Source organism: Cyprinus carpio, chromosome B25, assembly GCF_018340385.1.
Source record: "Cyprinus carpio isolate SPL01 chromosome B25, ASM1834038v1, whole genome shotgun sequence".
Classification (NCBI taxonomy): Eukaryota; Metazoa; Chordata; class Actinopteri; order Cypriniformes; family Cyprinidae; genus Cyprinus; species Cyprinus carpio.
Genome location: NC_056621.1, coordinates 178349 through 238427, shown reverse-complemented (window position 1 = coordinate 238427; position 60079 = coordinate 178349). Strand labels below are relative to the sequence as shown.

Sequence of the window (60079 nt, the reverse complement as noted above, 5' to 3'; positions counted from 1 at the left end):
CCCCCCCTCTCTCCCCAGGCTTTCCTCCCCATGCTTTCCTCCCGCCCCTCCGCACCAATCCACCCCCGCGCTCTCCCGTCCCCCCCCACACGCAGGCCGCCCAGTGTGCATGCCCTCTTCAGTGCGCTCCTTCCCCAACACTGAGAGACCTAACACTAGTTTCCTCGCAAAAAGCCCTTGCTCGCTCCATGAATCAAGTCTTCTCCAAACCGGTATGTCCCCAAACACATCACACACACCACACACGACCACACACACACACACAAGTTCCAAATTAAAAAAACATTCAAATGATCACAAACGTCCCAGCAAACAATTCTGTTGAATAATGTCTAGGCTAATGTTCCCAATTTACTTCATTCAGGGTGCAGACATTATAGGTGGCTGTTTAATTCAACTAGACTTCATCCTTGAAATTTTAGTCCTAGCCTTCCAAAGACCATCCTAAAATCAAGCCATAGACAAACACAGCGGAGAGCTGTTCCTGAAAACTATTAGCTTCCTAGCTGTTTAAACATTAGGATGGCAACTCGTTATGCCAGCCATTTAGTTTCCACAGTTAAAGCAAATCGTTTTATAACTAATCGTTTGTTCAACCTTGGCCTGAGCCGCTCCAAACGGCTTAATTTATGCATGTGCATGTAAGGTGGGGGCACATTTGTTTTCATATATGTGCAAAATTGCAAGCTATTTGGGGATGCAAATAGGACACATTTTAGTGTCCCATGACACATTCTTCAAATGTGTTTGTGATGGAATAATATCCTATGAACACAATGATTGCTTTTACCCGCAGCAATCTTCTATCAGATATTACTGTGTTTATTCCAGAACATTTATTAAGGAAATGTTGCACTCCAGTGTTGGCAAATGTGTTTTCTGTCCCCAAAACTCAGGATTAACTACATTACTTTGAAACACTATATTTGAAGGGAATTATTTATCCTGATTCTTGTTGTTTTATTTTTTATTTGTATATTATTCATAATACCTAATTGAAATGATGTAACAAACCAATCACTTTCTATACAGCATTAATATTTTTTGGTCCAGGGTGTTTGCTGTTCTCTGGAGATATAGAGGGTTACCTTGTGTAATACATTTGAAATAGCACCCAAAATACTGCCATGTCATGCTGCATCCCACAGAGAATTCTGGGTAGTTTGTTGTGAATCCTGTTGTTTTTTTTTTAGTTGATCTATCTCTACGATTCAAGGTGCACATCTGGCCCCACTGACACTTTACCTGCTTGTTATAGATGGTATTACCATGGACAGAAAGATTTCATGATGGATGGGAGGATTAAAATGTGGTGGTCTTGGTAAAGCGATAAGCGTCATGCTTTGAGGGGGCGCATGTCGATGACACGAGTTAATTAACGGAATTCCTCTTTTTATCTCCTCAGATCTGCTCTCTCTGTGCCGGCAGTAAGATTATTTTCATAAGATATCGAGATGTCTCAGGCATCCGACTAATGTTTGTTTGGTAGATTTTTTGACTGCGTGTTTTTTTTTTTTGTTGCCCAAAACTCTCCTGCTATGCCCTCTGCTGCTGCGTAGTTTTCGTTAATTTACACCGTTTGTGATTTTTTTTGAATTTTTTTTAAGTAACCCCAGGGATCTTTTCGTCAACCGTTTGCATCTTAGATTGGGGAAGTCTTGGCCTAATGGTTAGCGAGTCCAAACGCGCCATCGAAGGGGTTGTTAGTTCGGTCGTTTTTTCTTTTTGGATATTTTCCAAAGTGTCATGTAGGGGATTGCATGGTACAGTTTCTCGCTCCACCTTAAATACCATGACTTTAGGTGCCCTTGAGCAAGGCATGAACACCCAACTGCTCCCCGGCGCCGCCGGCTAAAGTTGGCTGTTGAATATGGCTTCCGGGTTGTACAAGACAGGTGTGTGTGTGTTTCACTGCTCTGTTTGTGGCAACTTCGGATGGGTTAAAATGCAGAGCACGAATCCTGAGGTTTGGGGTTAACATACTGGCAAAATGCAAATAATTTAGGAACAAGAGAATTATATGTTTCAAGTGGGGTTCTATTCTCCTTGGATGGGACCTAAACCCATGGGTTGTTCTCAAAATATACATGCTAGATCCATTCTCTTCTTATTAACCGATGTATAACACACTAAATCACCTTGTCCACTTGCTCTAGAAAATCTGATTTTCCACCCCCATTATTTTTTTATTTTTATTTTTTTTTTTTTTTTTATTAAATGCTCAAAGTATACGTCCTTTATTTATTAAAAAAAAAGCTTAAAAAATTTTATAAAATTAATAATAATATAAAAAATATATTAGCTATATAGAATAAAAACTAAAATAGACTAAAACAATCTAAATATTTATACTACAAAACAAAAAACAAAAATTTAACAGCATTTTTGCAGTGTTTATAGTTCCCTCCTTGTATTCTATTCAAGCCTTTTGCCAGTGGGGATAAGTGGATACACTTTAACACTTTGCATGATGGTCATAGATGCTAAGGGTGTGAGGGTTAAATCTGTTTTTTCTTGAATATTAGCTTTATTGAAATGCCATTCTGATAATATGTGCGGTTTTTGAACAAACGGTCATTATGCAGGGCTTTATATTTGCATGTCTTATTGATTGTGTTCAATACATCTTGTAATTAGAACTGAATGTTTTTCCAAAGCTTCAGTAGGTATTTACCAAGTGTTTTTTTGGTCTTCCATTTTTAAAGACATTTAAGATATCCTTTTTAAATTTACATTCACAATTTTTCCCCATGAAGCCGTCTTTTTCGAGGGAAATGAACCCTTATAAAAAAGATGCAAGGTTTAGAACCAAAGGGTTTGTCGAATGGGGGCGTCCCCTGTAGGGGTTTGGCTCAGGGGGGGTTTTGGTTTAGGTTGAAGTGTTTTTTTTCCACACATTTAAACCTAGGGGAAAAGTTGAAAAAGAAAATAAATCTGCTTATTTTAATTTTACCCCTTTAAAAAAAAAATTGGGGAAACTCATTTTTTTCCACGATTTTAAAAAACCCCAACCGGCCCCAAACCCTGTTTTTTCCCCAAACAACATGTATCAGTCATTTTTTTTCCCGCCATTAAGCATAAAATTTTTCAAGACCCGAGGAAAGATTTAAGTGTTCATTCAGCCAACCAAAAAAAACAATTCTTTTTCCCCCCGAAAGGCTTTTGGGAGTGCATTAGGATAAAGGGTTTTAACCCGGGGAGAATTTGTAGTAAATTGGGAGCCTCTAATACATGATGCCGTTGAACTTGATCTACGTTGAAAAAACCCTTTCTACCAATTTCTAAATCCAATTTAAGTGAGAAAAAGTTGGGGGGTGGGTCATTTTAAAACGGGAGATAGTGGGGGAAAAAGGGGTACAGTAAAGACGAGTTAAAAAGTATTAAAATCCCGTTTTTAAATCAGAAAAAAATGGATCCGGGTGTTTTATTTTTAAAAAAAAAAAAATAAAATAAAAACATCTTCATTGGGGGAAATTTGAAACCTTTAAACCCAAATATTTGTTTTGCCTGTTGGCAATTATTTTTTTGTCCCTTAAAATTGTAATTTTTTTAAAATTTTTGTTTTTTTAAATTTTTGTCTTTACTTTTTTTTTTCATTATTGGGTTAGATATTTTTATTTTTTAAATTTTTATGACTTTTTTACTTTTATAAATTAGTTCAGTTTTTAAAAAAATCAAAAGCATTTTGCAAAGGGTTTTGTTTAGGGATTTTAAATTTTTTATTAAATTTTTGCAAAATTTTAAAATCAATAGTATTTTGCACTATTGATGTCCATGGGTTTTTTTTAATTTTTAGCTTTTTGGAAATTTTTTATTTAAACACGTTTTTTAAAAATTTTTAAAAACTGAATTTTAATTTTGGGTGCTTTTTTTAAGCTAAAAAAAAAACTGTTTTTAAAATTTCTAATTATTTCTTTTTTTTAATTTTTTTTATTGGCATTTAATGGCTGTTTTTTTAGTCTGAAATAATATAAACCCACATTTTCTGGTTTGATAATATTGTTATTAGGGGTTTTTATGTATGCCTTTAAAAAATTTGGTTTGATGTAAAGAAGGTTATTGTGCTTGTCACAGCTGACTTTGTTTTAATGACTCACATGTTAAAGAAACTTCAGGAGGTTTTTCATGCAAATATTCAAATTTTTTTATTTAAAAAACAAAAAAGTAAAAATTTTTAAAGTTATTTTGGGAATTTCAAAGAGCTTTGCTCAATCTTTTGGCTCTGTTCGAGGGGTTTTTTTTTTTTACAGGGGCCCTAATTGCAGCCTAGTTGCCTCTGAAAATAGTTTTAGGGCCTGACAAAAACCCAAAAACTTTAATTTTCAGCTCGTTTTAAATTTTATTTGCTGAGTCACTGGCAGAAAAATCTCGCAGGGGTTGAGGCAGTTTGGTCCTCATTGTGTGTGCTGGGGTCCTCCCCCCCTCCTCCCCTCCTTTCCTTTTCTCTGTCATTCCTTTGTTCCCCCCCCAACCCGCAGTGTTTATTTCCCTCCCAATCCCCCCAAACCCTTTGGGTTTCCCCCCGGGGCCCACACCATCCCTCCCCCCGCCCTGGACATTTTTTGGGTTAAACCCCATCCCTCCCTCCTGTCCTCCTACTCTCTCTCCTCTCCCTCCCGTTACACAGTATTTTTTCCCCTGTTACTCATGGATTTGAATGATTCTGCTATGAATCTGACTCAATAATTAACTGTGTAATTTAACAAAACAAACAATAGATTTATTAATTGAAACATTTTCATTCATAAAATTATCAAATGTAGAAAATGGTACTTTAAAAGAATCACAATCTTCTATTCTCCATCTTCCCAAAATTCCCTGTTTATTAAATGGTAGTAATATTAATAAATAATATAATGTGACCCTGAGAACCACAAACCAGTCTTAAGTTTAAATTTTTCTATTTTTAGAGTTGTAGACATCATCATTTGAATAAATAAGCTTTCCATTGGTGTATGGTTTGTTAGGATCGGACTCATCATTTCTGAGATACAATTTTGAAAATCTGGAATCTGAGGGTGCAATAAATCGAAATATTGAGAAAATCGCCCCCTTTGAAAAAATAACATTCCAACGTGAGTTCTTTAGCAATGCATAATTACTATTCACAACAGTAAGTTTTGTATAATTTTACGGTAGAAATTTACAAAATATCTTCATTGAACATATCTTTACTTAATATCCTATTGATTTTTGGCATAAAGAAAAACTGATTTAAAAATTTTGACCTACCATGGTTTTTTTTTGGCTATTGCTAAAAATATACCCCAGCGACTTAAGACTGGTTTTGTGGTCCAGGGTCACATATGTACTTATTACAGATGAATTTGTAATACTTTTTAAGGTTAACGCTACTCTTTACCTTCTTCTCCTCTGCTTTCCCAGAATTCCTGTGCCTGGACTTTTTATAAAAAATTACTATTTAAAAAAACTTTACGCATTAACTTTCTTTCTTTCTTTCTTTCTAATGAAGATGATAATCTTCACTTCTCAAATCACTGCTATTCTCCTATTTCCTTTCCATCTTTTCCTCTGTCTGCCCAGAATTGCTGTGCCTGGACTTTTGTTATCCCTCTCTGTTGCTAGCCTTCACCTCTTGCATCCATCATTCTCTCTCTCTTCTGTAGCGCTCTTTACATGCGGCATCAGGTGGTAAAGGCCTGGTTAGCTGGGCTACCACCTACCTGCTCCTACCACCTCCGCCTGCTCCATGCTGGCCAGAAACCCCAGGAATGCCTCTCTGGTTCTTGTCACTTCTCAGTCCTTCCGCCTGCTTCTGTCTTGTTCCAAAAAAAAACCGATGCAAAGGGTTTTGTGGTGGAATATTTTGGCATTACAGCTTTAATTTGGCCGGAAAAAAAAGTGTTTAGGAGTTTATCTGGGCTTTCTGCTCTTTTATATCTGACTTCCTTTGCTTGCTCACTCAGTGGCCTTTCTTCTGCTATTATAAAACATCTCATAACCCTCTGATTACTCCTTTCTTACCGCATGCCTGTCCAATGGCTTGGTGAATTGAAGATCCTTGCTTATGTTGACGTCTACATAGAGTAGTATATGCGTCATTGCAGCTTTTTAAGTATACATATGACGAAATGTTACCATTTTCGCAAAAACAGAAAAATGCTCCATAAGAGGCGCTGTAGTTACATTTAGTTATCCACCATATGAGTGTTCTCAGCTTTGTGGCCCTACTACCCTCTTAAACCCTGGTACAATCATGTAAAACAAGCCCGGCTGCAACTTGATTTCGTAGAGTTAAATGAATTACTCCTCCAACTGTATATTGTTAGTGCTCTTTTTGAAACCCAAAAATGATTTTGTTCATAACTCAGGACTGATCTCGGTTCAGGAAAAAAATCAACTCATTCAACTGAATGACCTGCTTTGCAAAAAGTTCCCTGGTTACCTCAAGGTCACATTGTGTCTCAATCTGATTACTAACTGTTTTAAAAGGAAGATAAGAATCCATAGTTCCCGACGCTTAGCTTTTTTTATGTAGATAAAGAAAGCTGGAAGTTTCCTTTTTTTTTTTAACAATATGCAAATCTTTTATATCTTATAAAGTCTTGAATTAAACTGCTTCTGATTAACTGTTCTTTTTGTCATTATTATTAGTAAACTGGGAGAGCGTGCCACTTACAATTTACCACATATTTTCTACTCTATCATCATCTAGTTCCATTACCGCTAACCTCAACACATTATGCAAGCAGAGAAGTAATTAAATAACATTTCAATATACTGGGGGTCATTAAAGTGCATTTCTCTCCAGCATAGAGCACTTGTTCTTTTTTAAATGACAGTTTCTCTAATCTTTTTATGTGGTTCGGTTAAACATAGTAAAGCTTCTAATTGGTTTATTAGTCTTCAGCAATCCTCCTATATTTTCTTTGCGTTAAACGATGATAATGCCTTGCAAACGGACTCAAACACTTTGTTATGACCAAAGTTTCTAGATATTTTTCATTTTCAGCAAATATTTGTAAAGATGTGTCAACAAGCCAACATGGAACATTGGCGCTGCTACAGTTCCATCTTTGAGATTTTCTGGAACAATTAAGCGAAATGGTGTTTGTTTGGCAATACAGCTGCTTCTAATGAGTCACACAGAGGTTGGCTTCGCATACTCCAATATATGAAGCTCCAAAGTGTGTTTCATGGGATATCTGTAATGATGGCTGCCACTGAAAGAGTTTGTGTTGTTTTTGGGACCATAATGTTGGTGCAGGGTTTGAGAGTTGCTCCTTGGTGCCGCTCCATCTATCCACTGGAAGACAACTGCCAACTCGCTGTCGCCTCAAGCAGGTGGATTGAGTTCCTCACCACGTTGTGTAAAACGGGAGTGGACACAATTCAGAGGCTCAAATGTAAGTGAAGAATACGTTGACATTCATTGGTACACTTGATTATCATGAAAAATGTTTTACCATGAGTATTTTACACTGCAACTGACACCAACGAACACCAATGTATAGCTTACACCCACCTATTACATTTAAAATAGGCCTTAGTGTTTAGGTTCTTTATTGACATCAACGGTTTCCATGAAGAACCTTTAACCAATCCATAGAACCTTTCCATTCCAGAAAAGGTTTTTTATAGTGGACAAAGAAGGTTCTGTAGATTTTTTCAAAGATGTTCTTGACACTTAAATAATGGTTTTAAACCAAAAGATTGTTTGGGGGAACAACCAAACCTGGTTCTTCTGTGGCATCGCTGTGAAAACGCCCTTTGGAAACCTTAATTTTTAGGAGTTATATTCTTTTCTTTTCTCTTTAGCCTTTCTGCCATGTTTGAGTCCACACTCCAGCCATCCTCATGTGATAATCAGGAGACACCAATATCAACCCCAGTCCGGAACCAATCGCTTCACAGTTCCCTGGTGTGAGTATCCATATAGACACCCCCTTTATTAGCTACACTTGCTTGGACCTTCTTTTGCCTTCAGAACTGCCGTAATTCTCCATGACATAGATTTAACAAGTTGCTAAAACATTCCAGAGAGATTTTTGTCCATAATGACATGATAGCATCATGCATTTGCTCCAGATTTGTTATTTATCATTTGATTTACTAAGTTAAACCCTAGAGATGGTTGTTTGTGTGTGAAAATCCCAATAGATCAGCAGTTTGTGAAAACTCAGAGCAGCCTGTCTGGGTCCACGAACAACCCCATGCCATGCTCAAAGTTACTCAAATCACCTTTCTTCCCCATTCTGATGCTCTGTTTAAACTTCAGCAGATCATCTTGATCATGTCTGCATGCCTAAATGCATTGAGTTGCTGCCATGAGATTGGCTGATTACATATTTGTATTAAGGAGCAGTTGATCAGGTGTTCCTAGAAAAGTGTTTGGCAAATGTTTGACATGGTATTGTCATCTTATAACTGTCATAGTACCTTTTTCATTAGGATAAGGAACTTTTTGAGGGGACACTTTAAGAAGGTCAGTCTTACTGGACGAGACATGAAACCTGCTTATTTGGTGCAAAATTTAGTTGTCAGGTTTATTTTAGTTTTAAGCTCTGCCATTTAGATGATTACTGTTGGCTTTTAATGCCGCAGTTTCCCCTGAGAGTGTGTTCAGTCTGTGGCTTTAGGGGCAGCTTTCAGTAAAAATCTAGGTTGCGTTAGTCACTGTGTTGTCTGCCTCTTTGTAAGCCATTTTACTATAATATCATTGTTTTGTAAAAGGGCGGGCCAGGTACATGCTGGAAGACAAAGTATCTTTCAGATTAATAATGTAATTGTTCTGTTTTTGGTTATGTAACATTAGGTCCATGAGGCTCTTTATGTATGACAATACAGCAGGATATCGGTTATATAAATGTGGTCATGTGAAAAGATGATTTATGAAAAATACTAAGAATCTGCCAACAGGTTCTAGTTTGGTTGACTTTATATTGTTTTTTTTAAATTAATTTTGAGTGCTGTGATTGATTACCGTGAGGACAAGCGGTACCACCTTGGAATTGCTATTGGTTATTCAGATACTGGCAAGGCCCACCCCAAAATCACACCATTGGTTGAGCTTCAGAGTTGTTTTGTTAGGTACAGGATGATTACTGTGTAAATTAATATATAAAAACGTTTCAAAATGTTTTTTTTTTTTTTTTTTTTTTATTTTTTTAGCTTGGATTTGTTAAATTGTTAATGTGTGGATTTTATAATGTTTTTTTAATGTTTTTTTATGTTTTTTTGAACTTTCTATTTGCATCAAAAAAAAGGAAAGAAATATAAATGAACAATTCTTCACCCCCACAAAAATATTAAATCTTACACCCCCAAATGTTTTCAAGATTGATACTAATAAGAACTGTTTCTTTAGCACAAAAATGAGAATATTGGAATATTTCTGGAAGGATCATGTGACTCTGAAAACTGAAGTGCTGATGCTGAACATTCAGATTTTACATCGAATTTTTTTTTTGTTATTTTTTTTTGAAAATATATGAAAATAGAATAATTATAATAATTAAAATTAATTTTTTTTTGAAAATTACTCGTATTTTTGACCAAATAAATGCAGAAAATAAGAGACATCTTCTCAAACATATTGGACACTGTTCCCTTTTTTTTACTTTTTTTTTGAAATATTTATTTTTTTTTTGGTTAGAATTTTTTGGAATTTAGTTTATAGTTGTTTTGTTTTTATTTATGATTTTTATATTTTTTAATTTAAAGTATTTTTTTGTCAAAACAAAAAACTAAAATTAAAAATTAAAAATCCTGAAAGACAAGGACCTTTTAGCCCTGTGTGTGTGTGTGTGTGTGTGTGTGTGTGTGTGTGTGTGTGTGTGTGTGTGTGTGTGTGTGTGTGTGTGTGTGTGTGTGTGTGTGTGTGTTTGTGTGTGCAGATGTCAGCAGCCCTCCCAGTACCGTATCCAGTGCCGGGCCCTCGTCTCCATCTGTACCAGAGCCCTCATCCAACTTCAGATTCAACAGCGAGTAGAACATCTTTTACTCTTAGATCAGTTTCACGGTGTCTATTTTAAAGGATTGAGGTTAAGATTGATACGGTCCTAGTTATCTGCTTGAAAGCTGCTAATATTGTACTATCTGCACTTCTGCCTGAACAATACAGAGCCTCTTTGTCTGAGATTCAGCTGATGGTTTGATTCTGTCGCAAATGCAGCTCTGAAACCAGTAATTCAGCTCTTCCGCTGATACTTCTGAGCTCCCACGGTGGAGTTGGATTAGTAATTATTATTCCCAGCATTCAGGCATAGAGACAGAGACATCCACAGCAATGATAATTGTCTGTGCATCTTTTTACAGCATAATGCACCAATAAATACCCAAAGAAGTATACAAGGCCACCAAAAATAGATTTAATCATTTAGATCCAAATCGCGTAATTTTAATTGTACCACTTTTTCCAGTTTGTGTATATTTTTATATTGTATGATTTTTTTTTATGTGTTGATTTATTTTTTTGATCTGTGATTTGTTTTTAGATCTACATAAAAGTTGCTGTATGTTTACATGTGTATGAAATGCAAAAGGTATTGTTTGAGAATGATTCACGGGACTAGTTCACTGTCCCAAAAATGTATATTCTGTCATCATTTACTCACCGCGGCATTCAGAAACTGTATGAATTTATTTTCTGTCTTTTGCTATAACAGAAGACTTCGATTTGAATACCAGCGCGAACACAAAAATATAGAACTGGCACTCCATTGCCTTTCATAGTATTTTTGTTGCCAAACCATTGAGTGGAATGGCTACCGTCAAATGTTAACTACCCCCATTCTTCAAAATATCTTCTTTTGTGCTCAACAGAGCAAACTCCAACAGGTTGGGAGCAATTTGAAGATGAGTAAATAACAGAATTTTTATTTTTGAGCGAGACCCACCCCCTAAAATGAGCTCAATAGACTTTTTCAAGAGTGTTCAGCTGTTTGCCATCTGCTGTTGTGTTTACTCTGTAAAGTTGAGTATATTATTTTTAGAGACGTGTATTCTTAATAAAATAGCTTTAACTTGTCTTTGTGAATTTATATTGTTTTTTTTACGGATAAAGGCCTCCACTGAATCACTGTGATTTACCTGCCGTGACTTTGTTGTTCTCTCCGACTAGATTGAGGTTTTTGAAATTCAGATCTGTGGTGCCAGAGTCCTCAAGAGTGTGATGCAAAACATAATGATGAACTCAGTAAGAGCTTTGCCCTCACAGGTGCTGCTGTGTTTGCTATAGTGACGGATTCCTGCCATCGGCAGTTGTTGACTTCAGCTGAATGAGTGCCTGACTTGTGTGTGTTTGTGTGTTGTGTGTGTGTGGTGTGTGTGTTGTGTGTGTGTGTGTGTGTGTGTGTGTACTGGTACTATATGTTTTTGAGAACAAATTGTATAATGACATTGGTACACATCACGTAAACATGGTTTATGATGACACTTCCTTTGTCCCTGTAAAACAAAAGGCTTAAAAAATATACCAAACGCTGTTGATGAAATTCAACAATGGCAGTATTTTCTGTACAAAAAAGGGTAAGTTAGGTGTAGGGCGATAGAAAGTAGTTTGTAACAGTAAAAACCATTTACGGCCTATGAAAATCCCCATAAACCACAATGCAAGTGTGTGTGTGTGTGTGTGAAGACAGCGAGTCGTACTGTCATACTGTGCTCTGTTAGTCCGTCATTTTCATTCACATTGGGGAACAAATATATAATACTTCCCAAGCGGATATTTTCCCCCGGAATGGTGGAATAGTGTAAATATAATACAGGAATCCGGTCCTTTTGAAGTGAATGATTATTGTGCATCTTTCGTTATCCTAGTTTGAATTGCCTAGTACTGCATAATTCTTTGCAATTTATGCGCGATATAAATTCTGCGGTTACCGAGACCATTATCAAATTGAAAGGAAAATCATAATTGCCCCACCTCCTGCCCTCAACTATCACCTGCTTGTTCATAAAAGAATCGTCATAGCAACGAGAAGGCCAGTGCTTCCGCGACTGTGAGCTGGCGAATTAAGAAGTGTGTGTCCATCGGCCGGTGCTCGGAGACTAGTAGGATAGGCTCCCACTTCAGCTCCTGCCAGAAGACTTTTGGAATAGGTGTGGTTGCTGTGGACGCTCAGTTATTGAGAGGTAATGGTTCCATTGAGAGGAGGAGAAACCGGTTTCAAAACGACTGTTCTTGGTCCAAACCTCTATCCGACACTTACACGCCATAGAGTTTTTCCTCAGAACAAACCCGGAAGATTCGGACCTCAGATGGTTAAGAAATGAAATATTTATATGAACTTTCGTATTGTTTAAAACTTTACAAGCGTTTAAGCTTACGTTACTGATATAGGTCGTGTTTTGTATTAACAGTTATCCTAAAGCTGCGCTAACAAAATAGTACAAAACATGAGTCTAGTAAACCAGACGAACACTAATGTTACATTACACTGATTTAATACGGATTCCTCTCATTAATAATCAGTCTGCTTAAGTAATTTTTCCATATAATACTCATAAACTGAGACTAAGAACAAGGATTAAAATGGACTATGCCAAGGACACTAAAGTAGCGCCGGAGTTTACTTTAATGAGCATTCATTTTTCAAACATAAGTATAACCTATAAACACAGACCCGTTGTGTGCTTTCCATGTTGTTGTTAATCATTTATATGCTTTCATTGCAGCCATCCTGTTTGCATTATTTCAATTATATATTCCAAGGTAACGGACGGAATTCATAATGAAAACTTTTTATGAACAATCCCTATGAACAAAAAATACTATGGACCAACAGTGCTTGAACACAGTTCCACAAGGTTAAGTGGAAAATACATAAAGAAAATACATAACGAGATTCACACTGAAGAGTTGTTCCCAAATGTTGATGTTTTTCTTTATTGATGATGCCCAGGAGGGGTTATCCTTTACCGTCAATTAGCAGCAAAACTCTAACTTTTGCAGCTTAGCTTTTAAAGACAGAATGTTGACTTTGACACTAAAGAATAGAAACTAGAGTCATACAGCGGCCAAAGACGACGAAATATCACAGCATCCTTCTTGACAACCTCTTAAGGGCAGAACAGAAGGCCACGCCCAATATATCTGCATTTTCAAGTACCATAAAGACGTTAGCTTCAATATATCTTCTAAAAAGTTTTTAATTCTGATTATTAAAAACGGTTACATTCAGGAGTTAACTAATAAGGTCACATGTCAAAGATGGTGACGTAACATTACATATGGCCAAATGAATCATCACATGATGATACATTTGATGTAGAATGAAACTGAACTAATAGAGATTCGTAGAGGTAACTTTAAGCAGTTTTTTTTTTTCTTTAAGGAATCATAATTACATGACCATAGAACTTTCCTAAAAAGAAAGGTTTCACATAAATGACCAACTCCTATTTTGATTTATATACAGGTTTAGCCAGTTTGTTTTTTTGATGTTATTTTGGCTTTTTTACAGTGTAAAGAAGGAAACCTCCCATCGGTAGTGTATTTCCATTTTCATATGGTGGTTGTGAAACAGCCCTCCTGCAAACCACAAGTATTTTGAATCTTATTTTCAAGAGAGTTATGTAATCTGTACGAAATCAGCAACAGCTGAACATGTAATCTTTTGTCATGATTCCTCTAACCAGTTCTTTCTGTGACCCATTTTCTGAGGTGCACATGTTCCGTGTTGCATATTTGCTAGTTCTTTGTTTCAAGCACATCCAGCAAGCACCTTTTACATTCAAACTATTATTTCAAGTTAGTGATTCATCGTTAACACAAAACTAAATTTTGTGTAAAGAAATCACAGCTAATCACAAGACCATATGTACTTGTTACTACAGCCAGGTATTTGAAATACATACGAAAATATATATCCACACCATACGACGTACAGTCAGATTCACCATTTTAACATCCTCTATGAAAAACAAAATAAAGAATTTGGGTCTCAGTGTGGGTTTCGTACAACAAACCGTTGGAACTGGGGTTGGATTTTGCAGCCAAATAATTCGGTATCTAACCATAAACTAGTGTAATTCTTCCAGGCTTTTTGAGCCCCTATACAGCTGAGTTCTTAGGCTTTGACCACCATTGCTAACCTGTTGGCGTTCTCAGCATGTAAAAGTACACAAAGACCCTGTCACTTTTTGACCATCTCAAAGACAAATTCTCAAGAACTTCAGCTAGATTAAAAATACACAAAATTAAGTCCTACTGCAATGCTTATATGACTTTTACATGTCAAAAAAAGAAAAAAAGAAAAATCGACAGACTAACAACTATCCACTCCTGTGAATATACTGATTAGTGTTAGGGTGCGTGGAGCTTGTTTCTAACAGGATGGATGATTGTCACGGCTGCCTTTGAAAGCAATGTTTCTTTCGAGGACAAAACAATTGTGCATTAACCAATCGAGGCCTTGATGTTTAGCGATTGACATACTGTTCACAATGAAACTGAAAATGTAGAGCCACTGTCAAATCAAGCAAAATGACAGTATTTCTAATTTGTTCTTGCCTTCAATGCAACAGTAAACACAATTTGTGAGCTTGTTTGTAAATGAATATACACTTCAGTTAGGTTGAATTCTATTTTTACTACTTGTACGATATAAGCAATAAAAATGCCAATTAATGTATTAATACTAGCAACAAAAGTCAAAATTGCACCTTTAACTTCGTGTCTGTTCTAAGTACTTTAAGAGTAGTAAGTTCTCATAACAGACATCTACAATTTAATTTAGATAATAACTAGCTAAATTATGTCTTGTCCACATCGCCGACCAAAAACAATGCTGATCAGAATCCATTTTAATTGAATTTTTATATTTGTGTCATTTCAAATAAATTAAATGTTACTTAATTATTACATGGTGATGCCTAGCTACCAACTGACTTCATTTTCGGAAAGTGTCAATCGTAACTCGGTAGCAACAAATGAATTATTATAAATGCCTGCTGTTTATCATAAACAGTTTTTAATAAACGCCTGTAATACAATTCTCATTCAGTTTAAACTTCAATAGCGTAACCCTAAAAAAATAAGGCTATAAGAATTTCAATTTCCAGTTAATCCAAAATAAATGTGTGTGTATGTATAAGTATGTGATAACTAGGCATTTTCTTTGTTAACAACACACAAAGGCACGAGGGTAACCCTACGGGTCTGCTCTCACAGCAACCATGAAACAAATTTTTTCAGTTCTGTGGATTAGTCCTCTCTATAACAAATCTCCTCTACTGCTACATTTTGACACATAGTGTAATTTCCCACCAGTTCCTTTCAAACAAGTTAACTAAGTGGTGTGAGCCAAGAATCTCATCCTGGGAAGAAAAAAATCAGGTCAAAGTGTAGCACAACCACAAACAAACAATTCAGCATTCTGAATCCTCTACACCAAAATATAACAGAGATTATTTTGAAGCGTTCTTATTGGTGTTGGTCTTAAAGTGGCCACATTTAAATTTCTGTCATATTTTCCTCACTCAGCACAGAACGTTGTGTAATTGGTAACTCGTAATTGTGGTCGACTCAATAATGGGCAGATGGGTATTCCAGCTGCTCGTTTATTCGTTTGCTTTGAAGAGATCTGGACCCCAACAGATCCCCAAAAACAGCCACTAGATATATTCTAACAAAGTTTAGTCCCCCGCTAGAGAGCAGCATGCTTGTACAGTACTGCAATAGTGAAAAACACAAAACTCTTATTCCTTTGCTAGAAAGAACCTTTGGCCTTCTATATCCTGAGCCACATGTCATATTAGAGCCTATCACCCCAAATCGGTCAGCAGTGAGTTAGTAGTTTGTGAAGATGCGCTCTACTTTGGCTTTACTCTTAAAAACTGTACAGTCTTCACTACGATCAGATTATTGAGATAAAACTGCTGACCTGCTTAGATGTTTGAATAGAGAATGATCCATCTTTGTCACCTAAGGGACACATATCTTGGATTATGTTTGTATTGTAATCGTCATTTTGAACGATTGATATTTGGCACAAATCCTCTTTGATTAGCAATTTAGAGTTATAGAGTTATTTCTTCTTCACTCATCGCTGGTCTGTGGATCTCATGGGAGACTGTCTAGCCTCATTTAACCGTAGCTCACAAGACAGCTACTACTCTGACTTTTTGAGTCTTTCTCATAGGTTGTTTCTCTAAGGCCTATGTGCCATTAATGTGTAAAAGTATGTTTTTTGTCTCCCCAGGCAAGCTGTGGTCTCATATGGGTAATGTCTCTAAATTGATGAAAAGGATGTGAAACATTATCCGATGATGTTTAACCACATTCACAGAGGGCAGTTTTTGTGCTTCGAATGCAAATTACAGGCAGGATAAAATCGTGGTCTCTAAGTTCTGGTAAAGAATATGAGAAAACTTCCATTTGCAATTTGCAGCTTTAGACTACTTGGAACATTATATTATTATTTCATACATGCTAGCTGTGAACATTCAGTTTTCTTCCAAGTCCTGTATATGCATCAAAAACGGGGGTTTGGTGTAGGGCGATAGAAAGTAGTTTGTAACAGTAAAAACCATTTACGGCCTATGAAAATCCCCATAAACCACAATGCAAGTGTGTGTGTGTGTGTGTGAAGACAGGCGAGTCGTACTGTCATACTTTGTGCTCTGTTAGTCCGTCATTTTCATTCACATTGGGGAACAAATATATAATACTTCCCAAGCGGATATTTTCCCCCGGAATGGTGGAATAGTGTAAATATAATACAGGAATCCGGTCCTTTTGAAGTGAATGATTATTGTGCATCTTTCGTTATCCTAGTTTGAATTGCCTAGTACTGCATAATTCTTTCGCAATTTATGCGCGCTATAAATTCTGGACAGGTTACCGAGACCAGTACTCAAATTGAAAAAGGAAATATCATAAATTGCTCCCACCTCTCTGCCCTCAACTATCACCTGCTGGTTCATAAAAGACATCGTCTTAGCAACGAGAAGGCCAGTGCTTCCGCAGACTGTGAGCTGGCGAAAATTAAGAAGTGTGTGTCCATCGGCCGGTGCTCGGATGACTAGTAGGATAGGCTAACCACGTTAGCGTTCCCCTGCCAGAAGAATTTTGGAAGAGGTGTGGGTTGCTGTGGACGCTCAGTTAGTGAGAGGTAATGTCATTGAGAGGAGGAGACAACCGGTTTCAAAACGGCTGACGTATTGGTCCAAACCGCTAGCCGCACACTTACACCGCCATAGAGTTTTTCCTCAGAACAAACACCGGAAGATTCGGACCTCAGGGGGGTTAAAGAAATGAAATATTTATATGAACTTTCGTATTGTTTAAAACTTTACAAGCGTTTAAAGCTTCCGGTTACTGAATATAGGTCGTGGTTTGTATTAACAGTTATCCTAAAGCTGCGGCGAACAAAAAATAGTACAAAACAATGAGGTCTAGTAAACCAGACGAACAATAATGTTACCTTACCCTGATATTAATACGGATTACTTCTCATTAATAATCAGTCTGCCTAAGTAATTTTTCCATCTAATACTCAATAAACTGAGACCCTAAGAAACAAGGATTAAAATGGCACTATGCCAAAGGACACTAAAGTAGCGCCGGTAGTTTCACTTTAATTGAGCAGTCATTTTTCAAACAATAAGTTATAAACCTATAAACACAGACCCGTTGTTTGTGCTTTCCATTGTGTGGTTAATCAAGGTATATGCTTTCATTGCAGCCATCCTGTTTGCATTATTTCCAATATATATATTCCACGGTAACGGACGGACTTCATAATGAAAACTTTTTATGAACAATCCCTATGAACAAAAAATATACTTATGGAACCAACAGTGCTTGAACACAGTTCCACAAGGTTAAGTGGGAAAATACACTCAAAAGAAAATACATAAAAAAAAAGAGATTCACACTGAAAGAGTTGTTCCCAAATGTTGATGTTTTTCTTTATTGATGATTGACCAGGGAGGGGTTATCCTTTACCGTCAATTAGCAGCAAAACTCTAACTTTTGCAGCTTAGCTTTTAAAAGCCAGAATGTTGACTATTGACACTAAAGAATAAGAGAACTAAGAGTCATTACAGCGGCCAAAGAACGACGCACTATCACAGCATCCTTCTTTGACAAATTCTTAAGGGCAGAACAGACAGGCCACGCCCATAATATATCTGCATATTCAAGTACCATAAGGACAGTTAGCTTCAAATATATCTTCTTAAAATAGTTTTTAATTCTGATACTTAAAAACGGTTACATTCAGGAGTATAAACTTACTAAGGTCACATGTCAAAGATGATGACGTATACATTACATATGGCAAAAATGAATCATCACATGATGATACATTTGATGTAGAATGAAACTGACAAACTAATAGGAGATTCGTAAGAGGTAACTTTAAGCAGGTTTTTTTTTTCTTTAAGGAAATCATAATTACAATGACCATAGAACTTTCCTAAAAGGAAAGGATTTCACAATAAATGACCAACGGTCAGTATTTTGATTTATATACAGTTTATAGCCAGTTTGTGGTTTTTGATGTCCTATTTTGGCTTTTTTACAGTGTAAAGAAGGGAAAGAAACCTGCCATCGGTAGTGGATTTCCATTTTCAGTATGGTGGTTGTGAATACAGCCCTCCTGCAAACCACAAGTATTTTGAATCTTATTTTCAAGAGAGTTAGGTAATCTGTACGAAATCAGCAACAGTCTGCAACATGTAATTATTTTGTCATGAGTCACTCTAACCAGTTCTTTCTGTGACCCATTTTCTGAGGTGCACATGTTCCGTGTTGCATATTTTGCTAGTTCTTTGTTTCAAGCAGAATCCAGCAAAGCAAACTTTTACATGTCAAACTATTATTTCAAGTTAGGGAATTCATCGTTAACACAAAAACTAAATTTTGTGTAAAGATAATCACAGCTAATCAACAAGACCATATAGTACTTGTTACTACAGGCCAGGTATTTGAAATACAATACGAAAATATATATCCACAACCATACGACGTACAGTACCCGATTCAGCCATTTTAACAATCCCTCTATGACAAACAAAATAAAGAATTTGCGTCTCAGTGTGGGTTGCGTACAACAAACCATTGGAACTGGGGTTGGATTTTGCAGCCAAATAATTCGGTACTCTAACCCATAAACTAGTGTAATTCTTCAAGGCTTTTTGAGCCCCTATACAGCTGAGTTCTTAGGGCTTTGAACACCATTGCTAACCTGTTGGCGTTCTCAGCATGTAAAAGTACACAAAGACCCTGTCACGTTTTGACCATCTCAAAGACCACTTTCTTAAAGAACTTCAATAGATTAAAATAAACACAAAATTAAGTCTACTGCAATGCTTAATACTGACTTTTACATTCAAAAGAAAGAAAAAGAAAGTAAAATCAAGCCAGACCAAAACTATCCACTCATGTGAATAATTGGATTAGGGTTAGGGGTGCAGTGGAGGATTGTTTTCTAACAGGATGGATGATGGCACTGCTGCCTTTTGAAAGCACATGTTTCGTTCGGAGGACAAAACAATTGTGCATTTACCCAATGAGGCCTTGATGTTTAGCTATTGACAGATAACGTTCAAATGAAACTTGAAATGTAGAGCCACTGTCAAATCAAGCAAATGACCAAGAATTTTCTAATTTGTTTTCTTGCCTTCAGTGTAAAAAAAAAAGAAAAAAAAAAAAAAAAAAAAAAAAAAAAAAAAAAACAAAACAGAATCACTAATTGTTAGACTGTTTTGTAAATGATATAACTTCAGGTTTCATATTTTCATATTTTTACTACTTTTAAAGACATAAGCAATAAAAATGCCAATTAATGTATTAATACTAGCAACAAAAGTCAAAATTGCACCTTTAAACTGTTCCTGTTCTAGTACTTTAAGAGTAATAAGTTCTCAATAACAGACCAATCATACCAATTTTCATTTAGATAATAACTAGCTAAAGTAGTTCCTTGTCCACATCGCCAGAACCCAAAAAAACAAAATGCTGATCAGGTCCATTTTATGGATGAAATTTATTACTATTTTGTGTCCATTTGCAAATAAATAAAATGTTAACTAATAATTATTTACATTGGGGGGGGGGTGGATGCCTAGAGCTACCAAACTGACTTCATTGGTAGAAAAAGTGGCAATCGTACTTGGTGTGGCAACATAATGTAATTATTATAGACGCCTGCTGTTTATAATAACAGTTTATAATAAACGCCTGTAAATTACACTTCCAGTCAGTTTAAACTTCAATAATAGCGTAACCCTAAAAAAAATAAGGCTAGAAAGATTTCTAATGTTAGTTAAATCCAAAATAAATGTGTGTGTATGTATAAGTATGTGAATAAACTAAGCATTTTTCTTTGTTAAACAACCACACAAAAAGGCACGAGGGTAAACCTCAACTGTCTGCTCTCACAGCAACCATGAAACAAATATTCAGTTCTGTGGATTAGTCCTCTCTATAAACAATGTCCCTCTACTGCTACATTTTGACACATAGTGTAATTTTCCACCAGTTTCCCTTCTCAAACAAGTTAAAACCTAAAGTGCTTGTGAGCCCAGAGAATCTCATCCTGGGTAAGAAAAAAAAATCAGGTCAAGTGTATCAACAAACACCACAAACAAAACATTCAGCATTCTGAATTCCTCTACACCAAAATATAACAGAGATTATTTTTTTTTTGGGAAGCGTTAGTTTTGGTGTTGGTCTTAAAGTGGCCACATTTAAATTTCTGTCATATTTTCCACTCAAGCAACAGAACGTTGTGTAATTGGTAACGGGGGGGGGGGGGGGGGGGGGGCCATCTAATGGTGGTCGACTCAAATTAATGGGCAGATGGTATTCAAGCTCTGCTCGTTATTAGTTTGCTTTTGAAGAGATCCTGGACGCCCAACAGATCCCCAAAACAGCTCACTAATTTTAATATTCTAACAAAGTTTAGTCCAAGCGAGGAGAGCAGCATGGCCTTTCGTTACAGTACCTTGCAATAAGTGGAAAAAACACAAAAACTCTTATCTTTGCTATAACCTTTTTGCCTTTCTCTATCCTGAGCCACATGTTTCATATTAGAGCCTAGTTCACCCAAAATCGGTCCATATCAGTGAGTTAGTAGTTTGTGAAGATGCCTCTACTTTGCTTTACTCTTTAAAAACATGTACAGTCTTCACTACTATCAGATTATTGAGATAAAACTGCTGGACTGCTTAGATGTTTTGAACAGAGAATGATCCATCGTTGTCACCTAAGGGGACACATATCTTGGATTATGTTTGATATTGTAAATCGTCATTTGAAGAAATTGAGATTTGGCACAAATCCTCTTTGGATTAGCAATTTAGAGTATAGAGTTATTCTTTCTTCACTTCATCTGCTGGTATGTGTCGTCATGGGGAGACTTGTCTAGCCTCATTTGTAAACCGTAGCTCACAAGACAGCTACTCTGAACTTTTTTTGAGTCTGTTCTTCAGAGGTTGTTTGCTCTAAGGCCTTGTGACCTTATGTTTAAAGTATGTTTTCTACCCAAGGCAACTGTGTGTCATATGTTGGTAGTCTGCTAAAATTGATGATAAAGGATGTGAAACATTAATCAGATGATGTATTAACCAATTCACAGAGGGCATTTTTTGTGCTTCGAATTCAAATTACAGGCAGGATAAAATCTTGGTCTCTAAGTTATGGTAAAGAATATGAGAAAACTCCATTTGCAATGCAGCTTTAGCCTACTTGAACATTATATTATTATTTCATAGCAGCTAGCTAGTGAACATTCAGTTTTCTGCCAAAGCCTTGTAGATGCAATCAAAAATGTACAATAGATTCAGGACCGAAGCTTATAATAAAGTCCTTTGACAGCACTAGGATTTTGTTGAATTTTTAAGGATTAGAATACAAACTATAAATGGCAGCGGATGGAAGGCTGTGGGTGGAGTATCTCATCTAAACCTAAAAGATTAGAAAGAATGTTTGGGTTTAAGGAATGAATGGAAAGCTCTCAAATAGAAAACCAATTCAAAATTCTATTTTTGCAGGGCTGGGAAAAGATTCATCCTGCATGAGACCACTGTGCTGCTGCTGGCCAAGGACCATTATATTCAAGGTCCTGCTGTTTCTCATGGGTCTGCTGCTACCAATCCCGAGTTACCTCTGTGTCATGTGTAGGGATTAAAGTGACCTAGATGAGAAGAAGATGGTCAGATTAACTATAAATTGCAGTTTTTGCTTTAAATGTTGTAGACCTTAGGACAGGGGTTTTCAATCATAACATTAAACAACATGTCTAATTAATATCCTGAGAGTGCACATTAACTTTAAAAAAAAAATTGTTAAATTGTTTTTTTTTTTTTTTTTGTCCCTAGAAAAAGCATCAGTTTGAAAAGCCTCTGTTTTAGGGGTTTTTTACTTCAACAAACATACAAATTCATATATTTCATTTTAGTGTAAAGGCAAATCATACCTGTAGATTAGTGCCCCATTGCGCTTTCCCTTCTAGAAGTGCATCTAGTACTGCACGGCTTGGGTTCACCACTGGCCTGGGTCATTCCACTGACGACATAGTATGCTGGCTCGCACTCCGCTTGAAGAATTCTTGATCACATTTTTAGCACTTCAGTGGTTTGGAATGTAAGCTAGATCGACATAGATGGGTGGTATCCAGGTGGAGTCCCCAGCGCTGGGATTTCAGTTGGAGCCTAAAAGAATATACCATTGGTCTATTTGCATGTGTGATTTAATGAAGAACCATTGCTGTACAGTTGAGATATTTGTCTGGCTTTTACTGATATTTCTTCCATGTTATGGTTGATTGCCAATAAAGGGACAAACATTAAAATTCTGTATTAGTTAGTCTAAATTAATTAAAAAAACACTACTTAAAAAGCACTAAAAACAAAAAATAAGTTATTTTAAATGCGACAAGTGAATTAAGGTATTACAACATGTATAATGTACGCAGTATGAAAAATGGATGTTAATTTTTAGCAAAGATTAGCTTTTTTAAAGCATTAAAATAGTAATCAAAAATATACAAATAGATTCAGGATCGAGCTTATAATAAAGTCCTTTGACAAGCACTAGGATTTTGTTGAATTTTTTAAGGATGAGAATACAAACTATAAATGCCGCGGATGGAAGGCTGTGGGTGGAGTATCTCATCTAAACCCAAAGATTAGAAATGAATTAGGAAGTTATGTTATGGTTGACTGCCATTGAATGGACAACATTAAAATTCTGTACTAGTTTGTCTAAATTAGAATTAAAAACACATTAATAAAAAAGCACTAAAAACATTTATTTTAAATGCTACAAGTGAATTAAGGTATCACAACATTATAATGTACAGTATGAAAAATGGATGTTAATTTTTTAGCAATGATTACTTTTAAAAGCATTAAATAGTAATCAAAAAATGATTCAAAAATGACAATAGAGAGTCAGGACCCGAAGCTTATAAAACTTTTGAAAAGTTTAATTTAGTGGAGTATTACATGACAGTGGAGATAAACTAAATGTAAATATCCACCTTTTTCTTCAACGTGGAAGTAAGCCTATAGGCAAGACTTTTTTGTGGTTCATTAGCCGCTATAAGGAAAATAACGAGAAGAATAACAACATGCAGTACAAACCAGTTTGTTCATAATTGAGATACTACAATTAAAATAATAGGGTAAGACCACACCAATTTTCAATATCAAGACGAGAGGCAAAATTAACTGTTTTGTAGAGTTAAAAATAGCTGGACACGGATGAAACCGGAAGCCAGACCCAAAAAAATTACAAATGACCACGCCCAATTTTTACGAGAGGAAAAAGGTGGATAGGTAAATTAACGTTTTTTTTTTTTTTTTTTTTTTTTTTTTTAATTTTTTTTTTTGTTTTTTTTTTTATGTTTTTATCTTTTTTTTTTGTTTTTCTGATTTTTTTTTTTAATATCTTTGCATATTATTTTTCTGTTTTTTTTTTTTTTTTTTTTTTGACTGATAAATTAAAATTCAAATCTAAACATTAATCGATAACTGATATGGTACTAATGTGTCATGCATGTTTGTACCTGCATTACTCTTAACGCCATTGACTAGTCCTCTTCCTGGGTTGTAGAGTCTCCCCTGGATCCCTGTGTCTCAGACATTTTGGACAAACGACAAAAGTCTTGTCCGAATCTTTTCTTTTAAGATCATGAGGTGAGGAGTCTTTGGATGTCTTCTTCACAGGGGTAGTAGATCTCCTGCTTTTTGTATCTCCTTTACGGTGCCGGCGATGCAGACTTTCCTAGGGTCTTCCTCAAACCTCTATTTGTTTTTAGGTCTTTCTTTACTGGCCGTTCAGTGTGGGTCCCTGACCAGTTAAGAAGGGCCTCTGGGTCCACCATGCACACATCAGGGTGTGGAAGGGTGAGGAAGAGGGTCTTTCTCTGGAATGGGCGGGGGATCGTGGACTTCTCGGGGAGGAGGAATGATGACCTCCTCCGCTACCACCAGCTGCAGACATTTTGTCCACAGTGTAGATGTTCTGCATCTTCATCAGAATCAAGGTTCCCTTCTGCTGTAATTGAAGGACATTCCTCAGTCCCTGGAGGAACATCTGAGTCAGACTGAGATGGTAGTGAATCACTCAGAGATGTAGGAGGAGTTCCTCCTCCCCTGCTAGCATAATGCCATGCCCAGTTGACGTACCACTCAGTATGCTGTGCGATCCCTCCTTACCATCTTCATGGTGACTGTGGGGATGACGATGCTGCCTGCTTGTGAGATCTCCTTTTGACAGAATGCTGCTCACGCTCATCACCATCATCATCCCTTGAATGATCGCTTTTAGCATCTTCCTCTCCGTCCTCACTCCATAGTTCCTGAGGGCTTGGATTAATGAAGGATGGAGAGATATCTCCTTTGCGGTGTTTGAAGAGAGAAGGTGAATGTGAGGACATGTCCTCCATACCAAGATCAGAGGGTCGAGTGAATTCCCTCATCTGACTTCTCGGAGGACCTCAGGATAACAAGCCTGTGCTCCTGATAGTGGAGTTGTTGTACGTTCTTTTGAATATATTTCCTTCCTCCTCTTCATCCCCCTTTTTCCTCCTTTATACCCTCATAAACATCTTCTCCATAGCCAGGTGGAGCCTTTAGACATACAACATTTTCATGCTGCATTGTGGACGCAAAGGCACTATGCTGGCTGGACTCAACTGTATCTGTTTTTTTTTTGCTTGTCTTCTCGCTGGCTGGACTCATCTGTTTGCTCTTTCTTCTCTACCATTTTTTCTTTAGATTCCTTTTCTACAATTGTTTCAATTTGTTCCACATCTTTCTTTACTTTTAACTGCTCCGTTTTCCCTTCACAATCGCTCTGCTGCTCTGACTTTTTGCCATCATCTAGGCTCTCTCCTATCTTTCTGACTTCACTTCGATCATCTTTTCAGATTGTATCTGTTCTTCCCCATTGCTTTATGTTTTACTCTTCTTTCTCATCTGCCTCCCACGTCCTCTTCTAATTCTATTTTGCTCACTTTTGCTTCTTTCAATTTCAACCCCCTCCTGTACTTTTTCAGGCATAGTCTTTAATTGCCTCAGACTTCTCTGCCCCTTCTTGCGTCATACTTTGTTCACTTTGTGTAATGGTACTGAGAGGCCCAACATGTTTGTAACTGGCACCTTCTGGAGAACTTTTCATTTTCTGTTGTTCCATCTGTGGTTTGCAGATCAAATGAAGGTAATATTGTGGTTGAGGGTTTTACATCAGCATTCCATCTGCTGGTAAAGATGCTGTGCTTAATTTTCAGAGTAGCTGAAGATCTTCACATTCAATTCTACATGGCAAGGTTCCTTCCTCAAAAAAACTGCTTTTGTTATCCTCAGGCTCATCATCAGAGGATTTTTCCTGTACCTGGTTTGTCTGTAGAGTCAGCCTTCTCCACACGGTGCAATGTCAAACTTAAGAGATGTCGCAGATACCACCTCCGTTGGGTGAGTTGCATGCTCAGAAGTTGCTGATTTCTGGTGATTTTTGAGGAATGTGGATCTGCTACATGTTTAGGAAGAGAGACATGATCCGTGTCAGATTAATGCTTGACCAGATCCTCCCTCGGACTTTTCCTCTGCTGATGATGTTTGATCCTTGAAGAAACGATTTGGCTTCCTACAAGGGACTGAGAGGAGAAAACCTGGCAAGACTAGAGATATTGATTCAGCTGTAGTTGTAGCAGGTGTCATTCGGTCTGTGAACTTCCATCGTATTCATCTTTTTTAAACATGGTAAATCCATAATGGGCGACTCTTCCTCTTTTAGCGATGAGTACTCATATGATATACTGTCTCATCTGATCGTAGTTGGACACATAGGAACATTTTTAATCAACGTTTCTAGGCCTTCTCCAAGGTGTGTTGACCAGTTGAATATGAGGGCAGATGTTTGAGGAAGAGTAACTAAAGGATGATGAAGATGATGAGTAAGTTGCATCAGACATGGCTTGATTGAGAAAACAGCTTGGGGATTCAGTCCATTCCTGCTTTTTATCAGACGTTTTATATGGTTCCTGTTTGTCATCGATGGGTTGGGTTATGTCATATTGGACTAAACAAAGTTACCTTTTTCTTGGACTGTTCATACATCACCTTGCTAATTACATGCCATGGCTCTGCCGGTGCTGATAAAGCTCTGGTAAGGACTTTCTCTTTGGCCGAATCACCAGATCTATCTGTCTGTAGATCTGCAGATGCTCCCAGGTGCGCACGGAACCAGTAGGATTCGTCTTGTTTGTGATCAAGTGGTTTAGATTATAGTCATGCGTATCAAATACTACTTTGGAACCTTTTCAAGACATCTCTTCTGGCCAACCTTTTCAATATTCCCCGTCACTTGCATCTTCCTCTTCTCCCCTCCTCATACTCATAGTCATCCTCTTCTTCTGCATAATATTTTTTGGGTTCTTGACCAAGCATTTCCTTGTCTCTGCACTCAAAATTAATGACTTGCTGGCAAAGAGACTCTGTTTTTCAAGTTGCACGCACGTGCAAGAACGTTGTCTTCAACTTTCAGGGGGGGGGGGGGACTGCCCTGAAGAACCAGGAGCGGTGGGGTTGGGATCTTCAGGTGATAACCTGGCAGGAAGCATGTCCTTTTCAGGTGGTGAGTATCGACCAGAAGAAAATGGGTCACTTTGGCATTTCAGCTGAATTCCAGTTTGTTTTTATCTTTTGTTAACTTCACTTGAGACGGGACTCTCTCCATTTTGTTGTCATCAGAAGCAGGGATGTCTGAAGAAGTTGTTAGACCTCTGAAGACTTTTATCTTGTGATGATGCAAGAAGACCTTTTTGGAGGGGAAGCTTCAGTCACATTGGGTTTTGGTCTTGTCCAGGTCCTCTGAATGAGGTGTTGCCAATGTTGCGTCTGTTTTATTGGTCTTTGCTCTTGTGTACCAGTTTTTTTTGAAAGGCTGGAAGCAGATGTACATGGCTCTTTATATGGCAATTTAATATCATCTTTTTCCTGAAGAGGAGAGTGTGTGTCCTCTTTCTCACTTCTCCTTCTCCTCTCGTCTCCAATTTCTCAGATTTGTCTTGCAAATCACTAGAGGCAAACAAGCTTGAAAACCTGCTGCGAAGTGGCTTTGCTGTCATATGTAGAACTAGTGTCAACAAAACAGATCTGGTCTCTCTTCTCTAACCAGATCTTCTTCTTGGTATCGCTCCTTATTGTCTTGCTCTGAGTAGGCACTGTGGCTGCTGTGAATACTTGGTGAGGCCTGGTAATCAACCTTGCGGAAAGACACTGGCTCTTCATCACTTTGTTTCTCTACTGACCAACAAGCAGCTCCAAGCAAAGTGGCCTGACTTGTTGTTTTTTTGTTGTCATCTAAATCTCTATCCCAGACTAGGGTCCTGGTACCTCTTCCTCTCACCCCCCCCCTTACTCTCCCAGTGGTCTTCCTTGAAACAGGCTTTTCATATGGCTCATATTTAGAGGCTTCATAGATTTCTTTTTTCCACTTCATAAGTCATCTTGGTCATCAGATTTAATTTTCTACACTATCAGACTTTCCAGCACATTTTCATCAGCACTGCCAGTCTTTTGAAAATCAGAAATGTGACTCTAACCCTGGAGAGGCAATCTCTCGTTCTCCTTCCCTTTCCCTCTCAGCCTCCTTCTCCGGTTGAACTGCTTCCTTTGAAAGAGAGCAATGTTCATGTTGGTCATCCTCAACACTTGCCTGACTGTCAGAGCTGGGCAGTGTGAAACTTGTTGGCTTGCTCTCAGTTAGAGTCTCGGAGACAGCTTTAGTACTTGTATCTGTAGTAGGTGGTGTAAGTGATGTGGTATCCACCTTACACTCCTTCTCTAGTTCAGGTGATGTTCCACTGGAATCTCTAGTCAACTCTAAATGGGCCACAATTTTCCTCTTTTTTCATACTTGTCTCAGAACTGCTTGCCTTTGGTTCTTCATACTTCCAAGGTTCCACTGATAATGGTCTTGAACCAGCCCCTCCCATACAAACAGCATCTCCTTCATCCTCCTCAGTACTTTTCATCTTCATCTGAAAATTTGGTTGGAAATGTAGTTTCAAAGGTTGACTTGGTGTCTTTTGTTTTTGTCCATAGTTGAGGAGGCTTCTTCAATGAATTTTTCTTTATAATCTAAATTTAATTTGAATCCAATGCCTGACGACTGGGAACGTATCTGTTTCGTGTAATGATGTGTCTTGTTTGATATCTCCTTAGGTTCATCTTTCAATTCCACTTTTTCTTTACAACTCAGATCTGAGGTCTCAAACATTTGTTCTGAAGATTCTACCAAAGATTTTGGTTTGGCTCCCAAGTCCATTTTGCTGTCTAATTCATCTGACACCAATTTTGATGCATCTTCTTTCATTAATTTCTCCTCTGGCTCTTTGGTTACTTTTGAATCAGTTGTTTTATCTTCTGCAATGGGAAGATCTGTTTTCTTTCAGTGTGTCTAAAGTATCGTGTTCTGATTTTGAATCCAGAGTTTTTTGATTCTGTTGGAATCTGTTCTGGCTTTTTCTTCCACAGATATTGCCTTATGTTCTTGTTTTTGTATCAGATGGCACATCTGTCGCCACGCTGGTTGAAGTTCTTCAGTTTCAATCTCTTCAGTGTGTTTTTTCTTCATACTGTTGGTCATTTTTTTAGCAGCGGCACTCTCGGATACTAATTGATCTGTAGATATATGAAGTTGAGTATCCTCCACACACTTATCTTTAGATTCATACGGTTTTGGGGAAATGTCTTCAAACTCGACTGGTTGTTCAGATTTGACAAATATGCCCTTTGCTTATTTCATCCTCTTTAGCTTCTTGCACATCTTCTTGTTCTGGTGTTATTGTCTGGGGTCCACTCTTAACTTCAGAATCAAAATCAGATTTAGAGATAGTATGCATATCTCTTTTTTCATAAGTCTGACATTCTGTAGACTCTTCATCTAGTTTGCTAGTTAGTTTCACAAACTCTTTGTTTTTCTGGTCCTGATCATCTTTAGAGGACAAATCTAATTTCTCAGATTCAGACAGCAAAACTTGACCTTGGCTCAATTCTGGTTGGTCGTCTTTCGGTTCTTGGTCTAATATTGGTAAGAAATCCATTTTGTCTGAAATTGAAATTTGTGTTATGGATTTAGTGTCCTCTACAGTTTTCATATCTTGACTAGTTTCATCTGTGTCCTGTGAAATGACGGAATGTGGGTTATTTTATGCTCTTCTTTGTATGATACATCTGCTTTTTCTAAATGTTGTGTGGTTTGAGTTTCTTCCAATAGCTTCTCCTTTAAGTCTTCATCTTGTTTACTAGTAATTTCAGTCTCACTTAGAGCTGCCTCTAATGTGTGAGGTTTCATCTCTTGTGCTGACATCCCTTTAGATTCTTGATCATCTTTAGCAGACATATCCTTCTCTATAATGGACCCTTCTACATGCATCTCTGTAGATGGAACATCTGGTTTTGAGAGGGAAATCTGCTCTGGCGTCACAGATTTTACTTTCTCTACATTTGTATCCCTAGAGTCTTCGTCTTCTTTGGCAGCTGAAATAATTTTCTCAGATGTCAGTCCAGTCTCTCACTTTTACTTCCTACCTTTTCTTCATCTTTCAGTGTAACATCTGTTTTTTCACTTAACTGTTGTATTTGAGATTTGAGTTCATTTGTGTCTTCCTTTAAATTGGGCTTATACAGGACCAGATGAATCAATTTCCTCCAAAGCCACCTGTTCAGGTGTAATATATCAGTTGATTCAGAGGTCTTTTCCGGTTTAGTTGTCACATCTGTCTCTACAGTGTCGAGTCTCTGTGTCTCCATATATGCTTTGGCTACTTCATGAGATGTTGATGTTTCTGCTTTTATATCTGGGCTTTCTATGGACTGACAAGATATATCAGTCAGATCTTTCTCTTTGGATTCCTTGTCCAATTTATAAGATATTTTGTCTTTCTCTGACTGAATTTCTTCTTTCTTCTTTCTCCTGTTTTTCTATCTCAGAACTTTCCAGAATTGCTGGAAAACTCTTTTCTTGAAACTCTTGTTCATTTGCATTTTTCTTATCAAAATCCTCTTTAGAGGGCAATGCTGCTTTTTCTGGTTCTGATATTACATCACCTTTATCTGTAACCTCTGCATACTTTAATAATTGGGTCTTCCTTCTTATGTTTCCCTTCAGTATCATCTCGTCCTCCCACCCTCCTTTAGTTCTGTCTGCTCCTCTCTTTTCCTCTTTTAAATCACGGGTTTCTTCAACGTCATGATCATCGGATTATTTGATATCTTTATCCTCTAGAATTAAAGCCTGCCTTGCTGGTCTCTTTTAAGTCCTCTTCAACTTTGCCCTTCTTTTCAACACTTGGATCAGGGCATTACCTTTGTATCACTAATTATTTCTTTTGATGGTAGAACTGGTAGACTTTCTTTTTTATCTGATAAGTCATCAACAAGTGGGGATGGTGCAGAGATTGCTTCCTGGGTTCTCTCCTTTTCTTCCTCCTTTGCTTGAGGCATTTCTTTCTCATCTAAAATACCAGGTTTTTGTTTTACACTCTCCTTTTCAGATTCAATTTCAGTGGGGCTAGGTGGCACTCCTGGTTCTTGATGAATCTCTTTAAGAAGAACTTTATCCTTCCCTTCCACAGGTGACATTCTGAGGGGAGAGTGAGATGCACTAGGTGGTCCAGAATGTGTAGGAGAAGCCATTTTTACAGTGCTGTCATCAGGGCTTATGCATCGGTCTTTGACCCACATCTGGAAAAAAACACTAGCTTCTGCAACAGGAAGCTTAGAAACACTGTGTGATGGGGAGGAGAGTATTGTCTGTACTTCAAAAGATGAGTCCTCCCTAGAAGGTGATACTGGTGCCTTCTCCATCTCAGGTGGTGAGGGTTTTTCATCTGATGAAGTATCAGGAACTAAAGGCACAGGACTTTTGGGTTTGTCCATTTCTTTCTCCTTGTGCTCAGGTTTATCAGGTGAGGCATATGCTTCTTGTAACTTTCCAAGTGAAATGTCAACATTTGGTGTTTGATCCTCATATTCATCTTCCTCTTCATCACCGTAATGGACAGCCATCTCAATTCCCTCAGTTTTGCCTTCTACGGGAAGTGGTGGAGATTCCTCAGAGGGAGATGATTTGAAACACTTGTCTTCCTCTAAAGGAGGATGTTGGTGAGATTGTTCCAGCTGAATGTAGGTAGTCTTTTCCTTGGGTGGCCTCAGTCTGGGTAACCGGTTGAATGGTATCCAAGACAAGGGAACTTTTTCCAGTGTCTTCAGTCTGAGGTGCTGTGACGGATGCCACTGAATGATCCTCTGCAACGGAAGTGGGTAAAGAAGACAGTTTGTCATACTCTGTTATAGACGTTGCTGAAGAAACATGTTCTTCTTCAGCTAGTGGGTGCTGCAAATATGGGCTGGTGTATGATGGAAATAGGTGGCTCCTGTGCACCAATCAATACTTTGCCTGTTCCATTGCCCATTGCAGCAGCTTGCATTTCTCTCATTCCATGCATTGCATCAAAGGAGCCTGGTTGGTCTGGGGACCGAGACATCATAGCTACCAACCTCATATTGAAGGTGTGGTATCCTGTCCTCGCTGCTTCTTCATGGATCTCTTCATCTGAGATGGTCTGTTCAGTCTCAGAGTAAACAGGAATAGTTTCATCCTGAATGTATGATAAGTTTTCTGCTTGCTGCAGCTCATTGGGCTGTAGAGGTAATGCCAAGCTGTAACACCTCCAACATTTGACAAGTATGCATCCTCTTCTTCCTTCATCCTTTCTCAGCAGAGAAATCCCTTTATTCTTCATCTGCAATGGCATCCAAATCCTCTGCCTCCTCTAGCTCAGCTTTTTCAATCACATCACTCTCTTCTTCAAACTGCTCCTCTTCAGCTTCAGCCTTTCTTTCCTCCACCTGTTTTTGCTTTTCCATTTCCTCAACTTCATGTTTTCTGTCCACGCCCTCTAAATCTTTGGTTTCCTTTGTTGCCCCCTTCATCCTCTTCATCTCCTATTCCCATGTCTTCCTCCTCCTCCTCCTCTGTCTTCTTCTTAACAGGCTGTATCTCAACCTCCTCCTCATCTTCATCTTCAATTGCAGCACCCTCATCCTCAAATTTCTCTAATTCTAATGCTTGGGTGTCATCCTGTTGTTCTTTCACTTCTGCTGATGGCACTTCTTGGATTTCTGCTGATGGTGCTGCTTCTTTCTCTGTAGTTTTTTGTTCCACAATATCGGTTTCTGTAACATGATCTTGTTCTCGCTCCTCTGCAAATTTTGAACTTTCATTGTCTCTTTCAGCTGGTAATTCAGAGACCGTAAGGGCACTTTTAGGAGCTTCAGATTGATCTGTTGTTTCAGTGGGTCTCATTTCATCAAAGTCTTTTGTTAAATCTTCTGGAGTAGATGGAGCAGATATTACTTCTCCTGTCCCTTTTTCCGGTTTCTCAGGCTCTGGTTGGGCCACAATCTCTGCACTCTCTACCTTGGCAGTTGTAGGTTTGCTCTTTATTGTTTTGGGTTTCCCTTGGGTTTTGGCCTTGTGGAGGGTCTTTCTGACCTCTGGGGTAAAAGGTTTCAGGTCAGGTTTAGTTATTTTTCTCAGTTCAGGTTTTGAAGTGTCCTTGGTTTTAAACTTTTTCTCATCTTTTTTCACAGAATCATCTTTTTTAATTTCACGTTTTTCTTTTTTAACTTCCCTCTTTTCTTTGTCTTTCTTTTCATCCATTTTAGACACCCTTTCCTTGGGGTGTTTTTTCAGTGATTTCTCCTTCAATAATTTTTTCTTCTCTGTTACATCTGCTTTTGGTTTCAGTGGCTTGGTGTGCTTCTTTTCTTCTTTTTTCTCAATCTTGTTCTCATTGACAGAGTCACTCTTTATGTCAACAATGGTTACATCCTCATGCTCATCGGTTTCTTTCTTAAAAGGCTTAGCTGGTGCTTGAGTCTTGGGAGATGATTTGAGACTTTCTTTGCTGTCAGTTCTTTGCTTTAGCTTTGTTTGTTTTACCGCTGAAGGTGAAACGCCAGAATTTATGTCTTTTTGGGTGGCTACCGGATACCGCAAGAAATCAAGGTGCTTCAACTTTTCAAGCCCTTCAAGGATTTTGTTCTGCGGTGCATTTCCTGGAAACAAAACTCGGATAATTTTTTCTGTAGGGTTGGCAGGGAGCCATACAACGAGAGCAGTAATAGATGTCAAATACGGTACAGATATTTCTCCCTCTTTTCCATTGGGAAGCACTATCCCTGTCTTGGCCTTGCTGTTACCTGCCCACTTCTGCATGAGGAACTGCATTTCCTTACTGTCCTTCACAGGGTTCAGGACAAACATGTCTAACCTGCCAACACCCATCTTGTGAAAAAAGAGTGATGGGCTCGATGGTATTACGAACCACTCGAAAAAGAGGCTCAGGCTTAATTCCTAGCTTGCTGAGGTATTTGCAATGTAAGAGAGCTTCCTCAATGCTTCTCTTGACTTTCAAATTTGATTCTGATGTGCGAAGCTTCTCAGGTACGTTGAAGAACACAACTCCGAGCTCGGGTGATATAAGGTTTTTCATCCAATCACTGTAGGTGGTTGAGTCTTGAGACTGTTCTTCCTCTTGTTCTGCAACCTTCCTTTGAAGGAGTCCATTGATCCCGGGAAGATTATCAGCGCCAATATGGGTAAGAAGGATAGAATCAATACGATCTAAATGTCTGACAAGCTTCCAGAAGCATGACTTTCTGTCAGAGCCACCGTCAATCAAAATGTTAAACCCATTGACGGCAAAAAGCGCAGAATCTCCTCGTCCACCAGGAAAGATGTAGCAGCAAGGCTTTGACAGCTTTAGGAATCCTCCAGAGGTTGGAGGCTCAAGAAGGTCAAATGGGGATGGTACATCCACAGTCTCAGATATGTATTCGGGTAAACTCAGTAACCCCCTCCATCTTAGGGAGTATGGGCTCTGGATTCAGCCTATAATTCAGCAACTCCTAATGCGTTTGCTGTTGCCCCAGAGAACTCCAGCCTGCCTCACCACGGCAAGACACAGTCAATGATGCCCGCTGTCCAGAGCTGGATTTAACCAGCAAATTACTGACCTACGTGAGAAAAAATAAGTACAAAATTAGTCACAATATACATATATATTTCATGTCAATGTGAATACAATTATATTATCTAAACTTACTCCAGGATCAGCAAACACACGTGAAAAGGTTTGATGACTGAACACTCCAGTTTGAAGAACCAGGTCACCTTGGTCAGAACTCTGCCCACTCAGTACTAGCAGCTTGTGCACAGCTGGGTCAGATACAAGACAATGGATCTAGGACATAATAAGAGACAGAGGGCATTTAAAACACATTAGTCTATTAGAGTCAGTCTGTTTGCAGCAAGGTTATACTTCGACAAGGTTATTCGGTCTAACATCAAATCTATTATTTATCTTCATTAGAAATATATAGCAGCTTGTCCAGAGATTTTCTTTAAATAACTTACCTCAGAGATAACAGTATCTTCTGATGGGTTCACTAATACAACCGTTTCAAGAACATCACTTTTGTGGTGCAGAGTCCTTTGACCTGGAAGAAATACATATTGTTTTTCTTGTTGATATTAAGTTACAAATATCTATTGTGACTAGACTCATTGAGCCTATTCATGATTTGAAAATCTAATCTAAAACAGATGCAGCATGGAGATACACACTAGTTAAAGCTCATCCTGTAAAGAAAGAAACTATCATACAGAAAGCCAAAGAAATGTGCGTCTGAGGCTTAAGCATTAGAAAGACTGTAAACATACTATTCTACTACAAATCCCTTAAGAGAAATTACTGTGTTTTCTATTGGCTTTTCAAAAATTGTTAAGCTACTAGTTATTAATAATTTGAAGTACTACATTCAAGCTACTCTTTTGTTTTAATAGTTTGCAAAACTACTAACTACAATAAAGCTACTTCAGAGGGCAAAATCTTTTTTAAATAAATAATTGTACAGTGATATAAAATTTAATGATTATAATTAAATCAGAGCTGTTCACACAAAAAAAAAAATTAAAGTTTGAATGAATGGATAAATAATTGGGTGATAACATCAAATTTCATAAATTTACAATAAATATAATGAATAAAATAAGAATATTCCCTAGTTACATAACTGAATCAAGAACATATTAAGAAACTAAATATTCTGCTATAGAGAAGTCTGAAATACCATGAAGGAACTTGAATTAGTGAATCTTTTTTTATTGTTTATTTACTGTCTAAACAAAATGATTCACCTGAATAAATAGGTGCATCCCAAATCGCATACTTATGCACTATTCTATGACGTTTTGTAGTACAAATAGTGTGAGTAGTGCGTTCAAACTGAAAATTCCAAAAAGAAAAAGTGCACTTTAAACACCCGGATGATGCACTTAAATAACTGGAAAAACAAAGTGTGGAATGTTGGACACTTCATGCACTCAACTGTCGCAGCTGTAATTACATAACAAAGGGGGAGGGGCTATCAGACTCCATTTATAAATGACAAAATAACCTTATATAATTCATACACTACATGGCTGAGTACATAGTGCATAAGTACATAGTGTATGAGTGCGTCATTTGGGACACAGCTAATCACTTTAAGATGAACCTATTCACTAAAATTAATCACACTTCAGGACGAACCATGAAAATGATTCCAGTTAAACAAATCAGGATTTTCCATGACTACATTTGAGAAAGAGCTCACTTAGCAATGAATTTGCATGTGCAATTCAATATGACATTCAAAATACAACATGACCATTGGAAGTAGCTTCACTAGAAAAGGTTTGCTACTTTGCTGGAAAAGTTTAGCTATGTTTAGTTAGTTGCTCCCCAAAATTGTACGTCAGAAAACTTATTCAGAAATAGGGCTCAATGCTAAATCATAACTCATTGAAATGTCCAAAACAGTACACAGTAAAATCTCTAGTGTAGAAATCCTGGTGTTAAGGACGTTTAGAGTAAAGAGTTAAAGTTGTGGTGTTGAATTTTAAAGGATTAACACTAGCTAGTGTAAACAGCACCCACTGGCCGGTGTAAAAACAGAGAGTCACCCTCATTAAATAAAAATATATACTTTGACGACAGACTTTCCTCAGAGCATTTCAGAATGCCCATAACAACATATAGATGCTATGAATGAGATTGGTCCTCTGCTAGTCAAGTTATCCCGTCTCATAGCGCAAAGTCACATGACTTTTTGATGCACATGGAGGAATATATTCTGTAAATGTGTTTCTTTCATTGTTTTTTTTGATTTTTTATTTTTAGTATAAAATTTTTGTGATACTGGAGTGTGGTTTAAGATTTTAAGAGTTGTGATTAAAATCTTATGCGCATCTTGGCGTTTCCATCCAGCGTTTTTAAGCCATATTCCAAAATTTGCATAAAAATAGGTGGATGGAAACGCAGCTATATTGCAACTGCATATTTTAAATTTATTGATTGTCATATTTATTTTTTTTAAACAATAATAATAAAAGAGTCTGATCTCTTTCTTAAAAAAAAATCAACTAAGTTTCTGATATGTTTGGACTGTCATTTATTTATGTGCTGTCCCATTTATGTGCCTTCATTTTGATAGGAGTCGTCCAACCTCAACGCAGAGAGAACTATATGCACTTGGAATTGTGACTGTGTCTAATTTTCTAGTAAGACTGACTTTCTTTTTACAAAATACATTTATAGTGAGTTAAATGCTTTTCCTTACAGGGATAGTTCACCCAAAAATTTTAATTAAAGGGATAGTTCACCCAAAAATTTTAATTAAAGGGTTAGTTCACCCAAAAATTTTAATTAGCCCATGATTTACTCAACTCCATGGAATCCTTGGTGTATATGACTTTTTTCTTTCAGACGAATCCAATCTGAGCTTTATTAAAAATTATCCTGGCACTTCCAAGCTTTATAATGGCAGTGGTTGGGTGTTTCTGTTCAACAGTCCAAAAGTGCCATAAAATGCATCCATTCATAATAAACAGTGCCTCACATGGCTACAGGGAAGGAATAAAGGCCTCCTGTATAGAATCAATGCGTATTTGTAAGAAAAATATCCATATTTAAAACATTATAAACACTTTCTTCTAGCTTGCGCTAACTGTTGTGTGTGCAAGTCGTTCCAGGCGGATGACGTAGGACTGTGGCGTAGCATTAGCTCCAGTAAGAATATGCTGCAAAGGAAAAACCAGTCTCCTCTTGGCTTACATCAAAATCTTCTACATTTCATATGAAATACATGAATGTGAAATAACCCGTTTTTTTGTGTGTGTGTGTGTATTTTTATTTATTTATTTTTTCAATTTTACAGGGGCAGTTTTGTGATGCTGCAAATAAGAGTGGATATCTTGCTTGGCTGAAAAATGCAGAGAAAAGTAAACGCATCTCGTCGTGCTGAAAAAAAGAATGACAACATGCATTCAGCGTTTATGGTAATGAATGGAATGCTGTTGTTTAACCTGATAAATGTCAGCATTATAAACCTTATGACATTAAGAGTACATATGGACCAAAAATAAGAATATGTTTGTCTTTGCACTGATTTGCTTTGACATTATGATGTTTAATTGTTGCAAGAACATGTTCTTTACATGTATTGAAAAAATTTAATGTGAAGACATTTTGGTGCAGGGAAAAAGATTAACAATGTTTCAATAAAATAAATAAATAAATGTAAAAGTGTATTGTTTTGTGGGTTTATTTTTTATATTTTCACCTAAACACTGGTGCAGTGTTGACCAGTTAATCCATGAATGTTAACTTTGAACACCAACTTTGGTGTTCTCATCATCCATTCTGGTGTTAATATTTTAAACTTTAAGAGTTTATTATTTAACACTGTCAGAGTGTTAATAATGTTAACTCTTTCAAAAGTGTTAATTTAACACTTTACCAGTGGTTACCCTATGTACTGTACTTAACCATATGAGCTTAATATTTTACAGTTTGTTAGTTGTTAACATAAGTATTGATTTGTTCATTTGAAAGTCAAACATAACAGTCGTATGATTGATTAATGTATTAATAGAGTGTTATAGGAGCAGGGTGTATTGAGGAATTAGTGGGATAATCAAAGAGCTGCTGAACGCAGCACGACTAGGGTTTGGACCAAGCTGGCCTAAGCCCAGCCTTGCTTCCATCAGCCAGATGGTATGAGAAAGAAGTACAGAAGTGAAAGTACAACATATGTGAAGACTGGTGAGACAGATTACACCAGGACACACTGAATGCAAATAATACGTGCTGCCACGGAAACTAGTAGCTCCGACCCTGCTGCTTTTTGCAAAGTAACAAAGTACAAAGAAACGAGGGAGGTATTAAAAGTCTCAGGCACTGCAGTTGCTCTGCCTTAGGCACAATGCCCAGAGCTACATGGGTCTATTGGCCTTGTAATGAATGCATTGTGTGCTCTTTGTTGTTGTCTGATGAAAAGGATAACAAATGTAGGTAATAAAAATTACACATTTTAAAAACTCTGTCAGAATTAGCTGGGAAAAAAACTGATAAAATATAATTAATCATTTCAAATAACAAATTAATTAAAAAAAGTTAACTAATTTATTTAAATTTATTATTATTATTTTTTTTTAATAATTACAGAAGACCCTTTAGCAAAAATAGATTTATTCAGTGCATTTTTTGCTTTTATTGGATTATTTAGTTCATTTTTTTTCATATTTTGTATTCAAACAGGAATGTTTGACAGGATGTACCAAAAAATAGTCAATTAGGCTTTAGTTACATCAGAACCATAAACCATGATTTGCTAAATTTGTCAACATTTGGAAGTACATTAGCTTATTGATGATCGCAAATGGACTTGAAAACCATAAAAAAAAAAAAAACTTCTTTGCCGTTTTAAATAAACAGATGGTTTTGCAGAGCGGTGTGTTCAGCCAGCTTCCAGTTTCCACTACTCCCTTTGGCAATTTTCCACAGTCACTAAAGAATGAGAAAGAATGTAGCTTTGTAACAGTAGTCCAAGGAATCCAGTGAATCCATTATAGAACAGGCAACTTCATAACTGCTGATTACTGATTAATGACTAAAATTTCATAGCACAAACATCTTAATCGCATTAGCTTCATAAAACACTGTCATTTTTAAGAAGGTCTCAGTGTAGAGATCCAGTCCTACCTCACCTGACCCGCTTGATATAAATATCTGCTCATGAACTCTAAAAATGAGAGCACTCTGTTAAAATAAGCTCAAACAGTGCTATGGTAGAAGACAGACCAAGCATTCGCGCTGCTCCAGATATTTTGCTCTAGATATGGTCACCCAAGAGATTGAGGCCCGTGGAAGTTTGGGAACAGAATCGCCTCATCCAAGCATCTAAAACAGTCACTCATGCCACCATCTTGTGCGCTTTTGGGAGCAGATAACCTTGTGAACGGCACGTCTTGCTGTGGCACACTGTATTAGCAACACTAAATCTGTTTGTCCCTGTGGAACAAGCCATTTAATTCCCATTTCATGTACAGCTGACACAGAGGTTGTGCAGTGGCCTTTCTTTTTATTAAAACTGCAAAATGAACTTTAATTAACCATAAAGCACCATGGGTGTTTGTTGTTACCTAACTACTGTAGCTAACTAGCTTTTCAGAACGGAGGGAATTAATGTTACTTTTGAGGGACTTATTGTAATCCCATAAATGTATCATCAATCCAGATTTAGTCCAGTCCTCTGGCTGATGGGAAACTTGAAAAATCCATTAAGTAATGCTCAGAAATTATTATAAATTACACTGCTAGGCACCATCAATTTCTGCCATGGTATGTGATTTAAGTGCTCTATACAGCCCTAAAACAAGACGAACACAAGCAGCCCAATATTTCTTCAGACTTTGACGCTCCCTGTTGCATCTAGACAAGAGGCGAATGCCCTAGTTTCTTCTGGTAATCCTAGTTCTGTGATTTGGCAATGCTGAATGATTCTGCTGTTAAGCATATGAAAGCCTCTTTTATCATGGACGTGTCACTGAATCTCAGACAGTCAGCCACCTGGGTAAAGGGTGTGGCAGCTGCACAGTGACCCAGCAGGAGTGCATGTTGCGCTTTTATGCCTCATTTGCATGGACCGTTTCAGATTTCATAAACAGCAAAAGTTTTTATCTTCATTATTTAAAATTTTTGCTCGATTTGCATTAGATATTTATGTATACAATATAAAAAGATTTCAGTGTCTGAAATGTGGAAAGAGCACATTAGGCAAGATTTGGGCTATAGGGTAAGCAAGTTTTAAAGCAAGAAAAAGGGTATGAGAAGATTGTTGGTGCTGTACCACTGCTTCCTTGGGGTCCAGAAAACTCCAACCTAAACCTGAGCCAACTATGAGATCATGCCACCACACAGCCAGTTCATTAGCATTTGAAGCCACATCTTTGTGGTCCTGAATAAGGGCTGGATGTTTCTCCAACACTGACGAGACTCCACAACACTGCGGCATTTCACAACAATGTCCTGCTACCGCAAAGATGCAATATGGCCACAAAAATTTGGCATTTTAATAGAGAGGCACAAAACAACAACAAAGAAACTCACTGCATCTTTTAATCCTGATAATTGTGCAAAGATATAATGTATACCCAGCACAATAGTGGGCAGGCAGTTCAAATAAAAGAAAATGTCATGAGTACATACCAAGTGATGGAAACGTGTTAATAACAGGTTTTAACAGCAATACAGATGAGTGCTTATGAAAGCATGTAGAAAAGAGTATCTGCGCTGAAATGTCAGTGTTTCCACAGTCCCTTAACCAGATGATTTACAGACAGCTTATGGGTTGTTTTGATCTAATCATACCATATGATAGTATGTAAACAGATCTAGAAGTATTCATGTTTTCATCTTACATATCAAAGTAAATAGTAGGTAATTTTTAATGTAAAAAAATGCACAGTGTGACCTGTTTCATGCATAATTCATTTAATATTAGAATAAGATATTCAAATGACTATCAACAAATAAAAATACTCAAGGCCTTTAGAAGTAACATGAGCACAGCCAGATAGCTGTATGCCATATTAAGCCTATCATAAATTTTTTAATTCTAAATATTATTCAGCCTTTTGAAGAGATCCTGTTAAAAAGAGTGGATGTTTTTTTTTTCTTTTGATAACTTAATATTGTGTACTAGTGACTGCAAATCAGTTGAACAAATGATAAAGTACTTAATATAATGGTTGCTACAGACATTGTCAATTGCGGCAACATGTCTCCCGTACCACTCATGGTCTCTATTTTAATATTAATGCAAACTAGCTAATTGTCGCCATCTTGGGACTTAAAACAGTTATTGCTACTGACTACATAAAACCGCAGAAATAAAATCCATAGACAACTGTTTAGAAAAACATGCAACCAATCAGTTTTAAATAATGACTTTCTGTTGCAATTTTTGTCTTTTTACTAGGTAGATTGGTGCAATCAACCAATAATAATAATAATAATAATAATAATTTTGACCCAAACCAGTAATTTCTTGATCATTTATTTGGTCAGAAGCATAAATCCAAAATAAGTCCTAATACCTGTGTTTATTTTATTTTATGCATAATTTTTTGTAACCATATTGAGTGGCAGTATCTCATCCAAATGCATTATTGATAAATTGAAGATGTATTACTGAGCTCAAACTTACATTTAACTCACAGATTACGCTAACATTCCACATTCCCAATATCCCGTTCCTGCTGCAGTAACATTTCACACAAAAAAACAGTACCAAACAAACAACATTTAATGCAGAACATCCCCTAAGGCAATCTGTATGATTAACATACAGTGAGGTAAAAGATCTTAAACCAGAACAAGCAACAATTTACACAGACCAATTTAGACCAAAGTGATTCAACAGCAGTGGAGGAATTCTCACTGCAGCACTACAAAGGAAAGAGAGGGTGATCCTCCCAAACTGAATTTGCAAGCTCCCAGGGATGAAGGCCGTTTGTGCACTCAGCCACATACCCACCAAACGGCCTTCAAAAAACTGAATAAAAGACTGAAATATGTCACCAAAGTGTGAGCTTGGAGCAAATGTGAGAGTATAGCATCATATCACCTCGCTATGACTGTGAGCTGTTCACACCAAGAGCTTGTGACATCAAATCTCATTTCAACATGTTTAACACCGCTCAAATTCTCCCTATATTGAAAGCTGCTTTAATACAAACTTAATCAGCAGCTGCCATGAGCCGTTATATAGAGTTCTACCGGTATACATTTAAATCGGTTAATGAGCTGACTCAGAGTAAACAAGTAAATTACAATTTAACGGTTTGTTTTGACCACAGCAAAGCAATCATTTTGGTCAAATGTTTGAGGACACAGACAGAAAAACCTGCATGCCTCTCTAAGAGATTCATTTGTATTTCCACAGACGGGCACCTGCCACTTAAGTTGTGTCCCTTTACATTGAGTAATCCACCAATGAGAGGTTGTTTGTCTCAAATGACCGTTCCTAAATCTGGAAGGATTATCCAATAATAGGGATGTAACAATTAACCGATTCAAATATGTGACGATTCAAATCGGTTGAGAAGCTAAACAAATTGCGAATCATTTAGGTGTAGGAGTTTATATGAATGTATGTTTGAGGGAAACTTACCATCTTTAGAAAAGTTTATACAGTACTTTTTCTTTTTGTCTTGCCTCTGTATAATGCATATTAAAGTTCATAAGTGCAGCGCTGCTTCGTTAACAGCAGAAACCAAGGAAATGCTTTAAGTGCCACCTGCTGGCAGAAAGTGAATCTGCGTCTCATTCAGCTCATCCGCTGTTTCCTGCAGATATTTTTATGTATGGATTCATAAAACTAAAGTCAAACCATTCTGTTTTTGCTTCAGAATTTCGAAATTATACGATCTAATTTAGATTAAAAGCTGCCCATGTTGCATGTATGCAGCATGTTTGTTTGGATCATGATTAAAATGCAGTGGGTGCCTCTAAATTTAAATGGTAAGAGCACAGACAAAGCCTTATTTTGTTTATATGAAGAGATTTATTTTATTTGTGTTAATTATTTATTTGATTTGGGGCTTGTTTTAAAATTTCAATTTAGTTTTGTTATTTACATTTACATTCTATTTAAATTTTGTCATTTAGCAGACGCTTTTATCCAAAGCGACTTACAAATGAGGGACAATAGAAGCAATCAAAAACTAACAAAAGAGCGATAAAGTGGCAAGTGCTATATTAATATATGATTATAGTTATATTTCAGTTTTACAAAGAAATGTACAGCATTTTGTCCAAGCAATAATAAAAGGACACATTTAATTCATAATTTGTCTTAAATATCATTTTGTTAAAAAAATAAACAACGTAAATCGAATCGTGAAATCGAATTGGTGAGTGGGTTGAGTGAATCGTTACATCCTTATCCAATAAGTCCAAAGTTGAGTTGCTAATATTTTCTATGTTGGACCATTCATTTATGTTGTCCATGGAAACTGCAGGACTAAAATGGCTGTTCCTTTCTCAGCATTTTCCAATGTCAAATGGAAGAAAGCATGAGTCACTTTGGTAAAGCCCAATCGCCCTTGTCTTTAATGTCTTCAATGGCCCATTTTTACTCTGTGGCAGATGGACGTACCCTTCAGTGTCCTAACATTGAGCCTCACACCAATGGTATCATTAAAGCTTAATAAACAATCTCTCTAAACCCTACAACAGAGCACACTGCCACAAAACTGGGGCAATTAAATAAGATTATGTCATTATCTCATATTATAATAAAGACACTCAAAGTGAAGCAGGTCCACTAAACATTCTGCACCTTTAGGCTACTACCAGTAACAATGGGACAATGAATCAGCAGCTAATGCTGTCAGTGGGTGTTTCTCTATGTAAAAATTCCACCCCGATAGATGCATCAGAAAAGAGAACTAAGGAGTGACTGAATCATTTCAGCACTGGGATGACAAACAAAATACTAAAAATAGTCCCAAATATTTCCTTAAAAGTTAACAACACCATCACCTCTTTATGATATCAATAAGAGTACTTAGAGATGATTTAGTTTAAGCAGGTATTATTTGTTTCATTGATGTTTTTTGTACTCAATGTATAAATTAAGAGTAAAACCATTGAACATTACGACTCAAACGTCAGCTGTGCTGAATAAAGCAAAAGGGTCATTTTGTGGGTTTAATTGGCCTCCACAATGATATTCAAACATGGAGCGAGTCATCCATTTAGTCATTATTTTTCGTGAATGGTCCTTAAGCGGCCAGATGCACAAACATATTGCAAACAGAAAGAGAGAGAAGGGGGAAAGAGAAAAGGAGTCACAGACAGCAATGCTGAGTCACGGAGCAGTAAACAAATCAGTGGCTGTCAAAACTTACTGACAAGCTAGACAGTATTTTGGGGCATCTTAATTGTTTGCTAAATGTTTATAAATATATCAAGGTTTTGTACAATTGTATATTGTTGAATTACTGTAAATAATAGCCTGAACTTAGTAGAATTACTGTTTAAAAAAATAATAAAAAAATGGTAGAGATGACTGTCGAAACTGATTTAAAAAATTTGACCTGAACTGCTTTCTCAGGCAGCATTATAAGTTTCGTGGAATGCTGTCGAGGAAGGCGTCTTACTAGATTTTGAGACAAAGCCAATAGTTAGCATTATTTTGGTTGTAATTTTATTGTAGAACGAATGAGTCTTTTGAGTCAGCTCTTTTTAGTCAATCAAAAACATACAGCAGGACCAGTGCAGTCTGATTGCCAAACGCATGTGTGAACAGTGTAGTCAGATACCAGAAGGAATGACTCGAGTCAGTTCTTTTTAGTAAATAATAATAAATAAAAAACAACAACAACAACAGTGCGACCAGTGCAGACTGATTCTCAAACGAATGAATCATTTGAGACTAAAGATAGGCTACGTTTTATTGGAATCTGGTATTTTTTGGAATGAACTGAAATGTTACCACATTTTTCTTTTTTAATATATATGTTATTGCGTTTAGTTCATCTAAAATATCTGTGAAACCTAAGTTCCAATAAAAATATCTTTCACAAGAATATTTTGGGGAAATCTAAAACGATCTGCAGCAATAATAGCCTAATTAAATCTCTTTTGTCCAAATTTTTCTTCTACAAAGGCACTAAAAGTATCGTTAATGAACCAAAATCGTTCGAGTAATTTCACCAACTCTAACGTGAACACTTCAGATCATACTTCACAACTTCTGAGCATAATATATTTCTCCAAAGACGTACATGTTTGGCATCTTAACACAGCCTCCCTAAAATAGCTCAGTGTAGAAGTGCGTCATGCAGCAAATATGACTTCTTGTGGTTTTTTAGCACAAGCACGAAATAATAAAATAACAAGACTACTTCAAATAGCTACAGTAAAACGCACAAATAATTTCACAGCCTGTTAAATAATAAATAAAAAAAAAAATAATAATTCAGCACAACATATAAAGTTAGCCTGTCCGCGCGAGCTCTCCGCCAACCTCCGTCCATCACCTAAATTAATCCAGTTAGTTTGGATAAAGCACAGTAAGGTGTTGATCGTACACTCTGTCCCCCAGACATACGTCGCAATTAAAGGTAGATTTAAACGACTGTCTGGACGTTTAATTACCTAATTCTTTCGTCGTCATGTATCGCGACCGAAACGCATCATAATGCGTATGTCTCGCGCCTCATAAGCCACGGGTACGCGATCAAAGTCATTAATAACGTCAAGAAGAAGACAAATATGCGGTCAAATAAGGATACGCACCCTTCGCGTCGTCAGACTCTCATAAAGCAAAGTGTCACTGACTCTTTGTCCGGACCACTGCGACACTGCGTAAAAGTCGCGCCAGAGACCGCGTCGCACGCTAGAACGCTGTCTCTGTAGTCTGCAAGACAGAAAGTGATACATACCGTGTGCTGAAGCGGGCCACTTTAACAGAGGCGTCGTGTGTCTCGCGACTGATGGGTGTTCGGGAGCGCAGTCGCTGCTGTATGTGTGTGTGGGAGGGGCCGGAGAGTGTGTGTGGGTTGGCAGATTTGGGTTCTCGAGCAGAGCGGGATGGTTGCAGCAGCTCTGGCTGCAGCCACTCGCCGATTAAACTACAGATGCAGCTACTGTCTTAAGAAAAGGGGTTAGGCTGGGAGGAGGGGGAGTTAGTGATACTTTCAATGCACCACAAGTAACCCTTTCATGTCTAATATTATATTACATTACATAGGCCTATGGCATGTTATATGCAATTTACCCCTATAGGCCCATTATATATAAAGAGAGTAATGCACTGATGCAGGTGTTGGTTTTAGTATATATTTAATGCAGCTGGTACCTATTCATTCCTACAGCAGTGATTTTTCTATTATACTATATGCTTTATTGCTAAGTTTAGCTGTGTCTTGTGTTTTGTATCTATTCATAAATATAACTGACATTCATGGATTCAGTCTCACTTATTTTTTGTTCTGTTTTATTGGTAGTTTGTGTTGCAGCTGCATTGCACCGACCTCCCTCAAGCTCTATATAAAGCCTGAAAGCACTATATAATGTTAATTTTATCAGTTGCGCATTACATCACAGTCATGTGATGTAAATATGCTGGCATCCATTAAGAGACAGCCCGCTCAATGTAAAATAAGGGGTTGCTCACACAGAAAGGTTCCCATTGTTTTCTATGTAAATACGCAAGAAGGACATATTTGACTGCTGCGCTAGCGTCTTCTAGTGCATGATGACACTGCATACTAAAATTGCAGCACTAAAGTTTAAAGATTTCATACAATGCGTTTTCAAGTTTTTCTTTATCTTTGGAGTGTTACAAGCTGTTTGTGCATATATAAGATCCATAAAGTTGCAAAGACTAAAGTCTCAAACCAAAGTCTCAAACTCAAAAAAGATATTCTCTATAAAAGTTAAGACTCGCCCACGCCTTCCTAAAACACACCACATTCAAACACGCCCCCATAAATCTAACTTCACTGTGTTGGATGATTTGCATAACACTGCCCAAATGTATACACAAACAAAGGCGGGATAACTTTTATTCTCACTGTAGCATTGTTTCCACCGCCGCCATGGAGACGCTGTATGTTTCCAAAAATGTTAAGGGGCGTAACATTTCCGTCACACACTTGAGGTATTCGTACATTATTGTTGCTCCTATTTGACCTTTGTGTTGCCATTTTTTCAGGGTCTCATGACACAGCGTTCTAAAAAAAACGTGACTTTTAAAATAATAATTTTAACTTTTGAAAAACTGAAATCGCATACTAGATTTGAATTTATTTTCTGACCTTATGGGATGGTAAGTGTCCATCCGAGCATCTGAGCATCAAAATATAAAAATGAAGCCTACCCTCTTTCACCAAGCCCTTTTATTTTCAGCCCTTCCATTTCAACCACCTGTTATATAAGACCACTTTCACAATCTAGTCAGTTCTCGATGGACTGAATCAAGTTCTGCCATGCATTTTGCCTCTGTTTCACCCAGAAATGTCACATTATCATTTCATGTTTTTTATAGTTTATTACAGCCTTACTGAATGAGTGCTTGACCTGAATAAGGTTGCTGCAGGCACTGCATGGCTTTATGGCATGATAAGAGAACTGAATTTTGGTGCAGTGTTTTTTCTGCTGTGCCCATTCTGCCAGACAGGCCATATTTTCAATTTTCACCCTCTATGCAACAATCCTGATCTATTTTGATATGCTTTCCAGACATAATTTGCAGTCAGATCAGCACAGATAATCAGCAAAGGCTCAATTTATGAAGATGAAATGTCTTATTTTATTTCTCATTTATATGGGTTGTGATTGTGAAATCAATAGAGCAAACAAATGATTTTCTCTCTCACTTTCCCTCTGCGTAGTTAATTCATTCATTTTATTTGTTTTTTGATTAATTGTTGTTTGATTTTACTGGTGAACTTGATGTCTTTATGTATTTATCCATCTAATGATTCATTAAAAACAACATGCTAAAATCAGTGCCAGGTATTTTTTTATGCTCCGGTTTAGTGCTTTGACTCGAACAGAATCTGCAGTGTTATCAATATCCAAATCATAAATTATTGAGCAGCCTCAATTATGCATGACTGACCTCCCTCTGCTGTTCAGGATGTCAGCACAAATTGCATGAATGAATGGCTCTCTAAAACACTACAATATGTCTCTTTGAACCAAAAAAATATGGCCAGTAATTTAAATACATTATATATACTACCGTTAAAAAAATTTCATCCGATTCTTTACAAATGTTTTTGGAGGTATTTTATGCTCACAAAGGCTGCATTTATTTGATCAAAATACAGTAAAACAGTTATATATTGAAGTATTATTAAAATTTAAAACAACTGGATACCATATAAAAAACTGTCATGATATAATTTACTCTGGTAATGGAAAAGCTTAATTTTCAGTCTTCAGTGTCACATGATCCTTCAGAAATCATTCTAATATGCTTATTTGCTACTCAGTCTTCAGTGTCACATGATCCTTCAGAAATCATTCTAATATGCTTATTTGCTACTCAATACATTATTGTTGCTCAATTATTAATAATGGTTCGATAATCTGTTAAATCAGCTTGAGTGTTTGTTTTGTTCCTCATTTCAGTGTCTGTGCGTAGCCACGAATGTCTCACTGGCCTTTTGTATCAGTCGAAAACAAAAGCCTGCTGAAGATTGCTCAAACAACTGAGGGGATTGTGTTTGTTCTAGCGCTTAAAATATATATTGTACAGCCCAGAACTGGATAAAATTGATTTTCAGAGAAGAATAATATTTAGTGGATATATTTACCTCTTGAATTCCACCTCATTCCCTAAAGGCCACGATGTATGTGTATGAACTTAATCTTTTGCTGGTGTCAAGAGCAGCAGCCCTTTCCTGAGCACTTTTTTTATACAGTATGCTAGTATTCTGCTTTATTTCATCATCTAAAATTCCGCAATTTTAGGGCAAAGGCATGTTGAGGCATCTTCTGTAACATTATGTTATCTTTACAGTCACATTTGATCAATTCAATGCATTCTTGCTGAATAAACACATTAATTTCTCTAAAAAGTATTAATTTCTAAATTGAAATCTTACTGACCCTAAACTTTTGAACAGAAATATACACACACATAAGCCTACATCAAAAGAGCTTTTAGAATTTTCAGAGGTATGAAGTTTTGGCTTTGGGCCTTAATTATCAGTCCATCTGAAAATCATGTGATCGTTCGCTTCCCCCTCAGCATCAGTGAAATTCATAACTATGGCTCAGTGCTTGCATTATAAATAGGTCCTGCTTGAGGCTTCAGCACTAGAGTACCGATTTCCTTTGTGTGTATCCTGAGAGAAAAAGGAAAGAGTTTTCCTCTAGGTATTATAGACTTGTGGGGAACACGTGACTTAGACGGGACTGGAAATATCAGAAAAATTCTTCTCCAGACCATTACCATTACTTCCCCGCCTGCAGACAATCAGTCTTCCCAACCGCTGACTCATAGAGCATAACGGTGGGTCGAAACGTCTCATTCGGTCTCTCTAATAGGATATTTGAGAGGATTGAAGCCTGTCAGCAGCTAATGCAGTGGTGGTCACAGTTTTAATAAAAAGCCAATTATGCCAGTACCCCTGATATTACCAAAGTACAAAGAATTCATTTTACTGCAGGCCGCTATTCCTTCTCAAGGCATTCCTTAAAATACATTAAGATATCATAAGTCCATATAGTGTCATATTAATTGGGTAATCAACAGTTAACAGTTGCTGTAATGTGCACATAGTACTTCTCTCCTCACAAAACGCACTCACATCGACGCTCACCTTGACTCATGCCAAGATGCAGGTCACCATGGAAACTTCTAGTAGAAGAGAGAGGAGGTTGAGTGACTCAGTAAAAATCAAAACACTGATCATGCCGTTTCCTTGGCCTGAACCTCCCCACCAGCCGCAGCTAAACTTGACTGATCGAGGTCATTACTGCTGTATTTTATTTTGTATTTTATTTTTTTTAGATCATCTGGGAGATTGTTAATGCCTCATTTCTTTGTTTCTGGCAGACACTGGAGGGATCGGTCCTGTTACGCAGCACTTTTAAAAATATGAATATGCTCTGGTCAAACTGAAAATCTTAACACCAATGACAAGACAATCTCTCCCAATGGGCTAACTTTCTATTTCTCTATGTCTCGCTCTCTGTATACAAGTACACTAAAATACATATATGAAATTAGCACAGTGGAAGGGATTGACTTTTTTTCATGCTCACCAAAGATCATAGTACAGTAGAAAGAGTAAAATTGTGAAATATTTTTACAATTTCAAATAACTGTTTTCTATATTAATATATTTTAAAATGTAATTTATTCCTGTGATCCAAGCTGAATTATAAAATTCAGCTTGGCATCATCATCATCAAATTTGAGCATTTTCAGCATTATTACTCCAATCTTTAATGTCACATAATCCTTTAGAAATCATTCTAATGTGCCGATTTGATGCTAAAGACAATACAACTGTTATTATAAACATTGAAAACAGTTGCACTGCTTAATATTTTTGTGGAAAATGTCATGTTTTTTTCAGGATACTTTGCAAGATGAATAGAAAGTTCAAAAGAACAACATTTATTTGAAAACAAAATTGCAATAAATAATTTACTGTTACTTACATCTAATGTAAACAAGTATTAATTTCTAAAAATATTATTGACCCCAGGCTTTTAAAATTGTAGTTAATATAATGATACATATAATTTCCATCTTTAAAATTAGTGAGTTTAATATTTTATCTAATATATTCCGACATATATGATGGGGACATGAAAATGTGCTGCATAATAGGAATGACACATCTGTATCTTTTAGCCACCTGCAGTTCATTACCAGGAAAAGCACAAAGGAGCAGCTCTCGGTTCTTAGAGGGCTTCAGACTGCTGAGTAACTCTCAGTTCACTTCACACCCAAGAGCTGTGAGGATATAATCAGGTAACTGATACTTACCAAAACAGATGAGAAATTAGATCTGGATGCAAGGAGTGTCTACAGTTACAAAATGCTTGAAATATTACTGAATTCTTTAATAGATGGACAGATAGACAGATAGATAGATAGATGATAGAAAGATGGATAGATAGATAGATGCTGAATATATGATACATCTGCGGCCGAATCGATACTTGCGGTCCCCATTTGCACCATCAGCCCGGGAGCCTCATGTCTGACAGGCCTTGAGCCACAGAAAAACCACAATCTGAGACATCAACCTTTAGTAGTTGTTAACCTTGTATCACCCCACAGACCAGTCATCACAATCTGATCTAAGTACACATCACGCCCCTTCAGCAGGGTCAGAGGGCATCACTCCACCTCCCAAGCTTTATTCCATCCATTTACTGTCGTTGCAGTCTATTAGTGCTCTTTTATTCTAATCCTAGTATTACTAGGCCCATATTGTGTTAAAGGGATAGTTCACCTAAAAATGAAAATTTTGTCATTAATTACTCACCCTCTTGGCGTTCCAAACCAGTAAGACGTTCATTCATCTTCTGAACATAAATTAAGATATTTTTGATGAAATCCGAGAGCTTTCTGACCCTGCATAGACAGCAATGCAATTACCACGTTCAAGGCCCAGAAAGGTAGTAAGGACATCATTAAAATAGTCCATGTGACATCAGTGGTTCAATTTTATGAAGCTACGAGAATACTTTTTCAATACATTTGTCTGTTGCGTTGCTGTTTATGGAGGGTCAGACAGCTCTCGGATTACATCAAAAATTATTTCATTTATGTTCTTAAGATGAACGAAGGTCTTACGTTTGGAACGGCACGAGGGTGAGTTATTATTGACAGAATTTCATTTTTGGGTGAACTAAAACAAAGGCAGGGTATGACGTTTCAAGTAATGTAGCTTATGAGGAAAGATGTGCTACTTTTTCTAAGCTTTTGAACTTGCTTGGGTTTTTTTCTGCCAGGCTTGCAATAATATTAACACACAAAAAACTCAAAACACTTTAGAAAATACATACTGTAGCAAAACCTTGGCAACTCTCTGCAGGTTACATTGTGACACCAATAGGTGGTGATAAGGGACTGTCTTTGTGAGTGAGTCATAAAAACCAGTCCCTCCAGGATTTTGCGGAACTTTTTTCAGATTTTTGCGGCCTAAAATTACTGATTTGCTGTGGCTTTTCTCAAATTTTGCAGTGAAAATATACCACAGAAAAATGTTATGACTTTTCTGACTTCCGAGAACCACTGTAGGGCTCCAGACTAACATTTGAGGACACACCAGCACTAGTGCCATTCAGTTCTACAGAAGATGGCACCAGCACCTGACAGTAAAGCACTCAATAATCACACATGTACATCTCAGAGATGTCTATTTAATGTCTGCATTTACATATGCAAGATGTATTTTTTTAAGAATGCTTGTTCATCTGCAGTAGGTCTCTAAGATGTTTCCTGTCAGATGTCAAATAGACATTTATTAGAATGCATGTAAAACTCTTCTTAGACGTTTATCAGAGTACACAGCAGATGATTCCCAGAGTCTTTAGCAGACGTCTTACAGATGTAATAAATATATTACATCTGATAAAATGTACTTTTATTACTTTCATTCATAATGTCTAAATATAGTTTAATGAATACAAAAATATATATATTAGGGAGTGAAAATGGCCTATAAGTACTTCTCTGCAGCCATCTACTAGTGGTAATTTAATACATTTTTTTATTTTTAAATAATTGTTTTCTTTCCAACATCATAAAACTTTTTTTTTTTAGCTTTATACATGGGGGAAACCTATAAAGGATGAACAAATATCGTCACATTAAAAATAACTTTTTAAATTCGGTAATACTTAAAGCTTTGAAGTGCTGGGAAAAGTTGTGTGAAGCATTTAAAAACACTCGAAAACATTAGACCATTTCTTCCACAAGTTGTTCCTGTAGTTTTACTGTTAAATCCATGGTGAATGGTGGTGATTTGTGTTTATTGAACAATGTTTTACTGGTTTCCACATCAGTGGCGTTTGTTCTGATATCAGCTTTAACAGAATTCTGCGCTGAATTTGAATGCTTCTCACAAGATTTCCCAGAGATGTTGATTCTGTGGCGAATTCGACATGCCGTTCCAAACCTGTAAGTCCTTCGTTCATCTTTGGAACACAAATTAAGATATTTTTGATGAAATTCGAGAGCTCTCTGATCCTCCATGCAACATCAGTGGGTTATCTGTAATTTTATGAAGCTACAAGAAAACTTTTTTTGTACGCAAAAAAATAAATAAAAAAAATAAATAACACCTTTATTCAACAATCTTTCTCCCTTGAACCGCTGTCAAATGGCCTATTTTATTGACGTTCTTGGTACCTTTCTGGACCTTGATGTGGTTAGAACCCTTGCTGTCTATAGAGGGTCAAAAAGCTCTTGGATTTCATCAAAAATATCTTAATTGGTGTTCTGAAGATGAACGAAGGTCTAACGGGTTTGGAATGACATGAGGGTTAGTAATTAATGAACGCAATTAAAAACACAATGAAACTGTGAAAGCAAGTGAGTAGATGAGGTTTCTTGTTTGGTGTGTTTAACTAAAAGGTCTTCCCAACACCCACTGTTGTCCCATTTGGCCCCTTGTTAACAACCACTCTTTTAAGGATAAGTAAAAAATGACAAGTGTAATGTATTTTATGTCATAGATAAATGTGAAAATATTGTGAACTGTGTTACCACAAACCTTATTTCACTCATTTACCAAAAACCCGTTCACTGACTGCAGAATGATGAAACCATAAATGCTAAAACGATCGTCTGAAGGGTTTTGGCTTACAGAAATGACATCATCTCTGCAGCGCTCTGTTGTTATATGAGAGCATTATGACATTGGCAGTCACTGTTGGTTTGAAACATAATCAGTGATCACATGCAGTCCCGTGCCTATATATATTCAGAACAAAAGGAATCTATGCTAAATTACATTGCCATTTACATGAATTTCATCTCCAGCTACTGTATCATTTACCCCCTCCTCTGACAGCAGCTTAGGGTTTAAAATGGGTAGTTAAAGCACTTTCCTCTGCAGAAAATAAATAGCATGCTAGTCTTTATCTATCTTTATACAATGGCCTGTCTTACTCTGAGGCACATTTGAGCCTTTGTGATTCTGCCTCAGCTCAACCCACTACACAGATCAAGGTCCGTCCCGCCCAACACACACTGCAGCCAGTCAAGCACTGGCTCTGCAGCTCCTCTCCTCCTCCTGACACAGCTCTTTGATTACCACTGTGCCAGGCAGTACAGTGGAAGCAGGACCCGTGCAAACACACATGTGGACTCCCCGTGGAGAGATTCTCAGTGCTGCATTAGCTGCATAGCGTCGTGTGTGTTATCTGTGAGATCTCTGTAAGCAAGATCACTGCAGTGTGACCTTGGGCTGGCCAATATGAACAGCTTGGACTCCAATTGAAAAATTTATTTATGTGTGGCATACTGGGAACATAAATGGATCATGGTTCATTTAGCTTGCGCTTTATCTTTTTATACAGTATATGTTCTATAAACTTCTGACTTCATTTGCAGTCAAACTCTACTACAGGATCAAGATGTCTTTCTTCTTTTTCATTCGGACTGACCTCTGACCTCGGCTGAGAACTGGGCGGAATGTCTGGTTATGAAAAGCTGTAGTTGTTGGTCCAGGTCACCTTCTGACACATTGATGGCCCCACCAGAACGAATACCTGCAGGTACAGAGAGACATATGTGACATGATCAATTTGAAGCAAAGTTCCTGAACTGTACATGTGTACGCAATGTTCATTCACAACCTCATTTCACATAAGAATGAGCTTAGCTCATTTCCTCTTTTTTCATATATATCATACTTATTTTCATTAAATCATAATTATAAAAATTACTGAAGATGCATGAAAAGTTAAATATGAAAAAAATATTTCCTCTTTTCGTATATACAGCATGTTAACATATCATACTATTTCATTAATTACAATTTAAATGTGATAGCATTTGTGTGGAAAGTTGAGTTCAGAATTTCACAAATTTCCTCTCATATATAGCATATATCAATGTATATCATACAATTTTATTAATTGCAATATATGTTTATTTTACATTACTTAGTAATTATGATGTAATAGAACAATTTGAGTTGAAAAATGAAAATACATTTCAATGTGCTATTTATTTATATTAATATTTTGATTAATGTTATCTGTAATTGTGATAACATAATTGTGAAATAATAATTAAAATATTTTATATTAATTACTTAATTTTATATTTTTTTTTAAATAAACTTTTTAGGTTTATATTTAAATTGTAATTTTTCAACCCCAGTTATTAGTATGGTCTTAGACATCTGGCCATATAGTTTTAAACCATGAGATTTAGTGTGTTGTGCTCAGAATATTCATTGAGTGTTACATAAGATCCCAAAATTTTAGATGTGTGTTAAGCTTCTACTGCGCTGAACTTCAAAGTCTAAATTGGAGAATTACGGGAATGAAATGAATCTCTCTATGCCTCTGACGCTCCTCGGCTGTGTCCTTCCTCCTCTGTTCTTTATAGAGATGAAGGACTATTTTCCTCAGATTCTGTTTTTGCTTTTGTAGATGAAGTGTAAATCTTGCAACACACTGCAGTGTTTGTCATCAGAAATGCTGTGTCAATTGGGATTTAAAAACAGGTAATGACCGCAGAGATGAACCTGATTTTACTTTTTTTCTTTTTCTAGGGGATAACTTGAACAACGAATAAGATTTACACAGCCTATAGAAACACAAGACATTCCTGACAGTATTGATTTCAATTCATTCTCAATCATAATTACTAATTCTGATTAAGAGTCTGTCAGGAGGAATGGGATAATCCTCAGATTTCTAGATGTTCAAACATTAGAGAATGCTGCAGATGGAGCATGTCAGGACTTGTAAATGTACTGAATGTGAGTAGCGTAACAAGAAGACTTTTTTTACAGTCAAAGTCAAGCTTCACATATCATTAGACCAAAATGCCAGTAGTTATGAAAAGAAAATGTTCATTCAGCAAACTTTTATGAGAACAACAAAGCTGGCAGATAAATAATAAAACATATTTTAGAGTACTAAACCAATAAAAAATAACCAGGACTATTTTCTTTGCTGAAATATGAAAAACACCTTAACTTTGTGCTTTAAAAGTTTAACTGTTTATTACACATAACGCTTAAATGTTAGATGCTTCTAGATGCTGTAAGCTTCTATTGAATAATAGGCTAGAAAAAAAGGGTACCCATAATCGATACAAAAGCTAGATATATACACTTTAGGTACTAATATGTACTTTTTAAGTGCTACTTATTTAGTGGTAAAAAAAAAAAAGATAAAGATAAATAAAAATATGTACCTTTTAGCTTTTGTACCTTAGGTTATCACTGCAGCGACAGCTTTGTACCTTTTTTTCTGAGATTGTATGCACATTTTCCAAGACCTATTTTATGCTTGAAAGAAAAATCAACACTAGGGACACTTCCTACTGCCATAATTAATCACCCGGCCTATAGTAAGTTTAAACACCCTGCTCAAAATATAGTGGTAAATAAACAACATTTTCAACAACAATATCTCGAGATTCCCGTCCTTACAGACCATCAAAACTGCAAGCTTCATCAATTTCATACAAAAATGCACAATTCATGCCGCAGTGCTCAGTGCTCAGCGCAGTCAGGCGAGGTCGCCGCAGTGTGCTGCTGCTAGTATGCAATGGTCTGATCAGATCATATAACGCTCCAAAACAAGTACACATGACAGGCGATTAGTGGAAGTTACTTAATTATTTCTATTAAGCAAATTATATTATTGGCAATCATTTGGAAATTAACATTAGCAACATAGTTTGGGACTGAAGTGCGTCAGTAATTACATGAACAAGCCCACGCAGTACAGTGTGTCAGCCTAGATACGTGGTTAACTTGCGTTGAATGAAGTTAAGATGTAAGTATGCAAGACATCTCCGTGATTTTTGACAATATGATACTTGTAATACCATAACGAACTTAATCAATTTAAATAGGTATAAGAATACATTTGCTAGGCTATCTGTCACAATTCACTGTGAATAATAAATATTCATTTAACAAAATATTTGATAAAAAAAAAAAAAAAAAAAGCCATATTGAACGATGTCAGATGAGGCATGCTTTCAGTAAGAGGCTCACCGCGCTCTATGTGCTGTCTGGCGGTGTGCAGCTGGTTCTCTGTCGCGATCTCTCCCGATCACGATGAAGCATGTCGAAGATTTCCTGGCGGGAGGTCGACTGGAGCCCGCCTCTTCGGTGCTCACGTCCGACCAGGGGTCCTCGTCCTGCATCCACCGCTGACCAGGAAGCACCCTCGCGTCGGGATGCTCCATGGAAAACCAACAGCGCGCCCCGACCGCGCCGTGCCTGCGGTTATCTCCATGACAGACTGCTGACCCAAACCCCCACCCCGGCCCTCTGCTTGCAAAGTTAAGGACCAGAGAGGGATGCTGCTGTCAAAACTATGCGAAAACTAGGCGCTGTTTACCTGCGTGTGATTGGCTAAAAAGACCATGCAGCTGCTGTGATTGTCACAGATCGACGCCAAAAAAAAGCGTCGCGATGGCAAATACCGACGCAACATTAGTTAAACTCAGATGGGACGGCTTGTGGTTTCAACAGTAACGTACCTCAAAATATGCAGTGGAACAACGGAGAGCCACGTGAAGATTCGTCTAGAATTCAAACTTTTGTAAACAAATAGTTAATGATAATTAACACAGACAGGACAGACAGACAAGACAGCCAGGACAGACAGAGAGATAGATAGATGATAGGCTAGAGAGAAGATAGTTAGATAGACAGACAGACACCAGACAGGACAGAAGGACAGACAGTGATCGACAGACAGACAGACACAGACAGACAGACAGATAGATAGACAGACAGACAGGACAGACAGCTAGATCGATAGGGGACAGACAGACAGAGGATAGATAGACCGGACAGACAGATAGCCAGATAGACAGACAGACAGAATAAAACAGACAGACAGATAGACTAGATATACAGAAAGACAGGCAGCGACCGACAGATAGATAGGATGAGATAGCTAGATAGGATAGAAGAGGACAGACAGACAGACAGATCGATAGACAGGACAGACACAGACAGTATAGACAGATAGACAGACAGATAGAAACAGACACGACAGATAGATATGATAGATAGATCGATCGACGTAGACAGAACAGCCAGATAGATAGAGATAGTAGATAGGACAGAAAGATCACAGACAGCTAGATAGATAGACAGACAGACAGCCAGGCGATTAGACAGGACAGACCGACAGATAGGATAGGACAGACAGACAGATAATAGTATAGACAGACAGACAGACAGATAGATAGTACATGCACAGACAGACAGGACAGACACAGACAGGATAGACAGATAGACATTTTTAGACAGACAGACAGAGAGACCGACAGGACAGTAGATAGATAGATAGGACAGACAGACAGACGAAGACAGATAGAGAGATAGATAGATAGATAGATTAGACAGGACAGGGACAGAACCGACAGATAGATAGACAGCAGACACAGACACAGATAGATAGATAAGACAGACAGGACCCCCCCCCCCCCAAGATAGGACAGACAGATAGATAGATAGACAGACAGACAGACACGATAGACAGACAGACTACAGAAAGATAGAATAGATAGTAGATAGAGAGAATAGAAAGACAGACAAGACAGATAGATAGACAGACAAGACAGGCCAGACAGACAGACATGAAAGACAGATAGATAGATAGAATAGACAGACAGACCAGACAGACCAGACCGACAGGACGACAGGCAGGACAGACAGACAGACAGACCGACAGATAGGACAGAAGACCAGGACAGACCCCCCCCCCCCCAGACAAAGACAGACAGACAGACAGAAGCCCAGGACAGACCAGACAGACAGACAGACAGACAGACAGACACAGATCGACAGACAGACAGGACACAGTTACAGACAGACAGACACAGACAGACAGGACAGACAGGACAGATAAGATTAGATAGATAGATAGATAGATAGATAGGATAGATAGATAGATAGACACAGGACAGAACAGACAGAATATATAGATAGATAGATGAGATAGATAGCCAGACAGACAGACCAGACACACACAGGACAAGGACCAGAAAGACGGTACGGCGGGACAGACAGATAGCTAGATAGATCGAATAGATAGGATAGATAATAGATAATAGACTACGATAGGAGAGAGACCCAGCCAGACAGGACAAGGACCGATCGATAGATAGATAGAAGAGATAGATAGATAGATAGATAGATAGACCAGACAGACAGGACTATAGATAGATAGGGGACAGACAGACAGGACAGGACAGGACAGATAGATAGATAGATAGACAGGACAGACAGAGAGATCTGTGTGTTGGTTTTCTACACCATTTTTTCAGTGTAGTAGACTATATGTAAAAATTATATATAGTTAAATGAATCATTATTTGAAATTTCATTGCTGGATGCAGATTAAGGACTACAAGCTTAGAGAGTACACCACAAAATAAAAAATACAAGGTAACATACAAGTTAAATGAAATTAGACGGTGACTGCATAAGTACTGCTAT

The 60079-nt window shown here is 37.3% G+C and overlaps 1 pseudogene; it reads right to left on the bottom strand.

The window, feature by feature from the left end:
- Positions 1-24008: 24008 nt before the first annotated feature.
- LOC122134550 lies at positions 24009-57810 on the bottom strand (annotated as a pseudogene).
- Positions 57811-60079: the final 2269 nt, after the last annotated feature.